Genomic DNA, 66,504 nt, shown 5'->3' on the forward strand with positions numbered 1-66,504 from the left:
TGCCCTGGGTAAGCGCAGAGCCTCGCGGGTTAACTGCAGCGGGAAGACACTCAGTAGCAAGGGTGAGTCTGCACGTGCCTACCCGATGCCCTTGGAATATGTCCCACCAACTGCCTCCCTAGCCACCTTTCTATTTGTGAAGCAGTCATCACGCCCCATGTTAGACACGGCTGCTGTTCCAAATGGATTATTGCAAATGATTTAATCACCCACATTAGCACTCTCTGGCTCCCACGTGGGGGCCCCAGAGCTGCTCTCCTCTCACGTCGGCCTGGCACAAGCTTTTCTGAAGGGGCTGCTGCCCAAATCGCTACAATTCAGGCAGGCTGCTAGTGCATGAAGCGGTCTCAAAGGACAGTGCCTGCCCCCAGTGGGGGGGGTGGGGGGACACAAAAGAATCCACTGGCATGTGGGAAGGCAGTATTAGAGCTTCTATTTACATTTGATTTTTAAACTCATCCTTTTGAAATCACTGTTTTGTGTATGTTTTATAACATACAGAGCATATTAGCACAGAAACAGACACATGGAATTTACAAATGAATTAATATCGCTCTCAATGAGAGGGGTCCTTAAATTTTTTACTGACAGAAGTGGGCTGTCAAAAATGTTTCAGGGCTACTAGTGTAGACAGTAATAGCTGACAATTGTACGGAACTTGCCACATTCTAGGTGCCGTGCTCATTTGTTCCTCTTAACAGCCTACTTTATAGATAAGGAAACTAGAGTGTGGGAAGGTTAAGTAACTTTCCGAAGGCTGCTCAGCCTGGAAGATATATGGCTAGCTAGGGTTGCTCCCTGGTGGTCTGGATTAGAATCCATAATGCCTGCCTGATAAGACTGGGGTCCTGGGACAAGAAGTGGGGGGGGGGATCCAAGATTATTGAGTTCATCCTTTGCTTCTGGCAGGATGGCTCCTCCCCAAACAGAGATCAGCGGCCGGGGTCCCAAAGGAGCGCCCCAGCCCCAGCCCCAGCCCCAGCCCCAGCCCGGTCCTACTTCTCATGGTTCTCCTTTGCCAGCCCATCTGTCTCATCCTCACTGCCCCATTGCAGTTCAGCCCATTTCTCTCCTTTTCCCCTCTTGGAAAATGGAGAGCAGATGATCACTTTTGTTGGGCAGGGCAGGGAAGGCTGGCTGGTGCCTGGAACATTGTCCTCTTAGAAGACATCCAAATGCAGAAGAGAGGAGGAGAAAGGCCAAAGGGAATGAGAGAATCCTGGAGCGTAGTGATGGAGGGACTGAGAGGTACGTCCACGGGCAGCAGGAGCAAGAGAGGCATGTGGGACCCAGAAGACAGGGGGGAGCCCAGCAAGCTACCATTTAGAAGACTTGAGTCCTCACCTCCAATCTGGGGACTGAGGGCCGGGGCTGATCTATCCCCCAGAGAGCACAGGCAGCAGGAGCCAAGCAGAGGGCCAGAGACCTCTGAGAAAAGTTGTCAAAGGGATGAGACTCCTGTCCCCAAACCTTTTCTACCCCAAGCCCTCCTGCCTCCAATTAAATTCCACCCCCCCCCCCCGCTCCCCTCCCCCACCCCGGGACCCGATGGTTCTCTTGGCCATGAATGAGCAGGGAAGCTGATCCCTTTGGCTTTCTGGCCTCCCTCCCCCACCACCCCCCCCACCCCCGCCCCGCTGAGTCAGGAGGGCAGTGTTGGGACCAGCTGTGATGCGGTGAGCCCCAGAGCCTGCAGAACCATGACGATGGCACGCATATGCACAGAGGCTAATGTTTCCTGACACTCACCATGTGTCAGCCTCAGAGCTAGCCTCTTGTCACCTCATTCAGCCTTCCCAAGCTATGAGGCACATCCCCACTTCCAGAGCCATGGAGGGTTTAGAGGCTAAGGACGTTGCCCAAGGTGAGAGTTGGCCGGTGGTGAGCAAGGATCTGCACCCAGCCTGGGACAGGGCTGCACCTGGGATCTGGACCCCACAGCTCCTTCTCCTAAGGATTACCTTCCACTGCTCCTAGCAGGCTGTCCCTGTGCCCCTGGAACCCCGCTTCAAGGCAAGTCAGTTCCTAGAGACTCTCCCTTCTGACAGCAGCTCCAGGCTGAACTCTGAACACGGTCACACAAGGAGCCATGAGCCTGGTCACAGACCCCGCCCCCCCCCCCAGACCTGGTCACACACTAGGGACGGAAGTCCACATTCAAAACAATGGCCAGTGCCACCACGTGTTCAGCAGGTCGTTGCTGCTGGGCTCCTGGGAGCTATCCTCAGATCACGGTCTCCTCGGTAAGCATTTGGGACATTTGGACCGACAAGGGAACATTGGGAGTCTGGTTGGAGGCTTGGGATCCAGAAGGGGCTCTTCCAGTGGTCACGCTCCGGATTTTGGAAGACAGGCCCCGGCAGGTGCACCACGCAGGTGTCCAGCAGGTAGGGTGGCCAAGCTGGGGCAGAGCTGCCCAGAGTCTGAAGCTTCTGTGATGGCATGGTGGGGAGGGCCATGTCTGTCCAACTAATTCACCAGCCCTGCCTACTGGGAACCTAGCCCACTTGACAGGGAAGAGAAGGGTCCCAAGAGCTCCTCCGCAGGAACACTGGGCAGGTCTAGCAGAGTGAGGTGCCCTCCTGGGCTCCCACAGAGAGTCACATTTTCCTCTCCGGCTTCCTGCTAGCCTGAGCCTTCCCAGAGAGAATCTTACTTAATCACCCTCCAGCACACCCTCAGATGCCCCCCCCCCCTGCAGCATGGAACTCCCTCCCAGGGACCTCTAGAAGGAGGGAGTGGAGCAGGGATACCACAGCCTGTTTTCCAGATGAGGTATCTTTGGTCCAGAGAGGGAAAGTAGTCATCAAGTTCCCTCCATACCTCCCAGGAAGCCTTCCTGATGCCTTGGATCCTCTCAGAGCTCTCTAGCCCCCACCCACAGGCATCAAGGACCCAGGGCTTCTCCAAAACAGCTTCTCTGTCCCTCACCATGGGTCTGGCCCCAATTCCCCTCCCACTATCGAGATCAGGCTCATCTCCCACCTGGCGTGGATGGGGTTGTTAAAGCTCTGTGTGACCTTGGGCAAGTTACTTGCCTCTCTGTGCCATTCTCTCATGGGAAATTAGCACAGCAAAAGTGCTCACCTCACAGGCTTGCTGTGTGAGTTACATCTGGTGACGCATATAAAGCAGCTTAGAAGTGAGTGGGATCCAACAAAGCACCTGGGACAAAGCCTGGCCTTAGGAGAAGGTCAATTCAGCAGACTTCCAGTCCTTACCCTCTGCCTGCTAGCTTCTCTACACTCCACTTGGTAAGCGGTGGGGTGGGGTGTCCTTGCCTGGCCAAGGGATCCCTAAACCCCAATCCTTTATCCCCCTTGAATCCTCAGACCCACCCCTTCTTGCCTGCCAGCTCATTCCAGCCGTTTCTCCACTCTGCCTCCTCCTACCGCGCGCCTTTGCTCTTGTAGTTGTTGGTTTAATGTGCACAATACAATTAAAGCACAATGGCTTTCCCATCAAACCCCCAACAACTTCCCACCCCACCCCGGCATCACTGGGCCCCATTCACTCCTTCCCTCAGGGACCGTGGAGTTTAATTTCAGGAAATAATTCCCTGAATAACTCTCCTCCACGGAGCCTCGCACACACCCCAGAGACCCCTTGGAAGTTAAGATAGGGTTTTGTCGGACAAGAAGCCCCAGGAATCAGGGTCAGAGCCGGTGAGAGAAGGAGTCTTCAGTCAAGAAATTTCTTCTGCTTAGCTCATTGTCTTGATAAACGTTTTCTCCAAAACAGAACCTGAGACCAGGACTCGAGAGCAGAAAGTTTGATGGTGTAGGAGAGCAAGCAGGGAGAGGGGACCAGCCAGCATACAGAATACCCTCAAGGTCTCTCTGGTGGAGAGTACGGCTCCATCCCGCCTTGACCTCTGAGGAGCCCACGGATCCTCTCCAGAACCGTCCACCTGAAAAGCGGGGACTGGAGCCATTACCCACAGGCTCCCATTCCCCATCGGCTGAGGATTGTCACGGGGTGTTAGTTCCCCTGCACTTTTGGCTTGCGTTTGTTCATGGGCCAAGAGGGCTCTCCTGGCATGGGACAAGGGGTGTGCTTGAGGAGGGACACTTCCAAGACAGGGCGAACCCGAACTTGCCCAGAAGCGTCTACCACGGCTCTGGCTGAAACGAGCAATGAGCAGAGAGAAGGTTGTGCCGAGCAAGGAGACATCCATCGCTCTAGGTGTTGCCTGCCTGCTTAGGTTTAAGTGGCTTCATTTTGTTAGAGATCCTACAAGAGTGGAGATCACAGGCTTTCTCCGTTGGAACCATCCTGCACATTCACGCCAATATTTATATTCTATAAATATTTCTCAGGGCCAGGCCCTGTGCTGGGAGCTGGAGGCATGCAGGTGAGTCAGTCATGGGCCCTTCCAGCAAAGACTTCCCAGGCTAGGGAAGGAGGTAGACCTACCCTTAGGCAATGCCTTAGAGGCATGGGAAGTGGGAGCATAGAGGAGGAAGTGAGCTTGGAGGAGTCAGGGGGGCTTCGCAGGGGAGGTGCTATCTGAATTGGGCGTTGAAGGATGAGTAAGAGTTCACCAAGCTGAGAAGGAGGCGAAGGTTGTCCAGGTCTGGGGCCTGCCCATGGCACACCCTGTAGGCTGTTAGCAGAGCACCTTATTAAAATCCATGTCAGCTCCTTTAAGAGCTCCTGCCCAGCTCCGCCTGCCCCTCCCCCAACCCCCCCCCCCCCCCCCAGCATGACCTGGGTTGGGCCTTCGGGACCTGAGCCACCCTCCCTGGGCCCCTTTCAGACACCTGGATCCTGCCTATGCCTCCACCTCCCAGGGCCTCCATCTTGGCCTATGTCAGATCCCACCTCCCTCACCTAGTTACCAGGCCTCCCCGGTGCCACCTTGCGTCTCACTGGGTCTCTAACGCCACCAGCCCGTGAACCTAGTATGGAGCCAAAAGGTCTAGGAGCTGGAGTCCTGGGGTGCGCACCCCGGATTTGGATCCTGAAGCTACAGCTGCAGAGTCGGGGGCAAAGAGCCTTCCTCTGTGAGCCTCGTTCCCACGGGCTGCTTGGTGAGCGTTACAGGAGCGAACTGAGGTGCGTGAAGCACCTTTGGCACAACCAGGGTGAGGTGAGGCGAGTGTCATGGTCAAGCGGATTGTTACTTGCATGGGGAGATTGGGAAGGGGCTACCGGCCAGCTCAATGGACGACAGGAGCTGTGGACTCTACCCAGCCCACCAGGGAACTTACCAGGACCGCTGGATGTAGGGCCGGAACCAAGTGCTGGGTGCCAGGAGGCCAGGCTGGAAAGGACTCCAGAGACACTGTCCCGGTCGCCAGGAGGAAGGCTTGGGGTGGATTTCCTACAGCAGCAAATTCTTCTAGGAGCTACTGGCAAACTCTCCGTATTAGCATGAGAATGGGGCACCAGCTGGGATCAGGAGGGTCCAGAGGGATTTGTATTCCAAAGAGCTCCCTCTGTAGCCTCAAAGTCAGTGCTGTCAGAGCTGGGAGGCCAGGCTGGGATCCAGAGGCCACTGAGAGGAAGGGGAGAGAGGCACCTTCCAGAAGGGAGCCGCCCTGGGCTCCGGGCCCTCTGCTGTCCTCCCTTCCCAGGCCTTTGCCAGGTCTCTCTCTGGTTGGCCCGAGGGCCCCACAAATCCAGCCCAAACTATTCTTACCTCCCACCCCCCATAGTGAACCTCATTTGTGTGTGGGGGGGGGGCGGTGTTCTTTCACTTGAAAAAACATATTCCATATAATAAGCACTTTGATTTGTTTTTGGCCTCGAACTTTTATTTCTTTGCCATTTTAATCCTGTACCGTTAAAGGGAGGAGTTTGAGGTCTCTATGTTTACCACAAGGGAGGCTGGAATTCTTCAAAGTTGAGAAACACTGCCCAAGGGGATTCACCACCACAACCATACTAATAGCAGACACGAGGTAGCACTTGCCCATTTTCCCCACGCAAGGCATTATGCTAAGCCGGTTACCAACACGATTTTATTTTAAACCTCATGACAACCCTGTACTGTTACAATCCCCATTTCACAGATGAGACGACTGAGGCTTAGAGGAGTAAAGTGACTTGCCCAGGATCACAAAACTAGTCAGCGGCCAAAGGGACCCAAGTGGCATGCCCCCAGCCCCTCCCCCCCAGGCTGCCTCTCTGAAAAGCAGTAGCACTAAGTGGGCATGGGGAGGTCAAGCGTCAGAATAGGGGTGGACACTATTCCAGGCGATCCCTCAGGCCCCTCTCCACTGATCCTGCCCTGGAGGTGCCTGCTGCCAGGGAGGACCGGCTGGCATCAGGCTAAGAGACGCCTTCTGAGCCTTGTATGCAGCACTGGGGCTCGGAGCCCATAGTTAGGGTCTCTACGCAGGGCTGAGTTTGAGGACGTTTCCAGGGGAAGGGCAGAGGTGTGTCCCCAGCTCACGGTACAGTGTTGAGTGCCATCCACAAGAAAGAATCCTGGGTACTGGGTCTGCCCGGTAAGGATGTTCTTTATCTGTCTGCCCAGCTTCTCTCTCTCCTCTGTGTTCTTGCTCAGACACTCCTGACGCCTCCTCCCTACCTCCTCCCTTTCCCCTCCTCCCTGCCTGCTGAGAGCCAAGAGCACATGATGAGGGCTGGCTAGGGCCAATGAACAGAAGAAAGTGGCAGGCCCCTGCCAGGAGCCGTGGGAGGCCAGCCCGTGACCCCCCAACTGACTCTTCTCTGTGAAAGCTATGACTTGATTCCCTTCCATCAGGGTTCCATCATACAAACCAGAAGCTCCCATATCTGACTTTGTCACTTCCTCATCCAAGGGGTCCCAGGATCCCAGTGTGGTCTAGGAGATGCTGACCACTCCTTCCATATTGGGTAGGAGTACTAGGGGTGACACCAATGAGAAGTGCTAATGGGGAGGGGGGTCCAGGCACAGGGCAGTCCCTGTGGTCTCTGCATCCCGTGATAGCCATGGCTGCCCAATCCCCACTGTAGACCAGGGAACAAGGTCTTCATATGAGCCCAGAGAGGCTGAGGTAGGGGTGGGGGCAGGCTGGGGGCTGGGTGGGGAGGGGGCCCTGGGCAGGAGTGGCCTTGCCAGGATTTTCATCTGTGCCTCATTATCCTCTCCCTCTTCTGGAGAAGGTAATTAAGGCTTCCTCCCACCCAAGGCTAAAGGCTGGCTTCCCCCCAAGGCCTAGCTCGCATGGAAGGCTAATAATGAGTGCTCTCCAAAGCCCAGGGAGGGGGTAGGCTCCCAGCCCGGGCTGTGCCCCACCCCCATGACACACATTCAGGAGGCCGGTTTGAAGGTCCCCCATTAGTGCTCAGGAAGCTGAAGGGGGGGAAGTCCAGCTGTCCAGGGCATCCCGATGGCCAAAAGTGGAGCCGTGTTGTCCCTGGTCCTGAGGAGGGTGGGCAAAGGGGAGGGTGACAGCAGGTCCTGGAGGTGATGGGGAGCCACTGAATGTTGAGAAACAGCAAGTACCAAGAATAGGCCATGGGAACAGTGTCATGGGGTGGAGGGGGGCAGGGTACAGCAATGTCAGGAGACTGTTCTGGTCCCTGACCTCCAAACAGGGGAGATGGTTCTTAGAGCTCGGCCTGAGGGGATCTGGCTGGAGATAATGTAGAGGCTGGTGTCACACCTTTGGCTATGCCACTGTCTGTGCCACCTGGCTCCAGGCAGCAAGCTACCCTGACACGAGACATGGTACGGTAGGAATCAGCCACACCTCTTTGAGCCTCAGTTTCCTCATCTCTGAAATGGGATAATGACGATGCGTACCTCGTGGGCTGGAGAGCGTTAAAGGACATAATGTGTGTGTCAGAACAGATCTGCTCAAGGTTGCCACCGGTTTCTTCCAGCCAAAGGAGGGCCTGGACGGGTTCCCTGCCTTCTGAGGGGCTCTCAAAGCCTGGAAATGAGCACATTTAATAGGAGGGTGTCAGGCCAACCTCCAACTTCCAAGTAGTAAGCATCTTGGCCCAGAGCAGTTACTCAATTACCCTTAATCTTCCTGATGATATGAGCTGGGCCAGACATTGCACAGCCCCAAACCCAAGTCCCGGAAGCCTGATCTACCAGCTGCCCAGCCCCAGGCCCCCTTCCTACAATCCTCAGGTGACTTGGGTGGGAGTGTGGCCAGCTCAGGACAGCTTTTCCCTCCTGCCCAAAACTGCCTCCTTGTGCCAGTGGGTCAGACTGGCAGGCCGGAAGAGAAAATGTTTTGGGCCACAGAGACCTGGTTTTAAATTCCACCATTAGCGCTTGGCTGTGGGCCTGGAAGGCCCTTCTCAACCTGTCAGTCCCCTCTGGGCACCCTTATTAGTCAGGAACAGCTGCCTCCAACAGCGGTTTTATTAGATCCCTCCTAACCAGCACACCTCTGGGGAGGGGCAGGTTTGGATGGTGGGGATCAGAGCAGAGGGCATCGGTCTCCTGGGGCAGGAAGGGAAGCCGAGAACGTTGAGCACTGACAACCACCCGGGATGGGCACAGATCTCAAAAGCCAAACACACCAGGGCCCTGCCTCACAGCTGGTGTTTGGGTTGAACGTGCGCACACACGCACACGTGCATGCACGCGCACACACGTGTGCACACACACACATGCACACCAAGGAAACTGACTACTTCTAGGCGAGACCCTACACCCAGCAGAGAAGGGGCAGAGCATGGGAGGCTGAGGCTGGTAACCCAGGCAGTAACCTCACTCGGCTATGGACTCTGTCTTTCTGGAAAATGGGGAGGTTTTCTCACATCCTGCTCCCAGAACTGATGTAAGTACCACACAGGTCAGAGCCCCGGGACTAGAGGACTGAGCTGTCCTGAGGACTGAGCTGTGACCACTTCCCTGGGGAAGCCGGCTCACTTTGGTGTGGCTAAATCACATGACTGGAAGGACAGGGGACGGGGAAGGGCTGCATCAAAGGTGCTGGAAGCCTGCCCTTCTGCTCTGAGGTGAGACAGGCCCCGGGGGTGGCAGAAGGGACACCGGGGCGGGAAATACAGGTTTGTTTTCTTTTTCTTTTTTCATCCAAGCACCGTGGTTTCAAGCAGATGCTGCCACAAGGTGTCACTAAAGGCCCAGAGAGGTTTACTGACTTGCCCAAGGTCACACAGGCCTTCTGATGCCCAGCCCTGGAGGTGTCTCACCGGACCCAGAGTGGAGCTGCCCTCCATCTGAGGTTGGGTAGGGGAGCTGACACTGCTGGCTGGTTGACCCAATCCCCTTCATAACCCCTCTCTCCCCAGCCACCTTCAGTGACTGGTGTAGAGATGGCCATGTGACCCACTTCTGGTTAAGGAGATGCAAATAAAGTGCTGGATGGGGCTTCCGGGTGCTCTTTTTAAAGGGTGCAGAACTGGCATTCCTTTTAGCCTTTCCATCTCCTTTCTGCCTGGAATGTAGACAGAGGTCTGGAGCTGCTGCAGCCATCCTGCTATTATGAGGCAACGAACATGAAGACAAAGACTTTCACACTAAAGTTGGCAGAGGGGAGCCTGGGGCCCGGAGCTTCCACACCAGCCATGGACTGCCCACTCCTGAACTGCTTGCTGTATGGAACAAATACCTTCCCGCCCCCTTTATGTCTTAGGACAGTGTTTTTTAGGTTATCTCTTATAGCCATATGCATCCTTAATTGTTATACCACCCTCCCCCCGTTAGAAATGCTGAGCCTATGTAGAAAAGGATCTCTCGGGGTGCCTGGGTGACTCAGTCAGTTAAGCGTCTGACTCTTGATTTCAGCTCAGGTCATGATCTCACAGTCACGAGATTGAGTCCCGCGTCGGGCTCTGCACTGAATGTGGAGCCTGCTTAAGATTCTCTCCCTCTTTCCCTCTGCCCCCTCCCCTGCTCATATGTACCTTCTCTCTCTCTCTCTCTCTCTCTCTCTCTCCCCAGAAATTTAAAAAAAAAAAAAAAGGATCTCTTTCCCCTGACCTTGGTACTTGCAAGGGAGGTCGGGTCACTGAACTTCCAATGCACTGTGAGTCCAAGACCCTCTCGGAGCAGGAAGTGCCCTGGAAATAAGGCTGAGTGTTGACCATCGGTAACTTCACTAACAGACTAAGGTCAGGACTCACCCCCCTGTATGGTGCCCGCACACCTCTTATTCCCTGCTCTCTCTCCCAGCTCCGCCAGCCTCCCTGCAGCCTCCCGTTTATTCGCCATCTCTTCCAAGAAATCACTGCTGCCCCCTTCCCTGACGCCATCCTCCCTGCAATGTGGATTAGACATTTCTCCTTTGTGCCCCCACAATACCCTGGGCCCCTCTTAGCACTGCATTTATCACCCAAAGGTAGAATGTGGCATGGGTGTGTTAGCCTCCCTCATCGGACTAGGTGTCTTTTTATCTCAATGTGCTGGCACATGCAGTAGGTGTTCATCGTTCAGCGAGCCATCGTTAATTTGCTCATTCATTTGTTCCAAGGATGTGGAGCTCTCTGAAAGATCCCAATGCCACATGGAACAGCTCTGCTGTGTCAAGCTGTCACAGGACTTAGGGCATCCTTGCATAGGGATCCCCGGGAGCAATCCCCAAAGCCTGGACTCGGGTGGGTTCTTCCAGCATGGGCCTAGCTTCACAGAGCAGGGAGGGGATTCAAGCCTGGAGCCAACATAGCAAAGTAGATTCTTTGTGGCCATTCTGCCCTCACCCCCATTCAGCCCGGCTATCTGGTGAGGAAGGAGAGTCAAGGTGAGTATGAGGCAGACTCCCCCATTGCCTAGACTCTGGAGCTGGAGGGCCAGTCATGGGAGTACCTCGCAGAGCTGATGATTATAATCACCCACTCCAGGACTCAGATTTGGAAGCTGGGGATCCTAGAGGGGGCAGGGCAGGAGACATCCCCTCTGGTTGCACCCATCTAGTCTTAAAGGCTTACTGGAGAGGGAAGCCCCTTAAGGGCCCACTGATGGGTCCCCTCATCAGTAGCGACTTACCCCGCTTCTTCTTCTGCACCAATAAATCTTTCTTCTGCACTTCCCCTGCCCTCATTCCCTTGTTCCCTTTCCCTCCCTCAATAAGCATCACCCAAGTGCCAGTTGGGCACTCAGCATTTCAAAACCAGAGAGGTGGGGTCCATTGACGTAGAGGTCCCCAGTGCTCCACTGGCCCTCCAGGCTGTCTCGGCCTTGGGCAGCCCCTCTGGTCTCAGGTGCCAACCTTTTGGGGCCTTCCTGCCCTGGCCCAACTCTCTCTGGCATTTGAGAAAAGCTCAAGCCCCACACCCAATGGGGAGGTGCCCAACCTGGCCCTCCTGTTTTGATGGAGGACAGGGGACAGCAGGATGCCAAATGCAGTGTCCCAAGACCTGTGTCCCAAGCCTAGAGTGGGTATACTCTGTTACAACACACAAGTAAGTAAGCCCTGTCATTGCCAAATAACCCTGTCTGGCAGGAATTGTTACTATCTTCTTACATTTACATCTGCAAAGGTATCAAAACTGACACAAGAAGAAATAGAAAGTAGGGATGCTCCCAAAACTCCCCCAAAACTTGAATTTGTAATCAAAACTCTTCTCACAAACCTCCAGGCCCAGATGATTTTGCTGGTGAACTCTACCTAACATTAAGAAAAATAGATATACCTTATCACACAGCCTTCTCGGTAATAGGAAAAGGTGGATTTCTTTCTGAGTCCTTTTACAAGCTCGGCATAACCTTGACATCTCAACTCCCGCATCTGTCAAGTGGGGACAATAACAGGTAGCACCTATCTCAGAGGTAGGGAGGAGAATTAGGATTAACAATTAGGGTTAAGGGAGTTGTATGCATAGCCCTTGGCATGATCCCTGGCACCTACCTAGCACGTGCTCAGTGAATGGTAATTGTTTCTAAGCCAGGACTGAAGCGAGGGCCAGGACTGAAGCCATGGCCTATGTCTTACTTGCCCCACGCTGAGTCCAGAACAGCATCCCTTAGACAAAGAAAGGAGAAGATCACTGGGGAGCGACTGTGAACGGGGCTGCCGTCAAACTTGACCTCATTCAACCCTCACAAAAATGCTTCAGGGTAGGTGGATCCATCTCATTTTACAGGTAGGAAAGCTGAGGCTCAGAGAATCTATGACACTGCGTAAAGTCAAAGCCAGGCCCATCTGAAGATAAAGCTCGTGATTCTCTGACCCTTACTAATTAGGCAGGCATACTAACCAAGCAGACCACAGCAATAGGGCTCTCTGACCTTGAGCTAAGCCGTCAATGGACTTAAGGGTCCCTACCTAGAAAATGGGTAGATGAGCTGCTCTCTTGGTTGTTGAAAACAGATTAGGCACACTGATTCTCCCAGAAGACCTCTGCCACGTCCGTCTAAAACGTTCCCGTGAACCAGCCCACCTGGGCCCATGGTAGACTCACCCTCGCAAACCAGGGCCTTCCCCCACCCCAGGTCCCGCCTGCCCCAGCCCTCACATGTACTGCCCAGGACATGGGGAGATGGGTCGCCCTCGTGGATACGACGTTTTTATGGCACAAGTAAGACATGAATACATTCTCATCGTGATAAAGTCGACCAATTCAGAAGCACATCGTATCGTAAGGGAACATGCCCCCTCCACCCCCCCTTCACACCACTCCTCTACCCAGAGATGAGCCCTGTTCAAACAACAGGACAGATCCCCTTCCAGATCTACTTCCGGATCATTTAGGCTCATATACATTTAGGATCTACTTCTGGATCATTTAGGCTCATATACATTTCTATGCATACACACATATCAGTACTAGGTTGTTTTTTTACATGACTGCAATCATCCTGTATGTATTGTTTGGCAACTTGCTTTCTTCACTTCACAATCCCACGTGCTATTTTTAGCTTCTCTATTTCCTGAAGGATTTGAGGAGGTTTACCAGAGTTCCAGAGGGTGGGGTGCAGAGGCATAGAGAGAACGTGGGTGGTAGGATGATGCTGACCCGGATTGATACCCCAGCTCTGCCACCTGTATCTGGGTGACCTGTGACCAGTCCCTAAACTCTCTAATAACTGTGGTTACCTCCTAGGGTCAGTGTGACTTTGTTGGAGCCAACAAAGAGGGTTTTCAACTGTTTATGCTCCCCAGCCTCCCTGGAGCTTTGAGAACAAAGATCTGGAGGCCAGAGGTGGGACAAATGGTCCTTAGAGGACCAGGGTCCTCAGATTCCAGGGTCTCTAGGCCTCCCCACTTCTCCAGCCATAGCAGATGTTCTCGGGGTAGGGCCAGGTCTCCTGCTCCTCTGTATCCTATGGCGGTGGAAGTTATGACATCAGCCTGGCTCTGTTTTCCCTAAGCAGGAAAAGCAAGCTGAGCTTAATAAATATGTGCTAATGTTCTTTGAATAATTCCACGATCCATTCCTTCACTTCCGAAACTTATTGGAACTCTCTTCTCCCTACTTGGAAAATGGGGAAACTGAGGACAGGGAAAATCAAGGGCTTCTGGACCTCTAGATGTCATCTGGCCCAGCCTCCTCATTTGACATAGTAAACGGGCCCCAAAAGGAAGAAAGTAACTGCCACACAGACGATTCTGGCACAGAGTTAGTGTGATAAACATTTGCTATGATTGGGGCCAGATACTTGGCATTAATTCTCACTGGGCCCTGTGAGGCAGGTACTGTGGTTTCCCATTTCACAGGACAGAAAGCTTAGGTTGCCTCTTCAAGGGAATACCACGAACAGGAGCCAGAGTTAGAGCTCTGTGTGTGTCTCACCAACCGGCTCTCCGGGGCTACCATCTACGTGGGATGCCCACTCTGCCTCCTAAGCACCCTGCCTCATCCTCCTGGCATGTTCCGTGAACTGCGGCTCCCCGAGGAAGCCTCTCCTGGCCCTGCAGCTGGCTCTGCCCACTCTGCTGTGGCCCGCTGCTCTCTCCTGACCTGCAGAACACCTGAGCTCCCTGATCTGATGTTGAGTCCGTCTGCTCCTCCCCGACCGTAATCCTCAAGGACAAGGCTCTAGTTTCGATTCATCTCTGCACCCCCATGCCCAGCACAGGGCCTGGCACGGAGTAAGAAAATGTAAATATTTGTGGAAGGAAAGGAAGGAGGAAGGACTTCCAGAGCTCATGCTCTTTCATCCATCCCACAGGTTTTGCTTGACCAAGTCAAGGTCAAGAGACAGAACCCCATGCCCCAAGGTTTTATACCAAATATGATCTGCTTCCCCCTCTCATAGCCACTGCCCCTTCCCCTTCTTCCCAGTCTCCCTCTCCCAGTGGCTGGTGTCCCCCCCCCCCCCGCCCACCACTGCCAAGGGCAGCAGGCCTGCCACACCACCCACGGCTCCCAGGAACTGCCCTGCCAATCTCCCTCCCATGAGGGCCCAGGCCTCAGGAAGGGCTCCCTCACCAGGCCACTTGCCTTGAACAGGTGACAGAGCCGTGACCACAGACCAGTTGCAGGGGTGGGGCGGTTAGAGGCCAGCCTTGCCTAGACCTTCAAAGCAACTGAGAAAGTGGCACCTCCTCCATCAGGGCCACCCTCTTGCTCACCGGGAGCTCTCCAGGTCCACGTTCCCTCTCCAAAGTGGGTAGGGGGCTGGGGAGACTCCCGGTGTTTGTCAGCCAGAGTACTGTAGTTGGGAGGATTGCGTTTCCATGGATACAAGCCATGGGAGCTGCTGGGAGAGGGGGCCATGGTGTACACAGACAGATCCACACGGATCTGCAAGAAAAATAGCAACAGATTTGCTGAGTCATTGGCCCCACATATTTATAGTCTCTGGCAAAGGCAGACCTGCCTATCAGAGGCTAATAATACTGCAGCAGCGTGTTAATTGCAAAGAGGGAGTCTTCAAGCATCCATTCAGACACCCGAGACCGCTGTTTGAATAAAGAGTGGGGCCCTCACAATGAGAGCCGGCATGTATGCGTGTTAAGGAGTGTGTGTGTGTGTGTGTGTGTGTGTGTGCAGGTACGTGGAACTCAGCTCTGGCAGACTAAGAAAGCTCAAGTATCACATCAACAAGTCTGAATCCACCCCATGGCAGTGTTACAAAGCAGTCTTCAATCACCTAAAGATGTCTAGGACTCAGCCCACGTGAAGAGGGGGACGGGAGAGGAGAGGAAGCTGACGGCTATCTATCTCTCAAGGAAGGGGGACAGAATGCTGCTGTACTGCCCGGGACCTTCAACCCACAACCCATGGGCAACCATGGTCTTCTAGCTCTGGGTAGTCGGGCAGTTAGAAGAAAGGGAAAACGCAACCCCTGCCTTCTGGGAGGTCAGCCCAGTGGGCCACTCGTCCCCCGCCCAGGCCACACAGGGGCCCCAATTCAGGAAGCAGAGTCAAGGACAGTGGGTGCCCAGGAGCCCGGGTGCCATCTTGAATAAACACGGAAGGGCCAAACTCAACTCCAGAGGAGTCTTTGCATCCTTGCCTCAGGGAGCCAGCAAACCCCCTAGCTCCGAATCAGGCCAATTGATTGTCTCCTACAACTCCCGTCAGGACGACGTGACCCCATCCCTAAAGCACTCCCTGTAGCAGCATTAGTTATAAACATAACATGTTCCTGCCCACCGCCTCTGCCACTCTGGGACCCCCACAGGGACTGGGGCCATACACTCCCAGCACCTGGCAGAGTAGCCCTCAGTGGAGACTTACAGTCGAGAAAACAAATCCCTCTGCTTCCTTGAAGGCAGTTCTCAGGTCCCCCTGGGTCTTCTGAACTCCAAGTCACATACTCCTCTGGCACGGGTTCTGGTCTCCTCCCTGGCTCTGCTCCTCTGCAGGTGTGCTCCTTCTGACACTGTGCCCCTACTGGATGCAGAGGGCAGGGGATGGGGCCCTGATCCCTCATCCCAACCTATGGCCCATATGGCCCCCAGCAGCGCTAAGACAAGGATTGCTGGGTCCACATTTGCCTTTGCTTCAGCTGGAACACGGCCCCCTGGCCTCTTCCCTTGGCTCAGTCTAAGAGGACAGAAGCCATACTCTCCCTCCAGAATTCTGACAGCAGAGGGGTGGTGGCCTCCACGGCCCCACGACCCTTCCACGGCCCCACGACCCCTCCATGGTCCCCACAGAGGACCAGCAGAGCAGGGCTGTTCAGGGAGGAAAGTAAGAGGTTCACCGCTGGGCCTCAGTCCTCCCACTGCAAACCCCCAAATGGCACAACACAATCGTTCGTGACTGAGTTCCCAGTATTCTAAGGAAGGGAGGCAGGCGGGGAGGGAGAGGGGAGGGGGGAGGGAAGACAGGGCCATTCTTTCAGTTCTCATTTCTCTTCAGGAGAAGGTTGACTCAAGAGCTATTATTAATAGTAAATTAAATAGTGTGGTTATTCTGAATAATAAAGAGCTCTCCTCTTCCAAGTTTTCACTGTCCTCTCTCCAGGGAAATACCTGCTGTGGCCCGAGATGTGGCATCCGGTGATGGGCATTTGGAGGGCGAAGCTGATGTCCCCATCATGCTCAGTCACAGGCTCAAGCCCCCAAGGATCCCTCCTCCACCCCAGCTTTGAATGTGGGACAAGACAGGTTCAGATGTCCCCGGTGCCCTTCCTGATCCCACTCCAGAGCCTGGTCTGTGCTCCCCTGAGGGTGGGAGCCTGGTTGGTGGAGTGTCCCGGCTGACAGAAGGTGGCTGTGTCACCGGAGGGCAGGGCAACCTTGGGCAAGTGCGAACTGGTCAGTTCCTTCATCTGTAAAATGGGGATAATAATAAGAGAAAGTTAATATACATAAAGGGCCTCTAACTCTGCTGGGTACTTAGCAAGCACAATGCAAAGGTTTATTGAATAAACAGGTCTGCCAGGATGTTTGTAGGGCAGAGCCCAAGATCCAAGACTGCAGGCGGCGAGGCCTTTGGGATCGAAATTATGGCGAAAGTCTCCTCAACAGACACAAGCCCCGGCTGAGTGTTTCGGCAGCTTGATGTCCTGCTCTCTCTGGGTCTCGGTTTCTCCACCCACCAATGGGGGACAAGGCTGTGTGAGGTGAAGCTGTGCCCAGCCTGCTCCGGCCTGTAATTTATAACAATAGCTGCCCTTAGTTGAGTTCCTATTATATGTCAGACATGGTGCTGAGTGCTTTACAGTCAGTCATTTCACTTAATCCTCACAACGGCTCTGTAGGTGGGCATTGTTCCACAGATAAAGAAATTGAGGCTCAGAGAGGTTAAGCAATGTGCCCAAGATCACACAGCTAGCAAGAGGTGAGGCTGGAATTTGAAGCCAGGTCTGCCTGACTCCACAACCTGACCCCAATGCCCTTTAGGCCATGTCACTTGATCTCTCATTAGATCCTTATCCAGGGATGTGTTGTGTAATTTAGGATTGCTGGGGTTGGGGGGGGGGGCGCGTAGATAGGGGGACAAAAGAGAGGGGTAGATGTGAGCTACCCCTACCTCACCCCAGGCTTAGTACCCTTCCATTTGACATCAGCTTGTTCCCAGAGGTCACCTGGTGACTGGAGGAAGGCAGGGAGTTGAAAATGAATCCTCTTCCGGAGGGCCTGAGGACACCCCGTGGGGGCCAGGGGAGAGCCTGAGACCCAACGGAAAAGACCAGGCTGAGCTGTTGCCGAGGCCCGGCTCAGGTGCTGGCATCTGAGCTGTGCAGGAAACCCAGGGGGACACAGCCCATCAAAGCCCCTCCTGCTTGCTCCCTCCCATGGATCCCCAGTCATCTGGTCCCTCCTGGGCCCACTTGGCCTTCCCTCCCGCGTCTCCAATGGCAGCAGCTTTGGGGGGAACACTGTCCCATGGGGCCTGATGCTGTGCTAAGTCGTTGTTTATGAAGAGGAAACAAGGCCGACTGCATTTTTTAAAGAGGCTCCAGGGAGCTGTAGCCGCCCGTGAGCCTCTGTACACACTTAGCTGTTGGAGTGAGGACAGTGAGCCCTGGGGGTCACAGGTGGGGTGGGGGCTCAAGCAGGGTGCACTCATGAGTATGAACACTTGACTGTGTTCATGGATGTGTCCAGAGTGTGTCTGACGTGGGGCTGGCAGAGCAACACTTGTTGTAGGGCAGGCGCCGGGCTGGGAGAGGGACCCTTGCTGGGGCTCCTGGAGATAAAGGTACACACAGAACTACCTTCTGCCTGGAAAGTACAAAAGACGTAGTGAACTCATTGGCTGTGGCACCCAGCAGGCTGGGTCAGGAAGGCTCCCTGGACCAGGGACTGATGAGCCCTCCCTGGGGAAGGACATTCCTCGCAAAGGGAACAGTGTGTGAGAGGGCCCAGAGGCACAGAAGGTGACAGGTTTGCCACCTGCCGAGATTTCCACGCGGTTAGAGGGCAGACGGTGGAAAAGATGGCGGGCAGGGGGGTGGCACTGGACAAAGGCCAGTTGTAAGAGGCCCGGGCAATGTGCCTAGAAGCTTGGATTTTCTGCTGAAGGCAATGGGGAGCCACTGAAGGGAGTCATTTGATCTGCCTGGCCTTTCAAAGATCACTCTGCGATCAGCCGACACCCCAGATCTCCAGAGCTGTGGCTCAAGCCCCTAGACATCCCAGGGGCCTGCGTGAGATTATGTCCTGGATTAGGGGGCGGGGTTGGGGGCAAAGCTTGCTCATAGCCCTGGGACTCAGAGCAGCGTATAGAGCTGCTATTCAGCCCAGACTCCTCTTGGGCAACAGATCTCCGCCCCTATTCCACAGATAGCCATGGTAGAAATGCAGCGGGGTGAAAATGATCACATATCAGGAAATCAGTCCATGTAATTAATCATGTCACTTACCAGAAAGGGAAAAGTTACCTGACGATCTTAACAAAAACCCCAAACACATTTGACAGAGCTGAACATCCATCCTGTGAAAACTCTTTCGTGAAATAAAAACAAAAGAACATTTCCCTGACATGATGAAAAACATCTGTCCTCAACCTAACGTCAACAACATTCTTGGCAATAAAACACCAGCGAGAGGTATTCATATTTAAGCCGGAGTGGCACAAGAATGCCTGCTGCTGCCACAATTAGTTTGCATCGTTCTAGAAGTTCTAGCCAACGCAAGAGTACGTTAAAAATACAATTAAAAAAAATACAAATAAAAAGAAGCATAACATTCAGGAAGGGGAAACTGCTATCATTATTTTGTTCATGATATGATTATTTATCCAGAACGCTCCAGAGGATAGACTGAAAAACCAGTAAGAGACTAGGAAAGAGGTCAGGAAGATGGCCAGTATCAATAAATACGCTAGCAAAATCCAGTTAGAAAATGGAAAAGGGAAAGGAAAACAAATTCCCCAACATGAGGTTTTGGGTTTTGTTTTTGTTTTTCAATTCTTGTGCAGTTAACATGCAGTGTTATCTTCATCTCACGTGTATCATACAGCCATTCAACAGTTCTACATATTACTCAGTGCTAATCAAGACAAGTGTACTCTTAATCCCCTTCACCTATTTCACCCACGCAACACCCTCCCCCCACTGCCCTGCCCCCGCCCCCACCTCACGAATTCTTCAGTGATTCCTTGAGCGTGAGCAAATGGAGCGATAAATCAGCCCAAGGGCACTCAAAGTTCAAGAATAAGCTCCAAGCACCGGGGACCTGGCTGGGACAAAGGGAGATGGGACACAGGGCGGAGATGGGGAGAGCAGAGAAAGGAGGCAGAGGAGGGTGTCCCGGAGCATCCGCCAGGGCTCGCAACTGGTGGGCTTGGGCCGGAAGCTGCCCTGTTAGCAGAAGACCCCAGGCCTTTGGGCCCGATTCCCGCGGCCCTGGCAGACGGCAGCTCGGCACAGTGAGACCCAGGTAGTTCCCAATGGTTTGGTGAACCTGGACTCACCGAGGGGCAGGACTCGCCCACCGGGGGATCCAGGCTGCACCGGATACAGGGTAGAGGGCTGCAGACACTGATGTAGAATCTATACCCACTACAGGCCATAGACTCCCAGCAAGTGAGATTCTAGCTAAAAGAGTGTTTCTGAACATTTGATGGGCTGATTGCAAATTGTGCTTCAGGATTCATTAAAGCTGCCTTTCCAAGAGAACCTGTCAAGGCAAAGAGACATACCCAACCAACCTCCAAGCTCCACTCTGATGCCAAGGGGCTCACTCCCCAGCTCTCTGCCTCCAGACTCCTAGCAACTGGGCCCTGTCTTGCTTGAGGTAGCATGATTCCCCTGGAGGCACCCAGCAGAACTGCTGGTGTATCTGGCACAGGCCATCTGGCTTCTAGGACCTAGTCTCAGAAAGTAAAGCTTGTAGTTTGCTCTTCCATTTTCCGTGGTGTGAGTATGGCATGATATCCCTGTGTGGCTCCTCTCGGATGTTGGGTAATCTCTGCGTTTTCCATCACTCGCCCTCGGAGAAATCCCACAGCCAAAGGCATGACTACTGGCCAACATTTCAGGGTAGCAAACTCTCTTGCCTGCTTTCTCTTTCTCTTTTGCCCTCACTTACAGACTCCATCTACACTTTTAAAAAGACCACTGTCCCCATCCCTCAGCACTACTGCCCCTGTCCAGGGTCCAAGGATAGGACAGTCTCCTCTCAGATGACATGTTGCCATTTACAGGAAGGTTCGGTGCAAAGCAGTGGAGCTTCCGTGGTGAAATTTTCAGCACTAGGACAACAGATAGGGGCATTTTAGTCACTGTACGAGGTAAAGACTGAATTATTCAGTGCTTGAAAACAAGAAATTAATGAGAGGCAATGTGGTGCTTCAAACCCCTCAGGAAGCTGTGGTGGCCCCATGGTTGGGAGGAGGGAAAGGGCAGCCGAGAGGAAACAAATATATATCAAGCACCTGCTAGGTGCTTTAACTGTGATGTCCCATGAAACCCACAACCAAAGGGCATAGGTGTTATTTACACCTGGATCACTTGGATTCCACATCCACAGGCTGTATTCTAAGGCACTGGCCCCTGTCTGCTCCTTAGAAAACTGAGCTTTAGGGGTGCCTTAGGTGGCTCAGTCAGTTAAGCATCTGACTTCGGCTCAGGTCATGATCTCATGGTTCGTGGGTTCGTGCCCTGCGTCAGGCTCTGTGCTGTCAGCTAGAGCCTGGAGCCTGCTTCAGATTCTGTGTCTCCCTTTCTCTCTGCCCCTTCCCTGATGGAGCTCTGTCTCTCTCCCTCTCAAAGATACATAAACATTAAAAAATTAAAAAAAAAAAAGATGGGGCGCCTGGGTGGCGCAGTCGGTTAAGCGTCCGACTTCAGCCAGGTCACGATCTCGTGGTCCGTGAGTTCGAGCCCCGCGTCAGGCTCTGGGCTGATGGCTCGGAGCCTGGAGCCTGTTTCCGATTCTGTGTCTCCCTCTCTCTGCCCCTCCCCCGTTCATGCTCTGTCTCTCTCTGTCCCAAAAAAAAAAAAAAAAACAAAAAAAAAAAAACGTTGAAAAAAATTAAAAAAAAAAAAGAAAAGAAAACTGAGCTTTAGGCAGCAGCCCCCAATTCTTCACCAGATGCTAATCTCCTCCCCTTGCAAACCTACTTCTCTGCTCTGTTTCCCACCTCCCTCAGTCACCTCATCTACCTTGGTGCCTAGAATTACCCTGTTAATGCTTCCTACACTGGGGATCAGAACTGCCCTCCTATCAGTGCTGGGTAACCGTCCAGGTCTGGCTGTGAGAGGCCACACTCAGCACCATGGCCTCCAGGAAGGGACCTTTTTAGGCAGAGGACAAAGGGTGGAGCACAGAAAGGGAATGAGGGCACAGAGTTCTTTTGCAAGCTTTGCCTTTGTGCCCCACTCCCCACCCTTCCCTCTTCTGCAAGCTCATAGATTAGAGTCCACTTCCGAAGCCCAGTATCAGGAAGAAGATTCTACCGGGTGGGTTTGTCTGGCCTAATTCACCACGTCCCCCTGGCTCCTTGGTCTTGTCACCATGGAAACCTTGTGAGGTCACCAGTATCATTAAAATGGGAGGGAAAAAGTGTTTCTCCCTCTCCCAAAGAGAGCACCCGCTTGGCTCCGGTGGCTTCCGTGTCAGAGTGAGGAGGACAGCATGCAGGGTGAGGGGAGAGATTGTGCCCCATCCTCAGGGATGGATTAACCCCTTGATATCCAGGATGTTGGCTGCTCAGACACAAGCCTTCTGTATCCCTGAACATTTTCAGGCATCCTTGCCCAGAAAGAAAGAATCCCGCATCTTTCCACACGTGTCAAAGCAGGCTCCATGCTACACCCGGAGAAGTGAGAAAGGGCTCTTCCCAGGCAACGCTACCAGGTAAATGCTCATCTATCAGACCCAGTTGGTGGTGGGGGCCGCTGTGGGAGAAGAGAGGGGGAGCCAGACCACTGTTCCAGACATTTCTCCCCCTCGGCCAAAGGTGAGAGTGGGGATCGCTGGTTGGGGCTGACACAGGAGTGGCAGGGGTCAGGGTTGGTGCCACAGAGCCTTTAGCCCTTCTTCCCGCATGCTCCAACACACCGTGGATGCTCGCCGGCACTCGAGAGGGCCCAGTGCACCTACTGCTCCCCTCAGAGGTCAGCAGTGGGGCCGACAGCTCAGCTCCTCCTCTCCACCTCGGTTCTGCACACAAGTCAACTCTGGCCCGTCTTCCTCCCACGATCCCCAAAGTCTCTGGGCTGCCCTCCGGGAGCCCAAATTTCTCTTGCCACTTTCAAGACCCTTCCCAGCACCCACCGCCATGAAATTTCTCCCCAACCATCCTGTCAGCCAGTAGATCTCCTCCCTTTTCTTGGCGCTAGACTCAGGCTGCTTCTTTTAATCACACTGTTCCCCAAGCCTGAGACAACCTCTCCCTCCTATGATGTCTGTGTATTCCCATATTACATTTTTATCATCACTTGTACCATTTCCACAACACCCCACATCACTGCAGGGACGTCGCTAACCCTCCTCTACCACGGCCACCACCGCCACCACCATTGGACTCCCTTCCCTGCCACCACCATCACCACGGCCACCATCGCCACCACTGTGATTGCCTTCTCACTGTCAGTGCTCCCCCATGCCCCCACACCATCTCCTCACAATGCCGCACCCCCTCTCACCTCCACTGTTATCTGTCACCACCCATGTCTTCACTGCATGACCACTTATCATTACCAGCACTGGGCTGGACTCGTGATCATCACCACCATCTGGAGGGATGTAACGTTTTCCTTCATATGATCAGTGGTTCGATCAGTCAGTCAGTTTCAAATCCCTCCATGGTGGCCATGGAAGAATCCATATAGGGAGGGGCAGCTGCGTCACATGGCCCCTCATTCTTGCTCCCTGGGTCTAATTGCTCACTGGTTGCCATTGTTGTCACCAAAGTAGGGCATGGGGGCTCTTTCTGTAGCACCTCAGGGCATGACTGAGACATAGCTATAACACTAACAGTAAGGGGGCCATAATATGAGCGGCTGCAGAGAGTAGAAATCAGCACAAACTTTCTGAAGAGTCGTTCAGTGACATGACAAAAGCCCTTGGAAAGTGCATTCTCAGAAATTTTACTTCTAAGAACCCAACCTAAGGAAATAATTGGATCAATGTGCAAGGATGATGTGCGGGTGTTATAATAGCAAAAACTGGAAACAGTCTAAATGTAAAAAGAAAAAAAGAGATGGCTTTTAAAAAATCACATGGATTAATATGCAGCCATTAAAACAGAAAATATACATGTATCTCAGGACGTAAAAATATGCTAACTCTGCATTGTTCGTGAACAAAAGCAGGTTTGATATCAGCATTTGTAGAATAGCCCCCCAGTTCTGAAAAATATAAACGTGCTCGTGAAACAGAGTGAAAATAGTTTATCTTCACAGTTGGCACCAAATTCTTCTTGGACAGGAAACTGTCTTTGTTTAGAAAAAAAAAAATAGCTTGGTCAACTGTTTAATCAGACGATGGTCGCAAACCACTCAGCATGAGACAAGGAGAGGAAGTCATTTGGCTCCTAAGGAGGATAGCAGAGAAACACACAGTGATCAGAGAAGGGAGAGAGATAGGGCAGTTGGCCTGGAGGAGATGGGACATGTGTACCAGGAAAATTCCCTGGCCATTTGGGGGCGGGATAGAAGACCTTTGGGTGGGGGGGGGGTCCCTGGCCTCTGCTTGCATAGCTGCATATGGGCTATTTCCTCTTCTCTCCCACATCAAATATGTTGTCAGCTTCCAAGTTTTCCATTCATTCAGAATGGACTTGGAGAAGGGGCCCAATTTCAGGTCTGATCCACCCCACGTGGTTGTTTCTGGTGGGGTATATGATGGGATAGTACCTGCATGATTTAGTTTTGTTTATTTGTATTTTCTGATTTTCTAAAATAAACATTAAGGAAAAAAAATGTAAATTTCAGGAACCACACATTGGGAATACACCAGAGAGTCCGGAACCAGATCACCTGAGTTTAAAAGAATGGCCCACACCCCCCACCACAGACCCCCCAAAGTGCCTGCACATTGTGGGCACAGTCTTGATGCGCCCCCCCACCCCCACCCAGGACCATCCATCCAGATGTTCAGTACCTTGGAACCTGGTCCCGAGAGTAACATTCTGGGAAGATACAAGGAATTCCCAATCCTGTGTCTAAACTTAGGTCTGTTTTCTCAGTCTGATATCTGCTCAGAGGACCCACATCTTCCTGTGTGGTTAACATGAATGACCCCCTTTTACAGGGGGTGTCCCGCAACTCACAAGGACTTAGGCATTCACAGCATGATATCTTAAGATAACACATATGACAATTTCAATAATCACACAAAAGATGCACACACGTACCAGCAGGGTGGCTGTGTTTTGGAAGATCACCATCACCACCGTAGCCTCCAGCCTCCTTTTATCCAGCCAGTTCTGCCTCCATTTGGGGTTAGCTTGAGGTGGGCCTGAAGGGACACAAAAAAGAGGAACTGGGGGAGGGCTGTTTTGGCCCCATCTCCTGCCGTGTCCCTAATCCGCACAAAACCTTGTGCGGTTCATTCACTTGGTATTCAGTGGAATAATGTAGCTGGTAATGAATTTGTTTTGCATTCAGTTGGATAACACTGTTAGTTATGAATTTATAATTTGCAAAGGGATAAGGCTTTTTTTTTTCTTCGAGGCGTCAGAGAAGCTGTTGCTTACAAACTTGTAATTCGCCGCTGCAAATCCATCTGTAAATGACACTATTGCAAGCCGAAAATCTCTCAGGCACGGGGGATACAGCCTCAGAATTAAATTGTGTGTTTGACAAGAACCTGCTGTTCTGTCCTGCCCCGGCCCCGTCGGCCCCTCCCTTCCTCCTGCGTTCAGGCTCAGCCTTGCCAGCTTGACTCTGGCAGTTCGGCTCCCACCACCCTTACCCCCAAGTCATCCAGTGCCAGCCCCCGAGGGGGTGGGGTGGGGTGTACAGACGGGCTCGGCCAACACAGGTGTAATCTGGGCCTGTGGAACGAACACAGAAGCCCACTCTCCACTCCCCCCAACTCCTTCTGGGCCTCTGTTTCCCCATCATGAGAGACCCCAACCCCCTTAGAAGTGTTTCCCACAGATTTGTCAGCCAGAGGGGTGGTGACTGCACCCAGGGGAGTGCCCCCCCCCAACCAGGACTGAGCCCAGACTACAGGAAAAGGGTGGGAGTACTGGCCCGAGGACCAAAAGGACAGTGATCCGTAAGACCTCAGCCCACACAGACTACACGGAGCCGAACCTCTTTGTCTCAACCATTTCTAGGCTCTTGTGTTTTATATTTTGGGTCTTACTTCGTTTTTCCTTCTCCCAATTACTATTCACTCATTTATCTTTTTTTTTTCCTTTTTTTAGTAAAAGTTTCTCTTGAAGAGTTAACTCAGGACGAAAATGAAAAGAAGGCTCAACCCATAGCGGCGCTGTAGAAGGAAACTGGTGCCGGGTAGGAAGGCAGGGCTGGGAAAAAACTCGAAGGCGCATCAGCAGGGAGTCAGCCATCCTCGGCACGGGCCAGACACCGATTGGGAGCACCGGGGCACAGCGTAGCCTCTGCCGTGGAGGCTCGAGGCTCTGCCAATGATCGGGCAACGAGGACAAGGTGAGACCACTGTTTTGATCGAAGGAATCTGTGTGTTGTGAGGTCCCATGGCAGAGGCTGTGTGACCTCCGGCAAGTTGCTTAACCACTCTGAACTTCCTCCGTTGTCCGTCAGTATCTGCTGAGCACTTGCATTGTAGGCCGTCAAAGGGATGTACGTGCAGTCTCACGGGGAATGCAGACATCACATTATTACAAATAACTGGGGGCATAGTCTGGGGGAGGGTCCTGGGAAGGACTGAAATTGAAGCCAGGATCTGAAGGATGAATGGAAGTTAGCTGGATGAAGACGGAGGAAGAGTGCCCCTGGGGCAGAGGGAACAGCATGTGCCACAGTCTAGAGGCAAGACACATAACATGTGCATCCAGGGTGCTGAACGAAGGTCAGTGTGGCTGATGTGCGGGAGTAACAGGAAGCGGGGGGAGTAGCTGAGAGAGCTGCAGGGTCCAGACCACCCAGGGGCTCATGGGCGCCCTACAAATTTGGGATTTCAGGCAGATGTGAAACACGTGACGATTTTAAGCAGGGGAATGATCTATCCGACTCAGTGTTTTGCGATCCTTTTGGCACTATGGGGCTAATGCCTTGAAAGGACCAGTGAGCACGTGGTAGGGGGTGGATTTCATTGTCTGGTGGAGAGATGATGGTGTCTCAGACAAAGGGGGTGGCAGCAGAGAATGGAGACAGGGGAAATATGCAGGAGGCAGAATGAGCAGAGGTGGATTTGATGTGGGGGGTGGAGACAGGAAGGTACAAAAAATTCCAGAGTTTCTGTGAGAGCCGCAGAGATATGGGATCGGGGTTGCGCAGGGGTGGGGGCGGGGGGCTTGTGTCAGAAATATCCCGGGTTTAGTTTTGAATCTGAGCTCCCCGGGAGGCAGAGGATCTCAGGAGTCTGGAACCTGGAGAGAATCTGGGCTGGAGATGCGTTTCAGGGATGAGGAGCCTTGTCGGTGGCATCGGCGACCACTAGACGGGTGGGGGTGGGGGGCAGGACAGGACGGAGGGGGTAGGATGAAGGTTGAGGATGAACAGGACGGACGTAAAGCTGAGCCTGGGGCAACTCCAGTGCTCCGACAGGGCAGGGTGGAAAGCGGCGGAGGCAGCTGAGAGCCAGGGGTGAACACTCAGCCAGCAGAAATCCGGGAAGGCTTGGTGCCCCTGAAGTTGAGGGCAAAGAGGGGGCTGACTAAAGAGGTGGTTAACTAACTGAATGCAGTGGGAAGACAAGTCAGATCAGGACCCGGGGTGGGGTGTCTTGGAGGTCACCGGTGACCTTAGCATTTCACTAGACGAACGGTACAAGCAGGTGCCAGATCGCTAAGGGAGGGAGAATCAGCGGGGGCTGGGGAAGAAGAGGCAGGGCATCTTGGGGAAGAGACAGCTCTTGGGGTAAGTCTGGCTGCGGAGAGAGGAAAGTCGAGCCAGTGCTTGGAGAGGGAAGTGGGATCTTACTTTTAAGACAGAAGAGTTTAGAAAGCAGGTTTAAATGCTGATGGACAGAAACCAGGAGAAAGAGGCGGGGGGCAGGGGGGGCGGACGGTGACTTCACTGACAGGAGAGCAGAGAGTGAGGGGTAATGGATAACATAAGACTCCCCAGAAGACAGGAGGGGATGATAAGAACACAGCTTGCTCATGCTGTTGGCAGACTAATGCTGTTAGCGGGGTCTGGGTGTCAAAGGTTCAGGGGAGGGAGGGGTGTGAAGCCTCGGAATGTGCACTGGGGCCTGGGCGGGGGGGTTGCTGAGTTACGTGCCCTGTTCCTTCTTTCCAGCTTTTTCCATCCCAGGTCACCTTAAAGCTATTTTGTTTCATAAAGACATAAGACAAATAAGCATTGTAGAGATTCCATATTCACGAAACATGGCTTGAGAAGTCACTACAGCAGACTCTGCTGGACATCGAGGACACGGAGGTATCTGCTCTCCAGCAGCTCATGGTCCGGTGGGGGAGGGTCGGACTCACAGTGACAGTGTAGTGTGGCAAGTGCCGCACGTGCAGCGGACAAGGGCTCTGTGGTGGTGCAGAGGAGGGACCTCACGCACGGCGAGAATATGTCAGGAGGTTCCGGCGGTTGGTCTCCAGGAGAAGAAGAAGGCAGGCATTCCACCCAAAGAGGAGAGCAGGTGTATTGGCTAGTGTGTTGAAGAGCTGCGAGTAGCTCCTCCTGGCAGAAGCGATGGGAGCAGGAGGCCACAGAGAGGAAGTGGCGGAGACAGACAACGGCCAGCTCCTGAAGAGAGCAGAATGCCAAACTAAGGACACCGGATTTTCCTTGTAGGAATGGGGAAGCCATGGAGGGTCATAAACAGGTAGATCAGAAAGCTGATGTCAGATGGGGCGCCTGCGTGGCTCGGTCTGTTCAGCTTCCGACTTCAACTCAGGTCATGATCTTGTGATCTGTGAGTTCGAGCCCTCACGTCAGGCCCTGTGCTGACAGCTCAGAGCCTGGAGCCTGCTTCGGATTCTGTGTCTCCCTCTCTTTCTGCCCCTCCCCTGCTCGTGCTCTGTCTCTCTCTCGCAAAAATAAACAAACATTAAAAAAAAAAGGGGGGGGGGCTGATTCCAGCAACAGCGGACTCCACAGAATAAATCTGAAGGTTGGCAGATCCATTAGTTGGCCATCAGCTAATGCAGGGGCCAGTGGGTCCAAGACAGGGCCTGGTCATCAGTAGAGAGAAGAAACCTGTCTACACAATTTTAAGAGGGTGGAATGAACAGCACTTAGTGCCCAGTTGGATATGGGAAAGCAAGAGTCTAAGATGATCACAAGTTTCCAGCTTATGTGGAAGGCTGGAGGGTGGCGCCGTCGTCCGAGATGGGGGAGATAAGAGGGGATACATTTGGGGGTGGGAAAGACAATGGGCTCTGGCTTGGGCACACTGAGTTAAGGTGCCTGCATGACATCCTCATGGAAATGTCTAGCAGGCAGGTAGCAATACGGTCTGATGTTTTGGAATAGTCTCTTCTGGAAATAGCAAATTGGAAGTCAAGAACCTTTAGGGAGTGTGGAAGACTGCCCTGGGGGAAAGTGTACAGAGTGAGAAGAGAGTCCTAGTGAGAATCCCCACGGATCACCAACATCCCAGGGACCAGAGGAAGAAGAATCCTTGAAGCCAACTCAGAAGCAGCACTCAGAGAGGTAGGAAGAGAACCAGGAGAAAATGAGCTATGATGCTATAGAGTAGAGGGTGCCCCAGTTATCAGGGTCGGGACCACAAAACGATCACCTTGGACAGGGGACAAAGAGGGTCTGCTGGTCTTAGCAAGCACAAGGTCTTGCTCAGTGAGGGTGATTTCAACAATGCAATGACAGCTGAAACCAGGCTGTGAAGTTTAAGGAATGATCGGAAGTGAGGAAGAAGAGGCAACCAGTGTACAAAAATCTTTGGAAAACCTTGCCTTGGCTGGGGAGATTACAGCGAGCAGGAAGGTGACAGAAATGTCCCCAGACATGGCTTCCTCGATAGGAGCCCCACCGCTGTCCAGCTGCAGAAAAACACATGTCGTCGCCTCCTCATTCCGAAATGGCCTTTCCTAGGAGATCAGATATAGGCACTCCTTTACCTGGGGATTTTCTCATGGAAAGTTTGCCTATAATATTATCCATCGATCCCACCTTTGTGTTCAGAAATTTCCCTAGGCTGCAAATATTGACAACAATATTTATGAACACTTACTAAGCCCTGTGCTGAACATGTTACATGGCGTTAGCCCTCAAGATAACTACCAAGATACTTGGTATCTTGATATCTACCAAGAAAGAAGGGAAACTGAGGCTTGGGAAGATTTAGCAAGTCACGTGATTAACAGAAAAGCCAGCATGTGGGCCTTCCAACTCCACTGCCAAAGTGAGAGCTTCTCTATTATCTATTTTCTCTGAACGTGCTCTTTCTGGCTCTGGCTCTGGCTCTGCCTCGCTGGTGCCAGGACCCACTCTTTTTGAGAATTCAGCCTGCAGACTGAATCCTGGTTTCCTCCTGACCTGCATGCCAGTCTCAGTCCTATGCTATCAGTCACAATGGATTGTGGGCTAATAAAAACAGCTACCATTTTTCTAGCTCTTGCCTCCCATGCCCCCACCTGGGGCACAATGCTTGGTGCTTCCTGTTCTTATCTCATTCCATCCCCAAGGCAACCCTATGCAGTCTCTATGACTTTGACCATTTTGCAGATAAGGAACCTCAAGTTCAGAGAGGGTAAGTAACTTCCCCAAGATCACACCGCTAGTAAATGGCAGAGCTGGAATTGAAACCCAAGTCTGCGTGATGCAAAACCTTCCAGTACCCACTCTCCCCTTCCATGGCCACACGGCAGCAGTTCCCAACCCTCGGGTTGCAGGATCTCTGACATCCCACCCTATCCGGGAATCCAATCACTTAGTCATCCGTCAGCATTCCCTGAGTGTGTTTGTCAGACTCCTATTGGTTGTGTGAGACACAAACCCAACGAAACCAGTTGGAACAATAAAGGGATTTATTGGCTTTTAGAGATGGATAGGATGTAGTTGCAGCTCCCAGGACTGAAAGAAAGGCTGCCAGGCCATAAAAGCCAAGACTGGGACTCAGTGCCACCAGCGTGCTCTCTAAACTCCTCTCCCCTCTGTTGCCTGGCTTGGCTCCTCCAGTTAGTGGGAGAGTTGGCTGTCAGCAAACTTTGCATCCTGGTAGGAAGAAGGCTTCCCTCCCCCCTGCATCTACATATCAATCTCCGGGAACGAGTCTGATTGGTTCCGCTTGGGTAGTGTGCCCACCCCTTGGGCCAATCACTGGTGTTAGAGGATGAGGCTCTTTGACACCTGCAGCCCACCTGCTGGCAATGGGGTAGGATAAGTGGGAGTAGCGGGCTCTGCCACGGACAACCCACCAGGTCTATGTGACAACACGGGGGAGTTTCCCAAAGGAAGGGGATGTCAGAAGTGGGATGATGGAAAACGGGCTGAAGAGGTAAATGTCGCCGTCACAGTCCACTACACGGGTCCATGTGAGAGATGGGGGTGGGCACGACACAGACACCATCTTGGGGGAGGTCACAGCCTCCCGAAGAAATAAGGCTTGTAGACACAAAGCCGTTAAGAAGAACTGATGGCAGCTACCATCCATGGAGTACCTACCAGGTGCCAGGCATTGGGCCAAGCACTTCCACAGGCATTATTTTATTCCAAGCTCACAATGACCCTGGAAAGTAGGTACCATTACCATCCCTATTTTTCTGAGTCAAAGAGACATTAGAAGACAACTTTTTTTTTTTTCCTTTTTGGCAAGGCAGCCAATATAGGGAAAAATAAAAATGTTTATGGGCTCCTTATCCTCGCTCAGAGAGGTTAAGTGACTTGCCCAAGGTCACACAGCCAGCACATTAAATGAACATCCTGGGAAACATTTGGTTAAGGGCCAAAAGAGTGCTTCTGTGTTTCTCTGCCAACTAAGGACTAGGGAAGGCTGTCTGGAGATGGCAGGGGGATGGAATATGGATCTAAGCAGAAATCTGAAGGCTGGGACATCTGGGTAGGCGGCCAGGGAGGTTGAGGGGAAGAGAGAATGAGTTAATCTCCAAACTCTAAGGAAGGCAAGCCCGAGCACCACCCAGAACCTAGTTATTCCCTCTCACCTGTGACAGCCCTTTGGAGATTTATAATCAGATTTATTATCTTCTGAGAATTCTCTTCTTAAGCCTGCTCTGACCAGCCCACCCCTTCTTCACAGGACATTTACACCAGTCCCCTCCTCTCCTCCATCCTGGCTGCCCTCCTAGGGATCCACCCAGTGGACTGGGGTCCTAGATATTTGATCCCCACAGGTGACAGAAGAAATGTCACCTCCCTTTTTCTACACAACTCACTTCTATTAATGAGACCCAAGATCAATTAGGTATTAAGCAGTCACATCTTACCCTCTGAAACCAAGCTCTCTGTCTCCTAACACTGTCAGTTCAAACACATCTCCCCCATTCCGGACATGGGCAGATGGTTCCATGGACCTCAGGCTAGAGAAACTTGTTCTCTTTCCTCAGGCTCAGCCCATTTTTGATCTTGGCTAGTCTTAGCATCATAGCTTCTGTGCAAATGGTCGGCGGGACTATATGATTCCAGTTCTAGGAGGTACCTAGAGCGGTCACATTCGTAGGCACAGAAAATAGAATGGTACTTATTGTTTACTGCGTTCAGAGTTTCAGGTTTTCAAGATGAAAAGAGTTCTGCAGATGGATGGTGGTGGTCATTGCACGACAATGTGAAGGCACTTAGTGTCACTGAACTGCACGCTTAAACATGGCTAAGATGGTAAATTTCATGTGTATTTTACCACAATTTTTTAAGTGATAATTGCTGGGGCCTCTCGTTTCCCCAGGTCCCCAGGAGGATATCTCCCCCTCCCCAGGCAGCTGGACTCCCACCCTCACCGCTTCTGGAAGACCCAGAATCTTGCAGAAGACCCCTGTGCACACACCTCTGAGAGAGCTTGGAGCACAAGTGAAACCATTGGTACCCTTAACACCTCGCTGCCCCTGGAATTCGGTCTCCCTGTGGGGCCAGCCTCAAAACAACCATCCAGCCCCATCTCTCTTGATCATTCCTCCACCTCTAGCTCAAGATCTCTACTTCCCTGCCATCTGAACTTTTGTCAGTGTCACCTAGACTCACTTCTATTCCTCACTAAACCAGTCAGCACCCAGTGCCCAACCATATGGCTCCTACCACCTTCCATCTCCTCCCTCCTCACCCCCAAAACCTTCCCCTGCCACATCACCAGTGGCCTCCTAAGTGCCAAGGCCAGTGGGTACTTTCCATTCCTTCCCTCTCGGCAGCTCTCCACAGCCTGTGACATGGCCGACCATGCCTTCCTCCAAACCCTGCCCTTCCAGGCCTGCACGACACCCTACTCTCATTCTCCTCCTACCTCCCTGACTGTCCCTGTTCCAGGGACTCTTTCCCAAAGCTCCAGCCTGGACCTACTGCTTTTAGTACTAGTCTACACAATCTTCCTGCTTAATCTCATCCCCTCAAATAATGATTCAGTTAAACAAAAAAACAACCCTCAAGGCCAGACATAGCTCCATATACTCAGCTGTCTTCAGGATGTCTCCACCTGTCCCAAACTGGACTTTTCGTCTTCACCCCAGATGCGTTCTTCCTGTCTGTTCTCCGACAAAACTGGCAGCACAAGCATCTACCCGGTCTCCCCAGCTATAAGCCATAAGCTGTAAGAGGCATCGTGGACTCCCTCCCTCTCAAAGTCCAGCCAGTCTCTAAGCCCTGTTCTAGTCTCCTAAATTTTTTTTCAAAGCATCCCCTCCTCTCCGTCTCTGCTCCCGCTCAGGCCCCTCAGGCCCCTCCTCTCTCGGCTGGATTCATGCAACAGCCTCCTAACTGGTCCCCTCCCTGTGGCCTAGCCCTCAGCTCCCCCATCCACAAGGCCACAGTCGGTCTCCTGAGAAGGCAAGCAGGACCAGGTTCCTCCCTGATATCACCCTCCCCTCTGCCCCAGGAGAAAATCCAAGTGCCCAACTGTGGCTTCCAAGTCTCTCCAGGATCTGGTCTTCCTCTAATCCACTGTCCACAGAGCTGTCAAACAGGTCATCGCTAAAGGGCCCAGGGCGTCAAATCCCCTCTCTTCACTTCTGCCTCTGAGCCTTGGCTCTAACCCTCCTCCCTGCCAGAGGCTCATCCCTACCTCCTCCACACTGACAGTCACCGGGGTAACTCCTACTTCTCCCTCCCCATGCAGCTCAGAGGTTGCCTCCCGAGGGAGCCTGCCAGCCCCTGACCTGGCTTGCTCCCCGCCCTCCCCACTTCTTTACCGTTTCTTCTAGAACTTGCATTTGTCCTGCATTTACCACCTCTCAGCTTACTCAGGAGTGCCCCCACTGCCCCCAGGAGCTGTGAGCTTCCTAAAATGCTGCCTTTCCTTCCTGAGACCCCAGAGTCTAGCATGGGGGCTGGCACCCAGAAAGCGCTGAATAAATGTTGAGTAAATGGATGAGTAACCGAAGAAATGATCAGTGTCTAACGCCTACCCGGGCACCGGAGCCTCCAGCTCCCAACTGTGCCTAGCCCAGAGCTTGGCACACAGTAGGCGCTCGGTAAAGGTTGTCCGTATTCTATTTTCTGAATTAATCTGCCTCAGCGCAAGCTCTGGGGCAGGCTGAGATATGATAAGGAGAAAGGGGAGGGTCTGGATGCGGGAAACTTTAGCCAAAAGAGACGCTTGGGGTGCACCGCAGTGGGGGAAGGGGCAACAGGGTTGCCTGGAAAGGCGGGAAGAGCTAAGTCCCCAGCCCGCTGCCCCTCCGCGCCCCGAGGTCGGGCAGAGTCCCGCCGGGCTAGTCCGCCTCAGCCCGGACAGCGCAGGACCCCGGCGGTCACCCGGGTGCTGAGACCCCCCGGCTCGCGCGCTCGGCGCTCGGCGCTGGGCGGCGTGTGTGTCGCTTTAAAAGCTCCCTCCCGGCGCGCAGGGCCGGCCCCTTCTCTGACAGCGCCGAGCGAGCGGAGCCGAGCGAGCCGGGCGGCCTTTGAGGGAGCCAGCGCCCGCCCGGGCGGCCAGTCCGGCGGGGGGCGGCGGGGCGGGCCGGGGGCGGCCGGGGCGCGGGCGGCGCGGCGGCGGCGGCGCTCGGGGAGCGGGCCCAGGCCCCGCGGAGCCCGGCGGGGCAGGGCAGGGCGAGGCAGCGGAGGGAGGCCCAGCCCCGACCCCGCGCCCGTCTGCCCCATCGGCAGGCGGGCGAGCCGAGTGGCAGCGGGCGGGGGGCGGCGGGAGCCGAGCGGAGGCTGCGAGCCCCGAGCGCCCCGGCCGGGCCGGGCCCGCCGCGCGCCCCCTCCCCTCCCGTCCCCTCCCTCGCCGGCGCCTCGCCTCCTCCTCTCGCTCTCCTCGCCTCCTCTGCTCCGCCCGGCGCCGCTCCCGCCCGCGCCCGGGCCGCCGAACCCAGCCGGGCCGGGCCCCCTGCCTCGCGCGCTCTCGGCCGGGCCCGGCGGGGACCCGGTCCCCGCGGCCGCCACCGCCCCTCCCCCCTCCCCCCGAGGCCCGGCGGCTTCCGGACCTTTCCGACCGCGGACAGAGCGGTGGGAGCGTTCTCGCCCCCGGCTGGCGGGCGGGCGGCCGGGCCGGGCCGGGCGGAGCGGACCGTTGCGGCCGCTCCGGGCGCCGCGGGTGCCGGAGCGCGGACCTTCTGGGTCCCGGCTGAGCGCGCCCCGGGCGCCCGGCGGTGCCCGCTCACTCCGGGGCAGGGCAGGCAGACCTCGGCGGAGCCCGGAGCCGGCCGATCTGGACTGGACAGAGCGAATCCCGGACTGTGCAGAGCCCGGAGGATGCCGGGCGTGGGCTGAGGGGATCCCAGCGCCCTCCGATCCCTCCGACTTTGGCTCACGCGCTGGGACCGGCCCGGCGTCGCCTTGGTCGCCCTGCGCCCGGGTCACCTGTGGCCTCGGAGCCCCAAGCCCACCGGACCCTCGCTCGGTCCCGACCCGGAGCCCGGCGGGGGTTGGGGGAGATTTTTCCTGCCCCCTTCCTTGGAGCTCGGAGGCCCCGCCCCCTCCCACCGTCCAGATGTCTCCCGTGGCGGCTCTGAGGACCTCCCTGAGGCCAGGGGCCGAAGGGTCCAGAGAGAGAAGCCCGCCCTAGGGAGCCTTTGGGGGGGCCCCCCAACCTCCTCCTGGGGCTTGGCCCCCGACGCTGCTCGGAAGGAAGGCCGGTGCTCCCACCCTTGGTGAGTCCGGGAGCGGAGCTGGGGTTCTGAGGGAAGGCGGGGCTGGGGAAGGGAGGGTCCGCTGCGAGTGAGGGCACCCGGGGGCACTGGGAGGGAGGACAGAAGGACTGGAGAGGCCCTCTGGCAAACCAGCGGGACCAGGCCTGGCTGGGGGGGGGGGGGGGGGGAGTGGAGGCACGGGAGAGCTGGGGGAGCTGGGGCAGGGTGCCCCGTTGCAGGCTGAGGACTTCTGCCTCCAAAGCAGGGGCTCCTTTTCCTTCTAGAGGAGGGGCTATGCTGTAGACCATCTGCCTCCACCACCCCTCCCCACAAAGAAAAAAATTCCCCAGCGACGAAGGGTGCAGGCTGGCGAGAGGAGGGAGGCAGCGGCATTGCCGGCTGGTGCTGCAGCCTGGGAGGGCTGACGCCAGGCTTGCTCTCTCTGCAGGGGGCTGCCCTTCTCCTCCGACCAGCTCCCTTTTCAGAGCTGCCCACATCTGGAGCCCCCTCCACATCTGGAAGACCCCAGCCACCGTCCCTCTGCAGGTGTCAGTTGCCTCAGGAGACCTCTGCCTTTGCAACTGCCTAGGAGTTGTGAGGGATGACTGCTGCCTTCCCCCATCCCAAGGGCATCTCCTACCCTTAGTCCCTGCAGAGTCATCCCCCTGCCTCTGTGTCCAGGCTCAGCCAGAGATCAGCTCAGCACACGTTCAGGCACTTCAAGTCCTGGAGGCCACTCCTGAGACCCGAGGCCCCTCCCCCTGCTCTCCTGTGTCCTCACCTTGACCCCCTCTGTCAGACTCTGTCTTCCTCTGGGTGTCCCATTCCCCACCCAGAGGCAGAGGAGGCGGGGTGGCAGGGGGCAGGGGCTGGGTGAGGGCCACCCAGGGCCAGGGTGGGCTGGGGGGCCGTTAAGATGTGGAGCTCTGCCTGGCCGAGGGGGGCTCCGTGGAGGCAGACGCAGCGTGTGCCCGGCTGGGGGGAGTATGGGCAGGCCCGCAGCCACGTGGTAAAGGATGAACATTCGGGGCACCCCGGACCTCGGGCAGCCCAGTGACGACCCCAGCAGTGGTGGCCAGCGGGAGCGGATTCGACAGCGAATGAAGATGGTCATCGGGCAGCTTGAGGGCATCCTGCAGGAGCTCAAGGAGGTGGCCAAGGAGCTAAGGGAGGTGAGTGAGGGGCCGGCCAGACCCCAGGCCAGTTTTCCTGGGCCCGGCACCAAAACATGCTCATCCGTGTTTAAGTGTGTATGTGTACTCACAGCTGTGTGCACCTGTGTCACTTTGCTGGGGACTTCCTTTTCCTTCTTCTTTCGCCAAATCTGCTTTGCTAGAAATCTCACCATACTCCAGGACTGGAGGAGCCTCAGTGTTGCAGAGTTGACTTGGGCAGCGTGTTGTGGGCCCGTGGCCTATGGTTAGCCCTCCGGGCTGCCAAGGTGACAAATATAGACTAAATCCTACCATAGCCTCTTAGTGGGAGACACTCTTCTGGGGCCCAAGCTGGCTTTTGACCCCACCATCTGCCTCGCAGACTCTGACCTACTCAGAAGGTGGCTCTGAGAGAGTGTTGCTGGCCCTACTGAGAAGCTCTGAGCATTCTCCAGAAATCACACAGATACTCAGAACCCTTGATTCGGGAAAAAGTTAAAGCCAGCTAGGCCTGCCCTGCCCTGAGGTGGGAATGTGTCTGGGGGGCCACTAGTGGGTACCAGAGTTCCTGGGTACCTTGGCAGGGGCAGGAGTCTCGTCTAGAGGCATGCATCCCCGTCTACAGTTGTGAATGTTTTTGCCAAGGCTGAAAAGTCACTGAGAGATCCCGGGATGTGTGTCCCTCTCTGTCTAAGTGGAGCCCGGTTTAATTACTGCTTCCCACATCGCTGGGGTAATGAGGTACACACGTCCTCAGCCCTGCCCCTTGGGCTGTGTTCGAGCCCAAAATGCATGACCAGCGTTCTGGGCCGCTGGCCTGAATTTGCCCACTGGGTGCCATTAAGCCGGCCAGGTGGGCTTTAGGCAAATTTCAACTCCCTGTAACCAGGGCCCCTGCAGAGACAGCAGAGAGAGTGATTGAATGGGAGTTATGGGTTCATTCTTTCCGCAGCCAGCTGTGCAGGGAGGCTCCTGGAGGATTGAGGAGAGGGGGGTGATGGTGGGTACCCACTCTGGCCTGGAGAGCCAAGGAGCAGGGCATGTTTGAAGGGAGCTGTGTCCCAAGCAGAGGGGTTGTGGAAAGGCTGGAACAAGAACTGAGGTGAGGCAGGGCAGTCCCCTCAGCCCAGAATCAGCGTTGTGGTCGAAGACCAGATGCCCCTGAGCAACTCCCAAACTCGTTGGTCCAAAGGACTACAACTCCCCTTCATCCCTCTCTACCCCATCTTTTCCAGATGCTCCTGTGGGTCCGTCAGGGCCATGGGAACCATCCAGAGTCTCAGTCTTGGGCAGGGGCATGGGACCTGTGCCCCAGTAGGCCCACCCAGAAAAGAGCCAGGATGGACTCTAAGCCTGGGAGTCCTATGGCCCGGAGCCTACTCTCAACTGAGCATCTTCTGAGATCTGTCTCTCCTGTCTCCCCAAGCATAGTCACCCAGAGCTTAAAGACATCTCACAGATCACCCATACCAGCCCTGTCCATTTTCTGTTTGAAGAAACTGAGGCCCAGAGAGGGCTGGGGGCTTATCCAAAGTCACAGAGCCTACTAGTGGCAGAACTAAGCCCAGAACTCAGGTTCCCGTGGCCTATTCTGAGGCTGGAGCAGGGGGACTAGTGGGTGACCTTTTTGCATTTTGACAGGGGCCTTCTAGAGATGACACCTTCTGCTCGTGCTGTGATGCTCTGAGGGGATGCCCTTTCGAGGATGAGGCAGGGAGATCAGAAGCACTAGGATTTATGTGCAGATCTGTTAGATGTTCCCTCTCTCCCTTCTCAGCATATATAGACCCAGCCCCATGTCCTGCACAGCAGAGCTTCAGGGTCACAGGCCGTGCAGCCCAGAGGCCTGAGCCAGGACAGAGAGAGATGAGTTCCCTCCCCCTACACACCCTGCAGGCCATGTGCCTCCACCCAAGACTTTGGCGTTGCTACGGCAACCAGCGTCTACCCCGTATGCCACAGCCTGCCCGCTGCCAATGGCACCCAGCTGGGAGGGGGGCAGGCCTCAGAGCTCCCCCAGCCCCCAGGCAGGGTCTGGACATGGGGAGATGGGCAGAAACAAGTGTTGGGGAAAGCAGGTAAGGCTCTGGGAGGCCCAGGCAGAAGAGGAGACACCATAACTGACTTCCTGTGGGATGGGGTTTATCAGGAATGGGGTTACCCGGTGGGGGTGCCAGGCATTAGTTTGGGGTAAAGGGTTGCAGCCCTCTGTTCCCTAGAACCTGCAATCTTGGCTCTTGATCCTGAAAGGGGGCTTATAAAGCTGGATCTACCTGGCTCTTCTCAGTCCCTTTGTGTGGCGTTTTTCCATCAGGGGCATGGGTAGACCCAAGGTCTAGAGGGTGGCAGGCACTTCTTCCCTCATTATACCCCCTTCCCCAGATACCACCGGGTCAGCGCTCATCAGCTGGGTTGTCATCAGGAGAGCACATACCACTGATCAAGGCAAACCCTCCTCATCCTCTTGAGCACAAAGCCTGAAACTCACAGAGAGATGGGAGACCCTAAAGCACTTCCTCCTGAGGCCCCTGAGCCTCAGTCTACTCATCTCTGAAATGGGAATGCTGATCATTCACATCTCAGAGTGGTCTTGCAAGGGTTTATCGGAGGCTTGGCACGTGGCAAGGTGGGGGGGGGGCGCTAACACTCACACCCCTAAAGGTTTTGGAGTTCCCTCTCCCATACCTCCCTCACCCTCCCAAACCCCTGCTGCAGCTCTGTCACTGGCTCCCCAGGTGATAGGGAGCAAGTTCTGTCCCATGGGTGAGGAAAGTACCCTCATGAACTAAGTAAGGTGAAGAATGTAAACGTGCGTTGAAAGCTGAAGTTGTGTTCCAGAGGGATGTGACTGTCAATCATTAATTAGCCCTCATCCCTCCTAGGCTCTCCAGTACTCCAGGACGCCAGGCCAATCCCAGCAGGCTCTCCAGACTCCTTAAATTTCTGCGAATCTCAACTTAGATAGAGATGCAGCACAGCCTTAAGGCCAAGAGCATGGGCTCTACAGCCAGATGTCTCGGGTTCAAATCCAAGCTCCACCCCCTTCCTAGCTGTGTGAGCTTTGGAAAGTTACTTCACCTTTCTGGGCTTCTGTTTTCTGTTTTCTGGCAAATGGGGATACTGAATCTTAGCCTGCCCACCTGCCCCAGGGTTGTTGTAAGAATTAAATGTGATACCATGTATAAATTACATGCACCGTGAGGGACACCAAACTAGCTCCACATCTTTTAGAGATTATTAAGGAGATATTCTTGCACCAGCCAGCTTCTTACTCCATGGATGGCCTTGTTCTTTTGGAGTCACATCAGCTTCTTAGCCATGATCAGAGTGGTCAGAGCCAGGACCCTGGCCTCCTGGCTGGCACCCTTCAGTATCTTCGGCCGTAGGGCAGTGTCGCCCTCTTCCAGCATGGAAAGAGGTAGAGAGCGATGGTGATGGGGGGAAGGGGTCTCCAATAAGATGCCTTTTGAACGGAGACCCAAAGGAGAGGAAGGTACAAGACGAATGGGTATCTGGGAGAAGAGCCTTCCGGACAGTGGGAGCAGCCAGTGCAAAGGTCCTGAGAAGGAAGTGTGGAAGTGCGCTCGGCATGTTGGGAATCAGCAAGGAAGCCAGGGAGGCTAGAGTGGAGTGAACCAGGAGGAGAAAAGCAGGAAGAAAGGTCAAAGAGAGAGCCGGGAGCTAGATCACACAGAGCCTTAAAGGCCTGGGTATGAAATTCAGATTAATCCTCAGTGAGAATCCCCCACCGTCTCCAGGAAGCTCCTGCTTGTGTTTCTTCTGGGTGGGAATCTGCCTCCCCATTGGGCTCCCTGTTCCTCACCAGCTGGGGGACCCCAAGGGCAAGGGGAAGGGCCCTTATCCTTGGCCCCTTAGATGGTGAGCGCATCTTAACCAGGTACTTGGCCTCCTCCTCCCCCTCCTCCCCAAGATGTCACTCAGCATGGGGGCTCAAAAGTGATCCTCGAGTTAGAGTTCGCAGCTGGTGACTGTCATGTCGTCACTGACTCTCGGGTGGGACCGAACTTAGGAGCACAGTGGCCCACCTGGCGTGGCAGCGGAGGGTCCCCCCACCTGATCTGCATGGGGAACAGGCCCAGTGGCAACCGTGCAGTCCCATCAGCAAGGTGCTGCGTACGACGTGGCATGGAAAGCCAAGGGCCGTGCGGGCATGAGATGAATGTGGCCCAGCCAAGAAGCAGCTGGGGCAGGAGAGGCTGGGGACCACGGAGCTGTGCCAAAGTGGGTCAGCGCCATCACCCGCAGCTCAGCAAGAATTGTGCGGATTTTTTTCTTCTTCTTTTTTTTTTTTTTTCCCTCACCTTCCTTTCCTCCCTCTTTCCCTTTGCGTTCTCCTCCTTTGGACAGATTCACAAAGCTCCCTGGCCCATTAGGCCAAATTGCAGGATGAGAGTCATGAATCACAGTCAACTCTCCCCACCCCCCACTCCACAGCCCCCCCCCCCGAAGACAATAAATAACATAATCACAGAATTAAAAAATAATCAGTGGTCATAAATAATGCAGATCCCCAGTTATGTAACCAGCTGCCTGGGGAGCTGGGTGGGAGGGGAGGAGGTAGCAGCTTGTTGAGTGAGGGGAAGGGGCCAGAGGTGAGGGAGATGCTGGTTCTGGGACTCCTGGGTCCTCGGTCCTGGCTCTGGGGCCTTAAGGAACACAGATGTGCTTTCCTTGGAGAGGGGGCTCAGCCGGGGCTGGAGAGAGGGCTGGGGCGGGCAAGATAGGACCATGCAACTCCTTCTCAGAAAAGCAGCCCCGACAGTTTTTATCAGCCTCCTGTCTCAACTCATCCACTCATCCCATGGCTGTATTTGTGAGGAGTGTGCCAACCCCTGTGCCAAGCTAGGGGTGCCATGGCGGACAAGATGTTCCCAGTCCCACCCCTCATGGGGCTTACTGTCTAGTGGGAAGACATCAATCCTGTAACATACATGTATGTGCAATTGCAGCAGTGCTAAATATTGGAAAATATTTTAAGGAAAGGTGCGGAGTGCCTTGAGAGCCTATCCTAGGGAAACTGTTCCCCACGGAGGATCAGGGAAAACTCCTGATGGAAGTGAGATGGGGTGAATAGAAAAAGAGGGAGCATTCCAGGTGAGGCCCAGAGGCCAAAGGGGGCTGGGTGGAGTGGGTAGAGCTGGGGAGGCTCGCCTGGCAGGGCGGTGGCTGCCTGCTGGAGAGAAAAGTCCCTGTGGCCAGAGTTGTGGGGTTTGTGTTTGAGACACTCGGGGGTTTGGGGAGCAGGGCGGTGCTGGAAGCAGAGGGGTGACGCGGTCCTGTTGGCTGATTCTGAGATGCCCTGAATGCAACGCGCAGCAGGAGCTGGGCAGGAAGCTGCCAGCAGATGGGTGCGGCTGTTCAGGTGAGGTTGCTGAGGCTATGAGCAGGACAGAGGTTGGGGGGGCCCTTGGGACGGGGCCTGGAGCCCCCAGCCGGTCTGTCACGGCACTCAGCCCTGCCTTTCTAGTGTTCCTTCTTGCCTACTCTAGATCAGCTAATTCTTGTTCTTAAGGTGCCAGACCCAGCAGTCAGGACTCCTGACTTGTGGTCTCAGCTCTGCTCCTTCCAGTTTCTGGTCCTCAGTCTCCCCCTCAGCAAGCACAGTGAGAGGGGTGAAGCCGACAGCGACTCCAGTCCTCTGGCTTTGAGGCTCTAGGATTCTGTGATTTTTATGCTGTCATTTCTCTCTCCGTTTGCTCTCTCCCCATCTCTTTCCTTCTGTATATATAATTATTTCCCTGTCCTCCAAGACAATCCTAAATTACATGTAGGCAAAATGATTATTAAATCTCAGAGAGAAATCACAGATTTCAAGGCATCCGAAGCAGAGGGGCAGGTAACGTGGGGCCTGCCTGTCCTCTGCCCGCCCCACTGGCCCCACGAAATGAGGTATAGGGACAGGTGGTGGGGTTTGTGGACTGACCCAGGCCCTGCATACAGGCTGGGTACCCTTGGCACATCATTCCTCTTTCTGGTCCTCACTCATGTCATTCATCAAGTGGGTGTGCCTGTCCCTAATGGTCTGGGCCAGCTTTGCCTTTGAGTTTCATTACCATTTGGCGTCTGGACCCTCTTCTGCTCCTGCTCTGTCCGGAGACAGAGCAGAGAACATAGGTGCCACCCATGTGCTGGGGTTTGGAATATCCCATTATTCTGCCACAAGCATTGGAAATGTCCCCCTCAGAATGCCATTCTGTGGGTGAAGAAGTGACTCCCATCAGCTCTTGGGCCTGGTGCCAGGGGCCTGGTTCTACCTTTTCACCCACTGGTGCACAGTGGAGATTGATAGTCTTTGTCGTTCTACCTGCTTTCTGGGCATCATGTCGTTAACTACTCCCAACAGCCCTGTCAAGTAGGTACTACTAGAATTCCCTTTTATGACGACACAGGCACAGAGACACCGGGTCATTTGGCCAAGGTCACACAGCCACTCGGTGGTTGCACCTAGCTAGGTCTGACTCCAGAGTCCAGGTTCGTAAGTGCTTGGCTGTGCACTTACTGTGATTCTACAGTTTAAATCACGTTCTATTAAACCCCCATCACCCTGGTGAGGAGAAGATTGTCCGTCCCATTTTTGTAGAGGAGGAAACAGACACGGGGAGAGAAAATCACCTGCTTCAAGTTCCTTAGCCAAGATGTGGCCGACTTGGGGTTTGAACCCAAGCCTCCCTCTGTCCTGTCCCTCCACACCCCAGGATGGAACCAGAGAAGGGCGTTCTAATGGAGAAGGGGAAGGGCCTGAATGTGAAGGCTGCCTGAGCAGGTGGCCAGCCAGAAGTTCTTGGGTGGGAAGGAGTATGTCCAAGCCTGACAGCTTTAGGGCTCCTGCCCTGTGCACCCTGGGTCTTCCTCACGGGCATTAGGAGCCCAGCTTCTGGGCTTGGCCTGGCCTCAGCCAACCCTGTGTGGTCACACCCAGTCATTTAATGACATTTCTATTAGCTGTGTCTCCATGCTTCCACAGCAGAAGGCTCAGGCTGAACTTGATCAGGAGAGCCTAATTTGCCCCAGACACTCAGGGCCTCCCCTGAGACTGGCAATACTCCGAGGTGCTATGTCTTTACCAGCTTAAATCCCCAGACCCCTAGTCCAGTGGTTCTCAAAGTATGCCCCTGGATCAGCAGCACCCAGAAGCGTGTTGGATGTGCACCTTCTCAAACCCCACCCGGGTCCTACTGAATCAGAAACTCCGGTGTGCATCAACCCACTCCGGTTTGAGAGGCCCTGCTCTGGGCCAGGACTCCCACCCCTCAGATGGGGCTTGGGTTGGACAGGGGCTTCTGGGGAAGATGAGCTTCTCTGAGGTAGGGGGAGTCACTCGGGGGTGGGGGACACAAGAAGGGATTGCCGGATTGGAGGGTGGGGCCCTCTCCACATTTCTTGCCCAAGCCCAGACATCACAGTAGCACCTCATGGTGGTGAGCAGTCTTGCAGGGGAGCGGCAGGAGAGGGTGGGAATCTCGGCTCCCCCCTGTTACTGGTGCCTCGGGTGCAATTTCTAGAAGCTCAGGAGGTGATGATCTCATGGGTGGAAAGCCTAACGCTTAGTTGGTGCTCAGAGATGGGAGATGATGTCATTTTTATCACCAGTGCCCCACAGAGCCCCTTTACTGCCCTTCTCACCGTTCCTCAATGAGGGCCCTGGTGACGATGGCAATGCTGGAGTCATTGTATTCAAATGGTGGCAAATGAGGTTTGAGATCCAGAGAGGTTGTGTGACTTACCCAAAGACACACAGAGCAATGTCTAAGCTGAATCTAGAACCCAAGTGTCTTGACTCCCCCAGTTCTGCAGGCGCCAGCCAAATGATCCCGCCACCCCTGGGGCCTGGGGCCATGGGGAGTGGGTACCCCTAGGCATGGACACCCCAAAACAGCTTCTCAGTCATCCCTATAAACCCAGAGTCATAGAATCTCAGAGATGGAAGGAACCTTGGAAATAAACCATTCACCCAACCTCCCCATTTACAGATCAAGAAACTGAGACCTCAGAGGGAAAATGATCAGGTCACCCACGTAGGACCCTCTGACTCCTAACCAAGTAAACTTCTCACTGACCCATACACCTCCTGGCCCACTGTTTACGCCCTTGCTTTTGTCTTGCATTTGGGGGCACCCCCACCCCCACCCCTCACCAGACACCTAGCACATCACTGGACAGCAGTCATCCTCATACAAGTTTGTTGGACTAGGGGCTTCCTTAGTTAATTCATTACCTCACTGCTCTGACCCCAGGGAAAGAACACCAGAGAGGCACCGGGAGCTTGGGGACGCACTGTGTATGTTTTGTCCTTGGGTCTCTTGGTCCCTCTGCTTTGCTATTGTTGTTGTTTTGCTGTTTTTGTTTTTGGTCTGAATCGTTTCCCCCTTCTCTTACTCTGCCCATTCTGGACCCTCTCTGGTGGGGTCTCCCTTTTCCCCCCTTCACTGTCTTCATCCCTGATTTCTGCACTGACAGGGTCTAGGCGAGGAGTCCTGAGGCAGGGCACCTCTATAGAGGCAGGGTGCTGCTTCATGTGGGATGGGTGGGGTGCTGTGGTCTCTGTGACCGAGCTGCCCCCCACCCCCCGAGTGCATGTGATGAGCGGCCCTGGACCCAGGATGAAGGGTTTTCTTATTCCTTCCCCAACGAGCCAGGGTTGATCTCCACTCATCAGGGGGCAGGAAAGGGAAGGAAGGAGGAGGTTCTGGGGTACGTGGGGGTATGGTGATGGAGACTCATGGGGGACAGTCACTGACCAGCGGCACAGGCTGGTCCAGGATGCTTTGGAAAACCCGGGCAGAGTCTTCCTCGTGGTCACCCCGTATCATTTCCTCTCCAACTCATCCATCATGTGGTCTGCTCATCTCTCCACCGTGTGGCCTGGCTGGAGTGTCAGCTTCTGTAAATGGCCGCCTCTCAATCAAAGGAAGATGGAACTCTGAGCACCAGAACAGCAGCTGGCTTGGGGGGAGAGGGGTGTGTGCGTGGATGGGGTGTGGGTCTGGAAGGAGGGACTGAGGACTAGAAAATAGAAGAATGGCCCAGACAGGCTCTCCTCACCCTTGTCCAACGTGGGCCCTCATTGGGGCAAACGAACCTGTGACCTCAAGCCCGGTCACCATCCTCTGGGGTCATCAGCCAGGCATCTAGCAGGGTGGGACAGGGGCACGCTCATACCCGCGTGATGCTAGGCCCCCCTCACTCGTCTCTCCTTCCGTGGCCAGGTGGTGAGCCAGATCGATAAGCTAACCTCAGACTTCGACTTTGAACTGGAGCCAGACGACTGGACCACGGCCACTGTGAGCAGCACCTCCAGTAGTGACAAGGCGGGCGTGGGCGGCCCCTTCGACCTGGGTCACCTAGACTTCATGACAGCTGACATCCTTTCGGACAGCTGGGAGTTCTGCTCCTTCCTGGATGTATCTACCCCCTCGGACTCCGTGGACGGCCCAGAGTCGACCCGGCCAGGGGCTGGCCCCGACTACCGGCTCATGAATGGTGGCGTGCCCATCCCCAATGGGCCACGAGTGGAGACCCCGGACTCCTCCAGTGAGGAGGCCTTCAGTGCTGGCCCCACAAAGGGCCAGCTGCCCCAGAGGACCCCAGGCACACGGGAGAGGGTGCGGTTCAGCGACAAAGTACTTTACCACGCTCTGTGCTGTGACGATGAGGAAGGGGACGGTGAGGAGGAGGTGGCAGAGGAGGAGGTGGGCCTGTCCCCAGAGCCTCCCCGTACAGAGGCCCACGTGGGCCCCCTCAAGCCCTCCCCGGCTCCCTACAAGCCGAGACGCTCTCCAGTGACCAGCCGCCGCTCAGGCCCCACCTTGGCCCCTGAGCAGACCCGAAGGGTCACAAGGAACAGCAGCACCCAAACAGTGTCAGACAAAAGCACGCAGACGTTGCTGCCCTACACGGCTGCCAGACAGAAAGCCAAGGGGAAAAACTAGGGGCTGGGGAGGGGGCTGGGGGGCAGTGGGCACATAGAGCTATAAATATATATATATATATACATATATATATATTTAAACAAACGCAGTCATAATAAAATTTTAAAATGCTAAGGATCCAACCCCGAAGGCCCCAGAGCTTTCACGGAGCTCATCTTAGACACAAAGATGCCTACTCACCATCTAGGTCCCAGGAGGTGCGGCCGGAACCACCCTCCCTTCCTTCTCATTGCAGGGCTCCCGAAAGGGGCGTCCAAAAGCATGTAAATTAGGTGGGAGTCCTCTTCCAGGCCCCCGAGCACAGTGGTGGAGTCTGGCTGCTGGCCCGGGCCCTGTCCCAGAGGGGATCCATCGACAGGTAGCAGGCTCCCAAGGAGCAGTGTCCAAGGCCAAGGGCTAACCGTAGGTCTGACTGCAGGATGGAGGGCCTCGGGGTGGCATCACTCCACACACACCTCCCCCCATACTTTCCACTCCGAGGCTTGTGCGTCTCCTTCCCAAAGGCAGACTTACCTGGAGATACACAACCCCACCCCACTCCCCTTCCATCTCAGGGTTCCCCAGGACACAGAGAAGGAGCAAGCTATTCCCATGGGGCAGGCCTCCCTGCTGGGAAGCTGGGCTGACCCTAGAGGACCAGACTAGATTCGGAAGGGGTTTGTTTGGAGAGACTAGACCACCCCCATCCTTCCAACTCCTATCCTCAGCTTTGTCCTCTAGGGCAAAGCCAGCCAGCCCCTGAGTTGGCCCTGTGCAGAAACTGAGGTCCACGTGACAGGGCAACCAGCGGCCACTGTGGGGCTGTGAAAGGGCTAAAGGCAGGCTCCTGAGCTCCTTCTCTAGGCAGGCAGACCCAGAGAGGAATCCCATGGCCTTACTCTGCCCCTGCTTCCTCACACAAGGACCCCGAACCCACCCTCGCAGGTCTTGAATGACACCAACAGAGACAAGATGGGAGCCTGCAGGTAACAAGGCTTCATCTGGGGTGGGGGGCCGACCCAGGCACGACATCTGGATATCCTGGAGATCATAATCATAATCATTGCTCACACTTATTGGGCAGGCCTCTGGGCCACTCCGACGCTAAGTATGTTTTATAGTATTATCTCATGTAATCTTCGCAATAACCTCAGGTGATAGGAAATGCTCCTTAGCCCCATTTTTCAGATGAAAAGGCTGAGGTTCAGAGATGTTAAGTCACTGACCCGAGGTCACAGAGCCCGTGCCGCCCTGCCTCCCATGAGCGTGTGTTTCCCAGGCTATACCTGGCTTTGCTATCTAGCAGCCGTGTGACCTTGGGCGAGCCCATTCGCCTCTCTGAGCCTCTCTACCTCATCTACAAAATGGGTCTAATAATCTTCACCTACCTCACCGGCTGCTGTGGGGCCTCAACAAGATGGGAAATGTGAAAGTCCTTGGGAAGCGCCGTGGCCCTGGATAGGCACTGTGGTCAGTGTGACCCCAACCTGGATTCCAGCGTTTTCCAAGGATGAGGAGCTTTGAGGGGGGTGTGGGAAAGAAGTCACAGTCACGGGAGCTGTCCGTGGGTCACTGCTCTGCTTCATCCTCCACATCAGCACGATACACCGCCGTGCGCTCAGAACAGGGAGGTGTCGAGGGCATCACTGTGAGGACATCAGTCCTCGTGGCGGGGGTGGGGGGGGAGGTCTGCTGCACGTTTCCATTAAAGCAGATTAACAGCCCACCGGGACCCTTTGGAAGGGTCTCTGCTCCTCACAGGGGTACCTAGGAGGGCCTGACCAGCAGCCGGGTAGTACCATTGTCTCTGCCCGAGGGGAGACAGAGAGATTGTGCAGGCCACCTGGAGCGGAGGCCAGGGAAGCTATCTGGACGGCCCATCCTGATACGGGCCGGGTCGAGGATGTGTGGGCTGCAGTGTGGGGATCGTGGACTGAAGTCAGAGTCCTAAAGAGCTAGCCACGGTGAGGCCTCCGGGGTGGAAATCCGGGGGTAAGATGGGCTGTGCTAATGTCTGCCCCGGGCCAGGCCTGAGAGCCAGGGGTCTGAGCTCTTCTGTCTCCGGCAGTGCGGTGATAGGACGCGGCTGGGAGCACGAATGCCAGAGGCTGCCCTGAGGAAGGGGCCCGCTAGGTTCTGCCCTATATGACCAGGAGGAGGGGGCAGTGAGGGAGTGCCCGGTAACCCTAGCTCTGAGGGGAGACATTCACTTCTTTTTTTATATGAAACCAACTTTATTGAGGTGTAATTTATCAGCTTTTTTGAGGTACCATAGCTGGATATCCTTAACGTGTACAATTGGATGAATTTGAATGTACGTACACACCCATGGACCCATTACCATAACCAAGGTAGTGAACATATTTATCACGGCAGAATTTTTTTTTTTTTTTTAGTTTAAATCCAAGTTTGTTAACATATAGTGTAGTAATGATTTCAGGAATAGAGTTTAGTGGCTCATCGCTTCCATATAACACCCAGTGCTCATCCCAACCAGTGCCTTCCTGAATGCCCCACGCCCCTTTAGCCCATCCCCCCACCCAACACCCCGCCAGCAACCTTCAGTTAGTTCTCTGTATTTAAGAGGGAAGACATCCATTCCTACCTCCTAGACTTGTCCTGCCTCTCCAATGGCAAGATTGTTTCTAGACTTACAGCCTCTCATCTTTACAACAGTCAGGGGAAAGAAACCTTCAGAATCGTCCCCATTTCACTGAGGAAGAAACTGAGGCCCAGAGCCAGAGATCTCTGAGAGAGCCCTGGGTAAGGCTCTGTCCTCTCCCGGCAGTCCCCCCCACACACACACACCCACTCTGGCTCTGTGATCACATGTGGTCATGGCTGACATCTGTCGGTTGTTCCCTGGTTCACCACTTGGGTACTTGCCTCAAATGAGCCAAAGGGGCCAGGGGGTCCTGGAAGAGGGAAATGGGTATAGGTTCTGGACCAAAAAAGTAATGGACTCCTCTCATAATTACACCACACCCAGTGTGGGCCTCCCTGACAGTGGCGGGGGATGCCCGTGGCTTGCTTACGACCTGAAACGCAGAGTGTGGCCACGCAGGGAAGGAGCTGGGACCGTCAGAGCTGTTGAACCGTGGAATGCACCACTGCTGAGTAGTGAGCTCCCTGTCCCTCAGGCAGACAAAGTCATCCCTGAGACCTTCTTCCAGACCTGCCCGCGCCTCCACGGACAGCCCCTCACTGCCCTTCACCCCCACCTCGAAACCTCTGCCAGTTTCTGGGTATCCTCACCCACCCTGTCTACCAGATCCCCCTGTTCCCGGAAAATCATTTCACTGACCAGCTACTGCGTGCTCAAGGCTTGTGCTGAACCTTGCTGGGGCAGAGGGGGAGGGAGGTGGGCACTTGTGGCAGAGAGAGGTCATAACGTAATAAACAGCTCACATTCACTGAGCATGTACTATGCACCGGGCAGTGTCCTAAGCATACGCCTCCTCTCATTTATTCCCCACAGCAAATACGAGATCAGCAATTTTAGTCATGCCTGTGTTCCAGGTGAGGACAATGAGGCTCTGAGAAGTTAACTCGCCGAAGGGCACGGGGTGAGTCATGGCACCAGAATTTGACCCCAAATTCAATGAGCTGGCACTCAAACATCTGCTGTAGCCAAAACCAGTGGTGGAGCGATGGTCTCGTCTCTGAGGGTGAGGGAGGGGCCAGGGGTCTGAGAGTCAGGTGGCCCGGTGGGGATGGGGAGGTGTCGAGAGCAGGAAACCCGTGCACGACATCCAGTCTTTGGAGAGCTTGGCGATTGTTGACGCAAATGCCGTGGCCCTTGACAGAGCTTGGCGCCAAATGGATTATGAGTCCGATAAATGTTTGTTCATTGAGTGAATGAGCCCCATTTGCAGAGGGGGCATCCATTGTGGCTTCGTTCAATCAACTTTTATTGTAGACCTCACGTGTGTCAGGTCTCACACTGCTTATGCACGGTCACACCCAGCTCCCCTGTGAGGATCTGGTCTGGTATGGCTGGGGACTGGACAAAGTCAAAAAGGAAGGGAGGGAAATTTCCGTGCTGAGAATCCAGAGGCGACACTGGGTCCAGACTCTGGCCCCCGGGAGAGGAGCCAGGTGCTGAGGCAGGAGAACAGCTTGATGAGGAGACCACTCTTAAGGAGGTGGGCACATGGCAGTGTCCCCGGTGTCTGAGAATCAAGAGGCACCACTGTCTCCATTTTAAAGGTGGACAGATGATCTAGTCTGCGCAAGTGATCTGATGGGACCACGGGCAGAAAGGACAGAAAACGATTCAGAGACCCAAGCGCCACCCCCCACCCTTGGAGGCAGAGCGAGGCCAAGTTGATAGAGGGGGAAATGGTGGGGAGGAAGCTGGGATTTCAAGGCAGCCGCAGCCCCAGCCTTACCCGCCTCCCCCTCCTGAGTTCCCTTCCTCCCTGCCAACCCCTCCCTCTCCCATTGGCCAGCTGTGACTTGTGTAAGAAAACCGACGGTTATTGACTACCTCGTATACTCCAGGCACTATGCCGCCTCTTTGAACTAACAGTGAATGACAGGTTTAGTAATGCCCAGCACATAATAAGTTGCTCCATAATTATTTATCGAATAAGTGAACGAAACGCAATCTTCATTTTATAGGTGAGGGTGCTAATGAATGAACAAGGAACGTGTTCCAAGTTGCACGGTCAAAAATTGGTGGAGCCGGGGATTTGACGTGGCTAGTATTATTTATACAAGAGCTACTGTTCACAGAATATCTACCACGTGGTGTGCTAGGCACCGTAAATTATCTTCCCTGCTCCACCGACAACACCCCTCCAGGTAACTGGAACTATCACCATTTTACAAATGAGAAAACTGAGACCCAGAGACGTATAGTATCCTGTCCCAGATAACCAGCTCCTAAGTACAGAAACGAGATGTGGGTGGAGACTTCACACTTCCCCCGTGCTTCGGGGGGCCTGGAACCCCTGCAGGTTGAGACATTGCCAGAGCACAGATTCCACCCCTCCCCGCCCCCAGCCCCGCACAACTCACCAGTGCTCCCCGGAGCTCAGGCCCCGCCTCCTTCCACTCAGCCCCCTCAGGCTTCTGGGAGCAGGAGGCAGGACTCCTAGAACCTACCCCCAATTCCCTGTGGGTCTGGGGCACTGCTCCAGCAGAAAACAGCCCCAGGTCTAGAGTAACCTTTCCTCTTCTCATCTCTCCAGCAGAACCTGGAAGACGAGACCCTCAGCCCTTTCTGGTCTGGGCTGAACTGGCATTTGTTAGGGGCTAGAGTATGTAGGAAAGGCTTCTGGGAGGAGGAGGGACTTGAAATGGAATGCACTTGCAATGGAGTAGAACTTGGGCAGCTGGAAGAGGGGGCAAGGGGCATTTGGGGCCGGGGAACTTTGCAAAGATGGCTGGGCGGTCATTCAGTGGACAGCAGAAAGAGGCCTCGCTACAGCACAGGGTACCAACCCTGGCACCATTTCGGAAAGATGGGAGCATCTGCTCAGAGCCACTGCATCCTCTGGACTGTGGGATAAGGAATCCGGCTTTCCCGTCTAGTCTGAGACTGGGAGAATAGATTTAAGAGAGCTGGGTAATGCATTACCCAGTAGAGGCCATCGTGATAGGGACCCACTTTAATGCACAGATAAGAACAGTGCATGATTAGCGCATTGGTGAGTAAAATAGATATGCTAAAGCCCTTGAAAGTCATTGTGCCTTAACAGGTTAAACATCCCTCCTGCAGTGCATTTTCATTAAACCTTCCTCTCCCATCAGGACAGGGGTTGGGACCCTGGGGCCACATTTGCTCCCTTCTACATGAACTAGCCGAGATCCTGATGAGACCTGACTCTGCCCACCTGCCTGCCCTGAAAGCCAACTACACAGAGGAACACAGCCGCTGTCAACACCTACTTCTCCCACTTTACCTGTCCCCAGCCATGCCAACCAAGGAGACAGAGGTGGGTGACCTCAGGCCAATGCTGTCCACGCCCAGGCACCAAGCCTGACCGGATCTGACTCCCTGCCAGGAACACTCAAGCTCACACACCTGCCTGAGGCTCTCAGTTCCCCACTCAGGCTGCTCTCTCTCCTATCCCTGCTGGAATGGGCAGAGGGCAGGAGCTCCCCGCCATGGGCAACCACACGGCGGTGGGACCCAGCAGGGCACGCTTCCTGTCACCTGCCATCTTAGAAGTGCCACGGAACTCCAGTCTCCAGGAACCAACTCACCTACCGTTTACTCTGCCCCACCTATCCTCCACCCTCAAGAAGGCAACACAGGGCAGGGATCACTACAGGCCACAGCGTGTAGAGGAACAGTGGGAAAAGGCCTGGGGACCCTGATTTTTGTGGGGATTCTCTACGGTCAGCAGTAGGGCCTTCTTAGGAGACTTCTGTAGGGATGGAGAATTTTCCCTGATCCAAGCAGTATACTGATTGTGGGAAGGTTTCCAAAGGAGGTTGTAATGCTATGTCTACTTTGGAGACGTAGCGAAGGGAAGAAGTTCACTGGTGGCCCGGGAGTGAAAGGGACAGGACAGAACTCTGGCACCTGCTCACAGATAGCAGTCTGCTCATAGTACCATCTCCCTCCGCTTGGCCCCCAAGACTGACCACTCCCTCTGGGGACAATGTTGGGAGTAGGTGTATTTGCCCCAAAGACCCAGGGTGACAGTAGAGAGTTACCAACAGACAAGAGAGGATGAGTCCCAGGTGAAGATGTTTGCGTACACCCTATGATCCCAGAGGCATGGGGCAGGGTGGAGGGGGCGGGGGGGGGGGGGGGACAGGAGTTGTCTAGGAGAGGAGCCAGGAGCATGAGCTGAGAGATCAGCCTGGTGAGGAGACAACTTCAGGACAAGGCCCAGGGGTACCCAGCCTGATACTCCTTCCCCAAGCGGTTCACTGCAGTGCCCCCAGTGCCCAAGAATGAGGCGTCATGCCTCTCAGCATTGACTTCACCCCAAATCTGGTGTAGGCAAGAGGAGGCGTCTTTCAGGGTGAGCCCTAGCCACAGAATACATTCTTGCCCACTCAGCAAATGGGTTCCTACCTTTCTCAAAAGGAAAGCCCCGTTCAGGCCCTTCCCTCTGGCTTCCTCATAGAAGGGTTTCTTGGGCTCAGGCTTTGGCGGGGAGCTGATCAGGGAAGCTGCAGGAGGTCCTCCTGCCCCAGAGGGAGCACTCTGAGAACTTCTCTAGCCCAGAGATCCCCGCCTCCAGCCAATTTTCCTGGGCATTTCTCTTCCTCTCATGCAGAGGTTGCACATTGGTGGCCTGCACACCTGTTTTGCTCCCCACACATTGTTTTGTTTTGTTTTAAGTGGATTTTATATAAAAATCAGATTTCAGTTTTTTGGGGGAGAAAAATCCCCTCAATATCGCTATTAAAAAATTGTCTTAAAAAAAGATCTGACATGGGGCATCTGGGTGGCTCAGTCGGTTGAGCGTCCGACTTCGTCTCGGGTCATGATCTCGCGGTCTGTGGGTTCGAGCCCCGCGTCGGGCTCTGTGCTGACAGCTCGGAGCCTGGAGCCTGTTTCAGATTCTGTGTCTCCCTCTTTCTCTGACCCTCCCCTGTTCATGCTCTCTCTCTCTCTGTCTCAAAAATAAATAAGTGTTAAAAAAAAAAAAAAGATCTGACAATATTGGGCTGGTATCCCACATGGAAACAGCAGAAACGGAGCGGCCAGGACCCCCTCCAGGTGGGACGGGTGCTCACCAGTGCCCACAGAACCCCACCTCCGGGCTACCTCCCCTGGCAGCCCTCAGTCATTTGCCTTGGCCCCTTCAGGTATGCAAGTCTGATAACCCTGCTGCTCCCACCTGCCCTCAGTTCCTTTTTTTTTTTTTTTTTTTTTTTTAGTGTTTATTTATTTACTTCGAGCGAGAGAGAGCACACACAGGGAAAGGCAGAGAGAGAAGGTGAAACAAAATCCCACACAGGCCCGTACTGTCCAACAAGGGGCTCGATCTCCCGAACAGTGAGATCATGACCTGAGCCAAAATCAAGAATAGGGTGCTCAACCGACTGATCCCCCCGGGTGCCCCGATTTCATACTTCTTAATAAAGGAATCTTCAAATCAAATAGGTCTTGTAGCTGTTCCATCAATCCACTTGGAGCACCAGTTACAAAGCTGCCCTACTCTGACATGCAGCTTCCTGCCACCTCTATGCCTCGCCGGTGGGCACCAGTGAGGGCTGGGCTGGGCTGGGCTTGCCCTGCTTACCTGGTCTCCTCAGACTGCTTCTCACTAAGACCCCACCTGGGTGTGGCTGTGGCAGGGCCTGGGGTCTGAGCTCTCTCCAAGAGGCCCAGCAGAGGACACCCACTCCAGGTCGTCCCTCTGTGCTCCCCCACCCCACCCCTTCCCGGTTATCAGGGAGCTACGGGTTTGTAATGAGAGCTTCCTTCCTTATGGAAAAAGCAGCTTAGTGTTCTTGAAACTCACTTTGCTCTCTTCCCCCACCCCTTTCTGCTCCTTTTCCTCCTCGGTTCATCAGGTACAAAGCGAGCATTGTCCAGTCATCCTGCATGAGGAAGCTGACACTTCTCCACTTTTTAAAGACATGAGCTTGAGGCCACGGACACAGCAATAGAGAACATCTGTATTGAATGAACCGTCCTCTCATCGGAGTGCCCCAGTGACCAGTGGCATGCCTAGGATAATTGGAGATAAGGACTCAGTGGCTGGACAGGCTTAGTCTACACTCGGAGTTAGGGCTCAGGAAGAGGCCAAGGATAGGACTCAGTCTAGTGTAAAGGTAAGGTTTAGTCTATGATCAGAGGCCAGGGTCAGGGTGTGACCCTGGGGTCAGGACTCAGTTTGTGATCAGGGTCCAGGGTCAGTATGTTACTAGGGTCCCAGGTCAGTGTGTGACTAGGGCCAGGGCTCAGTGTGTGACCAGAGTTGGGACTCAGTACATGACCAGGTCAGGACTCAGTCTGTTCTCTCTGACTCAGCTCCCCAATCTCTAGTATAAGCCACTCTTTACATACAAAATGCAAAATAGCTTGTCACCATCCTGCTTTAAAAGCTCTTTTGAGGGGCACCTGAGTGGCTCAGTCTGTTAAGCATCCGACTCTTGATTTCGGCTCAGGTCATGATCTCATGGTTTGTGAGATCAAGTTCAACGTCGGGCTATGCACTGACAGTAAGGAGTCTGCTTGGGATTCTCTCTCTGCCTCTCTCCCCACCCCTACCCTGCTCGCATGTGCGTGCACACACGTGTGCTTTCTCTCTCTCTCTCTCAAAATAAATAAACAAATAAATAAACTTTTAAAAAAATTGTAAAGGGGTGCCTGGGTGGCTCAGTCGGTTAAGTGTCCAACTTCAGTTCAGGTCATGATCTCGCGGTTCGTGGCTTTGAGCCTCGTGTCGGGCTCGCTGCTGTCAGTGTGGAGCCCACTTCGGATCCTCTGTCTCCCTCTCTCTCTGCCCCTCCCTCTCCCTCTCTTTCTCTCTCAAAAATAAATAAACATTTTTTTTTAATTAAAATAAAGTAAAAGCTCTTATGAAAAGAAGGAGGAAGAGAAAGAAAAGAAAGAGAAGAAGAAAACTTCAGTGGTTCCTTGGTGGCCTTTAGGACTACAACGAGCATTACCCGGACTCGGCCGGTCTCAGCTTCCATTCAAGGCAACGAGCTGCTTTCAAGGCAACGAAACAGGCTTCAAGTGCCTGTTTCCCTCTTGCCTTTGTGCTTTTCGGGACCGTTTCCCTCATGGACTGACCCTGCTTCTCCTCGGTCCTGTATAGCAGTTAGAACTCGGGCTCTGCAGTCAAGCAAAGCTGGGTTCAGACCCTGCCTTTGGCGCTTGCTTGCTGTGGGACTTTGGGCAAATAGCTTAGCTGCATGGGATTACAGAGGACAGTTAAACAACACCCGCGCGTGGGCCGGGGTGAGGCTTTCAGAGTACGCCCACAGACAGGTTTTAAGGCATATTACTCATTGTAATCATCCATTATTCCCCGCTGGCTGACATGTTTGATCAACACTCAGCATCCCATTCCTGCCCCCTCCTAGTGGCCTTGCTGGCCGTCTGTGACTGGAAAGCTAAAAACGACACTTCCCAGGCCCCCTTGCAGCTGAGACTCTGTGTGTGAGCTAGGTTCCAGCAATTAGAGGCACTTTGGCAAGACTCGGAAGGCAGATTTGGAGGCTGTCGATGGCTGCTCTGGGCTGTTTTCGGCCAGCAGCCCAGTTGTGGAAACGCAGGAGCATTTCAGCATTGAATCTTCAAAGTCAAGGGTGCGGAAAGGCAGCAGCACGATCTCTGATCCCCGGGCCTGGTTATGGCAGCATCGAACCCACTGATTCCAATGATTCCTCCCCCCCTCCCCCATATTCTTTTGTCACCATAACTGATGACCACAATTTAGAGGCTTAACACAACACAGATTTACTCTCTAATGGCTTTGGAGGTTGGAAGTCCAAAATCAATCTCACTGAGCTAAACTCAAGGTCAGCAGTCCTGTGTTCCTTCTGGAGGCCCTAGTGGAGAATCCATTTCCTTGCCTTTTCCTAGAGGCTATTTGCATTCCTTGGCTTATGGCCCCTTCTTCTGTCTTCAAGTCAGTTTCTGCTTTTGTCATCCCATCTCCTTTTTTTGTTTTCTCCCTCTTCTGATTCTGCTTCCTGCCTCCTTCTTATAAGAACCTTGTGATTATATTGGGCTCTCCTGGATAATCCAGGGTGCTCTTTCCATCTCAAGATTCTTCACTTAATAACAACCGGCAAGTCTCCCTTGTCATATAAAATAACATTCACAGCGTCCGGGAACCTGGTGGGATATTCAGCCCACCACAATGCCTTTCTGACTGTGTCCCAGCTGGTTAGTTCTGTGGTGTTCTGGGAGGCATTCTTGGAGACCCAGCCTCAAGCCTGCTCCTGCAGCCCTTCCAACAATTTCGTAAACACCCAGGACCCTGCATTCAACCTCTTTCTGCTTCAAATCCAGTGCCTGTTTCCTGCACCCAACCATGACTAAAAGTCCAAGTAACCTCCAAGACTCAGTTCAAATGTCACCATCTTTGGGGAGCCTTCTCCAATTCTTCCAGGACTTCTTCCTCCTTCCTCTGGACCCCACAGCTCTTCCTACTTCAAGTTTGTATAAATGTTATCTCCCCTAGTGAATCATGGCCACTCCATCCAACCATAGCCTGGGATCTCACATAAAGGAAGGCTGCGCAAAGAAATGAACCAGAGGCCACTGGCTGAGAGCCACTTCCTGAGCATCAGCCTTGGATGCGGATGGAGGCAGGCATGCCCTGGGAAGGACAGGGATCAGCCAGGGTGGGGCCAGGCTGCTTGGACAGCCAGCAACGCAAGGGGGAAAGCCAGGGATGGAACACGATCTCAACCCCACAAGCCCGTGAGGCTCAGAGGAAGAGCAAAAGGTATTTTCAGATATCGAAGAAGCAAATCGGTAGGCGGACACATGTGAAGCAGTACATTCTTCAGCTCTAGAGCTGCTGCCCAGTCTGGGCCTTTGTGGCCCTGAGTCCAGAAATGCAGAAATAATGACATGGGACAGGAGGATAAGGCCTTGATACCCAGAAGAGTGTGGAGGGTCAAATCTAGGAAAGATACCAGTGAGCAGAGGACCCGTCTCCCTTCACTGGGGTGCAGAAGAAGCAACAGGCCAAGTGATGTCCCCAGTCCATGGCAGGCCCTGACTCCACCTTGCCTGGGACGGGACAAGCAGTCTATCCCCAGAACCCAAAAGGGGACATCCGTGCCTGGGTGTAAATGGAGCAAGAAAATGGTCCTTAAAGTATCAAATCAAATTCTGTGTGCCAGCACAGATGAGGTAAGTATGACGATCGGGCAAGAGAGGAGGAACCGCCTGCCAGAAGGCCACCTCCACTGGCAGGCAAGAACTAAAGAGCCTGAACTGGAAAACCCAAAGTTTCTGCCCTGCGTGCGGCTGTTGTGTGCTGTGACATCGGGCAGCGCCTTCCCCCGCCCCCGCAGGGTCATGCATATCTATAGTGGGAGCTGTAGACTCTGTGCTGAAGGACTCTGTGAACAAGGAAAACCAGAAAGAGCTGTGCCAGGCAAGGGGTCAGGAAGGGCAGAGGGGTGGGAGATGCAGGCCCTGGGCCATGGCAGGAAAGAGGCTCCGGCCGGGCAGGGAGGCCTGGAAGGCCTGAGGTGTCGCTAATGAGGTCCCGACAGACGGAGCTGGGCGTGAGTGAGCTTAAGGAACCAGCCCTCCTCCATCCCGGCACTCAGCACACTTCAAATTAATAATTAAAATGCTTCCTGTCAGATTCCAGCCTGACACATAATTAGAGCAGCTCCAGGCTTTAGGCGATGGTGATGAAAACAGTTCTTGTTAGAAAGAGACTTTTCCGGGCATGAACAGGATAAGGATAGAACCCTTCTCTTCAAATTTCTCCATCAGGGCCTCCCCTCCATTCCAGACAGATAGGGACAGAGGCTTTCCTTTTAGCTTGAGGACAGGTGGGGGCATGGGGAGGGGCAATCCGTGTCTCCATCTGTACCGGAGGAGGTAGGACAAGGTGCCATCCTAGCTGACATGAGAGTGTGGCACAGGGATTTGTGCAAGAAAGTGAGCAGGTGGGGGCTCCTTGGGGTTTCGAAGGCCGGTCAGACAAATCTGGAGGCCAGCTGCCGAATCCCATCCCCAACATGAACACACAAAGTGTTGATATCATATCTTTTCCCCACAGGGCTGCTGGGAAGTCGCTGAGCTCAGCTACTTACTATTCAGGGGCCAAGGCGCCCCTGGCCCCACCCCACCAGCCCATGGCATCCATCATTTCCTTCTAGAGCACAACCTTCCCCCACTCCTATCAACAAAGTGGGGCATAGAACCAAGAGTGCTAGCTTGTGGGCTTCTCAGACCCCCACGAGCAGAGGTCAGAGGTGCTGTCCATGGTTCCAGAGAAACTCAGTTTTCAGGCTTCTCTCTTGTCAGTTCTCCCAAGAGCCTCTGCCAGTCTCCTCCCTCCCTTGAACCATTCCCCCAGATGCCAGATGCCAGTCCCTGTGCCCTGTGAAACTGTCACAGCTCCACACCTGCCACCAGGCCAGGCCCCCCAAGAGAGGGAAGGGATCCCACTGCTTAGCTCATTGAAGGAGAACCCTTTACCTTGATGGGCCTGCCCTCGGGAGTTTGGGACTTGGAGCTCATGCCAAAGCTACCTATGAGCAAAAGAAAATCATTTTAAAGCAATGTTGTGCTACTTCATTGACATTGCCTTCATAAATATTTCAAAGGTGTTTATTAGGAAAACTACAGGAGTGGAGAGGAGGCTGCTGAGGCCCGGCTGCTGAGAGATGCCCCGAAAGGTCTCAGCTACCACTGCCACCACCACCACCAGTGAAACATGTACCCCTTCTGAGGGGCTGGCCTGTGGGGGCTGCAAAGAGAAGGCCACTCTGTTGGGCAGCCGACCCCTTGCAGGAGGCAGCTGCTCAGAAACCATGCTCCTATCCTCAGATTGAACCCCATAGGGCTATATAACAGAGTCCTAGGACACAACACTGAGCTGGGGGCAGGGGCCTCCTGGGTTTTCCTCTGAGCTTTGCTGCTAGTTGCTGGGCAATTGCTCCCCTCTTCTGAGCTCAACAGTACAATGGAGAAAGGCTGAGGGTCCCTTCCTGGGCAGGCTGACATACCCAGATTGTGGATGCTGTCCTTTGCTCTCCTCCCCCAACACCCCCACCCCGCCCTCGCCAGCCAAGGCCGAGTCGGACCAGGAGCGGCGGGGCCAGGGCAGGTGCACAGGGCCAGACTACCCCCTTTCGCCGGAGCAAGTCTCGGCTTGCCTCACCCCCCCCCCCTTCAGGGGGCAGGGTCTGGGGAGGGGGTAAGAATGGTATCTACCTGCCGCCCCACCATCCCTCTCGCGGGGGTGGACAGGAATGGAGGCACCATGGCTGCCTCCGATGCAACTCTCTCCTCAGAAAGAGCTTCTTTCTCTTCCCCAGGCCAAAGCCAACAAGCCAATTAAACCCCGAGAAAGCGGGATCGATCGGCAGGCCAAAGGATTACATTGATCCACAATACTGGTACCCAGGGGGCCGTGGCCGCTTCTCCCTGGCACCTGGGGCTCCTTCAACTGCCATCTTCAGCTGAGCAATGAGCAATCCTCCCCGCCCCTGTCTCCATCCTCCCCCACCCCACCCCCACCCTGTCTGACCGTCTGTCCCCTCTCTTTTGGTCTCAAGTCATAACTGTCTCCTTCATCTGCCCTGAGCCTAATGCCATCGGCGCCGACTTCTCCTTTCACACTGTGTAAGTGCAGGTGGCCCCGTGAAGCCCCTGTCCTTCGGGTGATCTGTCTCCATCTCAGTCAACCAGGGAAGGAGGGTGTTCCTCTCCACCCCATTTTACAGCTATAGCCTACAAGGACACAGAGCATTTAGTACCCAGCTCCCCAAGGGTTCGCGGGTAGTGTCTTCTACACAGAACATGGGAGTGGGCGAAGGGAGTTTAGGGAACCTTCTCTGGTAAATAAAAAAAAAAAAAAGAAAGAAAGAAAGAAGAAAATGACTTGCAATTACCATATCAATTGTTTCTGGGTAAATAGGTACTTCTAAGAGATTTTTAAAATAGATTATTCCCTTAAATAGGTTAAGCACCCTTTGGCAGCCTCATTTACATTACTCATTTGCTGGGAAATTCTTTTTTCAGGGACAGTGCAGAAGTAAACTTCAGCCTCAGTCCTTTCCCTTCGGAGACCAGATTAAGGTGGTCTGGGCGCTTCCTGGCCTGCAAAGCACAGGGTCTGCTCTGTGCCCAGGGCTGGGTGGGGGAATCCAGACCTGCTCTGGGGAGGAGGTGAACTCCCAGAGAATGGTGAAGGAGCCAGTGAAACACTGAGGTGCCGTCAGAGATGGGGAGGTGGGGGAGATCTGCATAGGAGGGAGGGGAGAGAGGGCAGATCCCCTGGGAATGGGGGCAGGGAGGGGGGATCTTGAGCAAACGCTCGTAAATAGGATTGAATGTGGTGCATGCAACTTCTGGCACTCTATCAATCATCTCTGTCCCCTTCTCCCTCATCACCCATCACCCATTCTGTCTTCCACACAGAGCAGAACGCACTCACTCCTCTCTCAGCACTGCAGAGGCCATTCCACAAATGCCCTGGGTCTGGAATCCCTGGCTGCCAGCATTCTCTTGTGCTGACCCAGATCCTCCCAGCTGCAGCGGGCCGGCGGACACCCAGAAGGGCAGCATGGATAGAGACGCCAAGGAAATCAGCACCCCAGCCATGTCACCCAGGCCCTTAGCATGGTCACCCAAGGAGGCTGAGCCCCATCTTGCAACCTGGGCCCCTTCGGGTTCCTGGAAGGTTCTCTGAAGGTGCCATCAGTGAGCACATGGACTTCAAAGCAATTACGAAAGCTATAGGGGAAAAAAAAAAAATCGTGCGTTCGTTCATTAGCAGCAAATTACACTTGATTATCTTAGCGAATAAGGCAAAATGTCAGGTCAGCGACTGGCAGAGACTCATGTTGGTCCTTCCTCCAACACCCTAAGAATGGGGGTCACATTCTGCAGGAACCGTTTTGGAGAGAATACCTAAAAATGAGAGCAGGAAGGGAGCAGAATAGGGTGCGGACCAGGCCCCCCGGAGAGCCCAATGGCCCAGGGAATTAGGGGACCAGGTAGGCAAAGTCGGGAAGGACTGGAGGCCAGACACCCCACAAGAGGGTGGTGGGGGGCAGTGGGAGAGGAAGGATGCTAGATCTGGCTGGTCTGCAGTATAGCGGAGGCTTGGGATATCCTGGTGCAGAAGCAAGTCTGAGACACGAAGGGAAGGAAGTTGGAAGAGTACAAGGCTGCTTCCTTGAGCCTGGCACAGGCGCGCAGGGAGCGGGACAGATGGTCCTTCCCTCTGTGGAGAACGCGGTGCTCAAGGGGGGGAGGGAGCCAGAACCAGCCACGTGGCTGTGCACATCTGGAGGCCTGGGGGCGACCAGAGATGGGGGGGGGGGGGGAGAAAGGGAGGCAGTGGGAGGAGGAGAGGGGAGGGGCCCTGTTTCCTACACTGAGCTGAAGGGTCTGAGCCATCATCCATGGCACCCCATCCTCCCTCAACCCCCCTCTCCCCCCAGAGCCTGGGTGCCTGGTCTGAGAGCAAGAACTCAGGATTCCTCCTCTCCCCTGGGCCCCACAACACAGGGCCCCCTTTCTTCATGCACATAGGATCACAGATTCCCTCAACCTTCTTTGCACCTGTATTTTCTGCACTTCCTGTAGTGAGAAAAAATGCCCCCTGGTCTGATACAGTGATCACTGAGAACAGTTGGCTTGTGTCAGGTGCCTTGTCTCAAAGGTCTCTGCCCTGGATTGTCCCTCTGAGCCCTGTTTTGCATTAACTTGTACGCTAGGCTAGAGCCTCTGGGTCACACATATCAAATATTTAGCAATGATCTCAACCAGTGGCATCAGAACTTCTAGGAATGGAGCCAAGGCAGCAGTCTCTTAAGTGATTCTAATGGGCAGCCAGGGTTCAAAACTACTGGACTAATGGAATCTGGAGTTGTATCACCAGGAGCATAGTGCTCAGGATCAAGGAGGTGAGAGAACGATCTATTATGAGCTGAAACATTATCAGGCCAGGGCTTCACCCTGAAAGGACAATGATGAAACATGGCCAGGGGAGGGCAGTGGGGGTGGAGAAATCATACCCGCCAAGGAAGTTTGAGGAGAAGAGGATGTTTTGCTGCTCAGACACTGGGGAAAGGCTGGGAGTAAAGGTCGGAGACCCTCTGTCTCTGAGGGCTGGGATGTATCTACCCCATGAGATCCTGTGTTTTTTGTGTTCTGATGAGCACCAGCTCATTAGTGGTGAAATAGTCACCATAACTACCTGGAGGTAGGGGAGCCAAACGGCAGGTTATGAACATCCTCAGACACAAAGTGCAAAAGACTTAACTTGCCCTGAGGCATCCGCATCCGATGAGGTGTTGATAAATATCCCCCTATCCATTACCCAGGTGTTCTGGGTACAGGATGTAGGAGGCAGCCTAGCCTGAGCACACACTCAAACCTCCACGCTGCTCCCACCCCATTCAGCAGGAGGCAGACACACTCACTTCCAGAACTGGAGTCCCAGAACCATGAAGACAGAGGCAGCGGGCTGCCACAAGGCAGATGCTGAAGGGGAAGGCGGTTGGTCCAAAGTGGGTTGGGGAGGAAGAGATGACCACAGACCCCCACCTACTCCTGGGTGGGGCTCCATCCCTGAGGTTCCTTTAAGCCCATCTGGGAATTCCCAGCACCCTTCCTGCCCTATCTAGAATCCATTCTGCTCGTGGCCCTGAGTGCTCTTTGCCTGCTCATTCTTGCTGCCACAGGGACTGGTGAAACAGGCTGTCAAAACAATCAGCAACTATACCAACATTTAAAAGACACAGGCCTGTGTCCCTGAGATCTCACTCCCCAGAAGTGCTCCCACACTACAGAAACTCAAGCACAAATTTGTAGTATTTGTATCCAAACTACAGGAACGGGCAAAATATATTCTAGAACAGCAGTACTGTGAGATACTTACGTACCTCTTCAAAAAGAATGAGGGATGTCTTTGCAAGAAGCTAGACACAAAATAGTATGTACTGTAGGATTCTATTCACGTGAGGTTCAAGGACAAGCAAAATCATCCCATGGTGAAAGCAGCCCGAATAGCTGCAGTTGGGGCCATGGAGTGGGAAGGGGCACAAGGTAACTTTCTAGATTCTGAAAGTGTTTTATATCTGGATCTGGGTACCTTATCTGGGTAAATGTGGAAAAATCCATGGGGCCATACATTGAGGACCAGCATCTTTTAAACACTAGATGCATGTAACACCTCAATATAGAAAGTAAAGAAAAAGAAGAACTGTGTGGGGAAAATGGGAATGAAAACAGAAAACATAGCAGGACAATCCAGACAGTTTCGGTTGTAGAGAAGTGTTAGCCTAGGGAAAAGTCTAGAAGGATAGCAAGCCCTTAATAATGCTTCCCTCTGAGTGGGGGGACTGGAGGTGAAGACAACTCTATACATTTCGTTGTTAAATAAGGAAATTTAACCAAGTAAATCTGAAGATCTAATTGGCTTTCTTAAATGATTCGGGGCCTCTAACCAGTAGAGGGAAGCTCCCCGGAGTTGTACAAAATGGGGGGCGGGGGGGTTACAGGAGGATGGGGCAAGGAAGTTTTTGGGAAAAGGATGTTCCAGGCAAGGCTGCTTTCTCTGGGTGGGGTAGAGCAACGAGAAGAGCAAGGGATCTTACCGTGCGGATGACCTCATCTTCCTTTGGGGGACGGAGAGGTCCCACGTGGCAGATTCATTGACGACCATCAGGAAATCCCTACTAAGACTGTATTTCTGGGGGAGGTCGAAAGTGCAATTAGATTGTGTATTCAGTCCTGGTTTAGGGACTTGGCCTAAGTGATGCCATGTCAGGCCTGTGGCATTTTGTTTCTGTTTGTTTGCTTCTTTGTTTAACACAGTATTGTTCGCATTTAAACTGTTTAATCGGCTGCTCCCCCCTGCCCCCCCCGCCCCAATGCAGCACATTACTTCACGGCTCCTTTGGTTCCTGCTTCCCTGGGAAACCCTTGCCCTTGGAGGCCTGGGATTCTGCTACTTGGGGCAGACTTTGGCTTCATGTCTCAGTTTAAGACTTGGGCTTTGCAGAAGGACCTCTGGACACTGCCCAGTTCGGAAGCTGCCAGGGTCTCTGCTCATTGGCCTGCATACTCAACGACAGCCTCCTGGGACAAGCCATGTCAGGTCCTCCCCGTGAACAGACCCCTGGAAGGCATGGCTCCTGCCTGTGAGCAGAAGCAGAATGCTCTGAAAGAGGAGACAATCAGGTAGAGAAAGGCAGGATGACTCAGGGCCCCCCCAGCCATGCAATTTTCACCGTGCCTACCGGTCTCCTCTGAGTGATCAGATCCACTAAGTGGTCTTCACAGCCATGGTTACAAATGCCCCTGGAGGTGAATTCCGGTCACACCTCGAGCCAGGCAAATGAACCCTTGCTCTGTCCCCTCTTTAATATGGATGTGACACCTGCAGGCTACAGCTTGTCGCACTGTGAAAATTATTTCTCCATTAAAATGCAGAAGTTGGAGCTTTGCCCAGGAAGGCAGCTAAAAATACTGCTCTCTGGGGGCACTTGTCACACGGGACTTCGTGGCCACCTTCCTCACCCCTCAGCCCCCAGGAACGCCCCACCCCTGTTGGCTCCCTCCTGCAAGCACTTGATCCAGTGTCTGAGGCTTATCCTGCCCCTGTCAGAAAGAAAAGGCACTGGTTACCATGCCTATTTCACAGATGGGCAAACTGAGGTCACTGTGCCCCGTCTGCAAAATCGCCTAGGGAGTGAGAGCCTGCAGCCCCGGCCGCGGGGGAAGGAAAATAACCCCTCACATGCACCCAGCGCTTTGTAGTGTGCCGTGTCTTCTCACCCACTGTCTTGTCCAACTCTCAGAGAGATCCCGTGAAACAGGAACTACCATCGTTCCCGCCTTGCAGGTAGCATTTAGCCTAGTGAGGTGAGCAACACGTTTGAGGATGCAGGGGGTAGTAAGGGGCAAAGGCAGAGCCCCAGTATGAGTCTTTCGATTCTAAAACATACCCGAGAACCAGCAGTGGGAGGTGCTCACCTCAAACGAGGTGACCGGTCTCAATGCTGGGGCCTCGGACTTTATAATAGGTGCCCTGGTTGGTAAGAATGCCACATGCATTTCAGGGGAGGGCTCAGCACCCTACTTCATCGATAAGGAAATTAAGGTTCAGAGGTATGAAGGTCTTTGTCACAAGTCAGTAGTAGAGCTGAGAACAGAAGTCAAGTCCTGACCTCCAGCCCAGGTTCCTCCGGCTGCCCCAGGGGCTGTGGAGCTCTAGGAATGACTGGCTGGCCAGGTGCTGAGACCCTGTCACCCAGGGGCAGATGGGCACAGT

The 66,504-nt window shown here is 54.1% G+C and overlaps 1 protein-coding gene and 2 long non-coding RNA genes across 6 annotated transcripts; 2 read left to right on the plus strand and 1 right to left on the minus strand.

Annotated features, from left to right (window-relative positions):
• Positions 1–3,510: 3,510 nt before the first annotated feature.
• Positions 3,511–16,035, minus strand: LOC131516280 (uncharacterized). Its single transcript, XR_009263965.1, has 4 exons — positions 15,544–16,035; positions 7,742–7,871; positions 5,214–5,500; positions 3,511–4,599 (listed from the first exon to the last, which is right to left on the minus strand). It is a non-coding gene; the product is annotated as an uncharacterized LOC131516280 (long non-coding RNA).
• A 5,741-nt stretch (positions 16,036–21,776) lies between these two features.
• Positions 21,777–33,773, plus strand: LOC131516281 (uncharacterized). Of its 3 annotated transcripts, XR_009263968.1 has the most exons (4): positions 21,777–21,846; positions 21,952–22,061; positions 25,585–25,828; positions 32,178–33,773. It is a non-coding gene; the product is annotated as an uncharacterized LOC131516281 (long non-coding RNA). The 3 variants fall into 3 exon arrangements; XR_009263966.1 differs by having other exon boundaries at positions 21,795–22,061; XR_009263967.1 differs by lacking the exon at positions 32,178–33,773 and adding an exon at positions 27,620–28,271 and having other exon boundaries at positions 21,795–22,061.
• A 538-nt stretch (positions 33,774–34,311) lies between these two features.
• Positions 34,312–46,734, plus strand: INSYN1 (inhibitory synaptic factor 1). Of its 2 annotated transcripts, none has more exons than XM_058737101.1 (3): positions 34,312–35,526; positions 35,954–36,677; positions 45,887–46,734. In XM_058737101.1, exons 2-3 carry the CDS (start codon positions 36,522–36,524, stop codon positions 46,607–46,609), a joined length of 879 nt encoding a protein of 292 aa, XP_058593084.1. In that variant the 5' UTR covers positions 34,312–35,526; positions 35,954–36,521; the 3' UTR covers positions 46,610–46,734. The 2 variants fall into 2 exon arrangements, with proteins under 2 accessions (XP_058593084.1, XP_058593085.1); XM_058737102.1 differs by lacking the exon at positions 34,312–35,526 and having other exon boundaries at positions 36,638–36,677; positions 45,887–45,961; positions 46,057–46,734.
• Positions 46,735–66,504: the final 19,770 nt, after the last annotated feature.

The sequence above is a fragment of the Neofelis nebulosa genome, chromosome 7, assembly GCF_028018385.1.
Source record: "Neofelis nebulosa isolate mNeoNeb1 chromosome 7, mNeoNeb1.pri, whole genome shotgun sequence".
NCBI lineage: Eukaryota > Metazoa > Chordata > Mammalia > Carnivora > Felidae > Neofelis > Neofelis nebulosa.

What these genes read in the sequence shown, in the direction of transcription:
- INSYN1 (XM_058737101.1), top strand. Translation starts at nt 36,522, where the DNA reads ATGAACATTCGGGGCACCCCGGACCTCGGGCAGCCCAGTGACGACCCC. An exon ending in TGGCCAAGGAGCTAAGGGAG is followed by an intron (nt 36,678 to 45,886) that starts GTGAGTGAGGGG and finishes TTCCGTGGCCAG; the next exon opens with GTGGTGAGCCAGATCGATAA.